Source organism: Sciurus carolinensis, chromosome 2 (assembly GCF_902686445.1).
Source record: "Sciurus carolinensis chromosome 2, mSciCar1.2, whole genome shotgun sequence".
NCBI classification, from domain to species: domain Eukaryota; kingdom Metazoa; phylum Chordata; class Mammalia; order Rodentia; family Sciuridae; genus Sciurus; species Sciurus carolinensis.
The window spans coordinates 12,194,706-12,255,653 of NC_062214.1; the positions used below are offsets into that span (position 1 = coordinate 12,194,706).

Here is a 60,948-nt window from a genome sequence, read left to right on the forward strand (position 1 = left end):
GGGCTACTGTCCAAGAGCCCCGGATGCTGAGGTTCCTGCCACGTGAAGACAGTCCCACACGGCAGATGATCGTCCTGCATCCCTCATGTTCCTAAAGGTCCTTCTGGATATTCTTGCTCGCACAAGCTCTGTGGAGCCAGCCTCCAGCCAAATCCATCAGAACACAAAGTATCTGTTGCTCCTCTGAATGTCAGGGAGTACATTTTGCTCCGGTACCCACCCACATCTGTTCTGTCCTTTCCTGAATGTCTTATACAGGCTTCTGATTATATTGCTTCTTTTAAATCCAGATTTATTCGCCAATCATCGGAGCACACATCTCCGGGGTCCTTATGCCTTAAACTGCAGCTGTTCACAGGCACATGTCTATGATACATTAAGTTGTTATAATCCCATCGTTCTTTTATTTTTATTATAAGCAATAGTCTGCAAGTTAGTTTCCTTTGATTCCTCCTCCACAGGAAAACCAGGACAATAATCTGATTTCTTTTTCAGTTTTGTCTAGGCAGGTCACGTTATTTAGATGCTTCATCTCAGGAGCGCAAGGACTTTTCATACAATATTGTCATAAAGGCAGAGGTTGGGAGGGTTGAGAACCAGGATCCTAGGACTATACCGTCAGGGGTTCACCCTCCTCCAAAACGCAGCTCGACTCTCTTTGGGGGAACAAAGCCTTCCCCCTTTGGATACAGTCAGGAGGACCTGCCCATCAAGGAGGCTGGTCCCTGGCCTGGCCAATCTGTGCTCTTTCCTGGAGGCTTCATCCTAGGTGGGGTGACCGGGACATCAGGACCGTTGCAACTGCTTTACTCGGCAGCCCCCTGTTTACGGAGAGCTCTAACCCCACACGAAGGCAAACAAGCCACCCGCAGAAAGCCAGCAAAAGATAACCCAAGTCCTACAGGAATGTCTACCAAAAACACCAATAAGATCGCCCCTGAAGACCAAGCCAACGCAAAGCTCATCTGGGGATGCCGATTCCACGTGCTCCCGGGCGACTGTCTCCTCAGCTGATCGGCACTGGGGTCCCCGATCCCTTTTCTTAACCAGCCCTCGACCTTAGTCCTGATCGTGCCAGACCTGCAGAGTCCTCTTTCAGCAAGAATGTGCTGAGTCAGTTTGGAAAGGATCCCACCCGCCCTGACATCTGGCCACCTGGCTGTCCCTGCAGGAGTCCTGTTTAATGGGTCTAGCCCGAGTCCTTCCACCCTTGCCATCCCCTTAGTAAATCTCTACCACAACCTCCTGCAACCTGCTCCTTGGCTGTGAGTCTCTACTTATTCTTGCTACATTTGGAGTCGAGCCTGATCTCTCTCCCCTATTGTCATATTAGTCTTGATGCTTGCTATGGCTTAGATGTGGCTTAGCCCTCCAAGGTTCATGTCCCAGAAGTGCAGCGCCCAGTGTGGCTACATCAAGAGGTGGTGCCCTCTTTAAGAGATGGGGCCTAAGGAGGTTGTTACTGACTCCTCTCCACTCTCTGGGTCCCTGCCTCACTATGCAATCTCTCGCTCTCATGCATGCTCCCTCTAAGATGCCATCAGTCATGAAGTGACACAGTCAAGGGGACCCTCACCAGAGACAGCACCAAGCTATTTGGGTTTTCAGTTTCCAAAACTGTGAACTAAATAAACCTCTTTTCTTTATAAGGGATCTAGTCTTGGGTATCTGGTTATAGTAACGGAAAGCAGACTGATTAACACCTATTGCAGTAATCCTGAATAAAATCTTCCTTACCATTTTAGAAAGTACCAGAATGACTTTTCTTTAATGCATTTCACACAAGTAACATCTCCTGGGCTCCTAATATACGGCAGACCCTGTGCTGTGCAGTAGGGATTAAATGCCTACCAATTCAGGGACAATCCCTGTCCCCATGGGGTGTGTGTACAGTCAGATGGGGACAGGACAGACGGTGGGCATGTTAGCTACAGCAGGCAGGTCTCACAACAGCAGGGGTATATTTATGGAAGGAGGTGTCTAAATCAAATTTCTGTAAAACAAACCACATTCAAAGGTCTGTATTCTTGTAAAAATGATAAATATTTATGTAACGTAAGCAACAAGCCCTTAATTTGTCTTGTCTCTTAAGTTCTGGACTCATTGTCTAGAGCTATGCAGGAGTGCAGAGACCGGGTTCAGCCAAGGCTGTTTTCATTCGCATTTTAAATACTCCAGAGACAGGAGCTCGATCAGCAGGAGAGACTATTTTCTCACACAATCCTTGGTCTACGGAAGCATCACCTTCCTGCACTCCTCTGGTTCATTCCTGGGCCCCATCAAGGCTGATGGAGCATCCCCAGAGGGTAGAGGTGACCTGTGGATAGGGGGACTTCGTTCCCTAGGTCAATTTCACGGGAAATTCCCCTAGCTTGTCCCCTCCCAGGTATGAGTCCCTCTGCTGAGTCACCTTGGACGAGAGCCACACTGTCCATGGCCCCTCAGCTCCAAGCACATTCCACATGCTGTTTTGCCTAATCTTTACTGATCCCCCTCCCCACGGTGGGACAAATTCTGTTACTGTCACCATGTCACAGATAATGAAAACAGGGCTCGGCAAGGTTACCCAAGGTCTCACAGCTAGAAAAGTGGGGAACTGAGACTCCATTTCCACCCGTCCAACTCCAGAGTCCACGTTCTTAACCGTGCTGTCAATGTCTCCCTGAAGAACAACGAGGCGAGCCCACAGGCTCACCACTCGCGGCTTCAGGGTTCGCGGGCAGGCGGATCACCACGGGAAGCATTCCTCCGCCGCAGATCCCTCCTCCCCGGGCCCCAGCCCACCGCCTGGTGAAGCTGCCCGACACTGACTGGCCTTTCTTCCATCCCAGGCCCTTGTTCTCGCCCGCCCGGCTGTCTCTGGACACAGGGCCCTCCGGCTGCCTTAGGTTGTGCCCACGCAGAACCACATCCAGCCCCTGGGGCTCCTGCCCCTCGCGGTGTGACCCGGCCTCTGCTCCTCAGTCCAGGGCTCTTGTCCTCAAGGTCGCCCCCGTAGCAGGAGACGCCGGCACAGCTAGCGTCGCACATCCCAGCTGGGTCTGCATTGCCAGGACACTTGGTGACCTCCCTCTCCACCGTAATCACTGCCTGACATTCCACGCGGGTCCGCACCACGCCTGTCGGTCGCCCTCCTGTATTTGTAAGGTGGTTCTGCAGACCTCAGCTCTCCCAGACGTGGATCTGGCTACAACATCTGGCCCCGAGTAATCCTCCTTGCCCCAACCCCTAAAATCACGGATCCCCCATTGTCTCTGCCGAGGGGCAGCGTCTCCTCCTGGTGAGTCAGACCGGACCCCTGGGTCAGGCCCTCCGAGGCAGGAGTCAGGTGGGGCGTAGGCAAGGGAAGGCGGACTTGTTGGCTGTGGAATTTTAAAAAAAAAAAAAAGTGTTCGGATCTCCCCACAGGCTTTCCCCACATTTTTGGACCAAGATCCACAGTAAGAGGCGTGGTTTTCATCAGAACGCGATCCAAGCACACGTGTGCGCCGAGGTCTGCACTAACCCACAGGAGCGGGGCGAGGGCTCAGGAATGTCACAGATTAACAACAGATGTGAGAGACGAAGGAAGGACACTCGTTGAATCTCTGTTTTTTAAAAACAACTGGGGAAAAGGTTTATGAGAAAAGGGGAAAAATTTGAATACTGAATATTTGAATATTCAAGGAATTATTGCTGATTATTTTTAGGCAAGATTCTAGCCTCCTGTCTGCGAGTAAAATGAAGCCCTTCTCTTTTAGAGAAATGTGCTAAGGTTTAGGATCGGCCTCAAAATAATCCAGAAGAAAAGAAACTGGTGTTAGGGTGATAATGGACCAAATGGACCGTGAACCTTGAAGCCGGGCAGCTCGAGAACAGACGGTCCCTCACACTCTCCTCTCTGCGCTGTGTTCGAGAACATGCATAATATAGAGTCAACTAATGGACTGAGCCAAATACTACTGGACAAAACCATAAGCGAAGGAAGTTCCAAACAGAGCGTGTGTTTGATAAAGATGGCGGGAGTGTCTCGGATCGGAGGCTCTGAAGACAGCTGCCCGGGGTTTGGACCCATCTTTGTTACTTACCAACTGCATGACTGTGGGCAACCTACTGTCCTCTCTGCTCCTGTTTCCTCCTCTGGGGGACAACAGAAGCTCCCCTGCTGGAATGGCTGGAGGCAACGTGCGGAGCCCTCAGGAGGTTCCCCACGTCCATTGCTGACCCCTGTTTGAACAAAGGACAGTTTGTGCACCAGCAGCATCAGAACAGAACAGAAGAGACTCAGGGAGGTCCATCTGCCCTCGGCAGTGAGTCTTCACAGGCAGGACGTGGACGTCAAGTTTAGAGCGCGAGGCTCTGGCCTGACTTGGATACGGTCTGAGACCCAGCAATCTGTCACCAAAAAAATTTCTTTTACTCATAAGTTTGGTTTCTGTTAGTTTCCATACCAAGTTAGCTTGCAGTTCCCATAGCACCGAGAGCCTCAGACCGCCAGCCTCCCGCCTGCTTGGAGTGGAGATGGAGTGAAGTCGCAGCTGCTAGGGACGTTCCAGGAAAGGAAACTCCATGCTTTGACTCATTGGGCCTCATTTCTTCTCTCTTTCTCCTGGCTGGCTTGGGGGCAAGATGTCTGGGGCTGGACTGGAGAAGCCACCTTGGCCAGGTACTGCCCCTGGACTAGAAGCCCACGTGACAGAGGAACAGGGTCCCTGAGAGTTTTATGGGGCAGCACCCTCATGCCAGCCTTGGACTGTCACCCCAGACCACCATGAGAGGAGAGAAAGTATAGGTCTGCTTAAGGGCCTGGGATCTGTAGCACTGTTCCAGCCAGAACCTGTACCGGGTGATCCTGCTTGATACGTTAAGTTGCAACTTATGTCTCATCAATCATAAGAGATGTCACTCAGAGAAGGGACCACAGATGGGAACAGGGAACATTCTGCATCTGAAGACCCAGAGTGTCGTTCTTTTCTTTCCAGGATGCAGAGCTAAGAGGAGCAATGGCGTTGTTCTGTCTTGTCCTGCCTGGGGAGTTCATTCCTTCCGTCCTTCCTTTTCTATCTTTTTTGGAAACCCCATGGTCTTGGGTGAAGCAAAAGCACCCTTCCACCCTTGGAATGGAATAACAAGACACAGGGCCAATCCTGGATCATGGGGAGGGGTCTTCTCTCAGGAGAGCTCCCACAGCAGCGGGGAGGCAAAGTGGAGGAGGATGCCTGCCGGGGTGGGGCTTTTCCGAAAAGCCTCCTAGTGCACCAACATCTGGGCACTCATGACACATGACCTAGAGGGAGTAGACCCGCCATTGACAAAGGAAGTGCCTTCGCACACCTCAGCACGCCCTGAGTAGCTATGAGAACTGTCAATCATTAGAATTCCAGTATTTTGGATTTCCTTTGGCCTACTTCCTAATCCCCTTGCTTTGCAGGTCTCCAGAATTTCATTCACTCCTTGAACAAATACTTTCTGAGCACATACTGTGTGTCAGGCATTGTACCAGGCTGGAGGCACAGGGGTGAACAGGACAAATAGCTCAGTTTATTCCAGAAACTTCCATTACCCATCCAGCTCGTCAAGCGCTGGGCCAGGCACCAGAGCCGTAACCAGGAAGAAAATAAAGGTGACAGCTGCTGTCTTGGGGTTGGCATTCTAGTCCCAGTCAGCGGGGGGCCAATAAATTCCTTCATGTCTTGTTAATGAGTTATTGCTAAGTGACAAGCAAGCTGTCACCAGCTCCAGAGACGACTGGAGGGAGAAGGATGAGTTCCCAGTCTAGAGTAGAGCAGTCGGGGGAGTGGATAGTTGTGTCACTCACAACTCCAGTCCCTGCAGAAGGAAGGGAACTGAGAAGATTGCGTGTTTGGCAACCACTGACCCCCAGCTCCACACACGTGGGTGGTCCAGCTGTAGGGCCCTCCTTCTGCAGCCGGAAGTGGCAGGTTCTGGAGCTCACAGGCAAGACAGGGCCAGCAGAGGCAGAGGCTTCCAGTCCCCAGGGGAGGCTGTCTGCAGAGGAGAGCCCTGAGCAACCGAAAGAAACGAGGAGAGAACACCCAGCCTCGATGCTCTGCCGTGCACGTGCCTGAGAACTAGTCCGAGGTTTCAGTCCTGCAGATTTTTTGAGGAAACGCACACACTACACACATGCAGCACTTCTGGAATGTGGATGGAGGTGACCCAGGTACCTGTGGAATCTGCACAGATACTGTGGATACTGTGGATACTGTGACCACCTGTCCAGAATTTAAGGCTTCAACTTCAGTGGCCCTTGACTTTTCAGGAGCCCTCTGTTTCCGAGTCAACCTGGGGAACATCCATCAGGAAAGTTTGTCCCACCCCATTCCACGGACTCATTGTCCTTAATGGTTGGTCAAGAGCACAAAGGTGAAGCTGTTGAATCCAAGTGGGCTGGAGAAGGGACTTGCCGTGACTCCCAGGAAGTCTCTTGCTTGCTCTTCTGAGAAAGCTCCTAAAGGTGACCTGATGTATCCCACCAGACAGGAGTGACCTCCAACACCCAGGACGAATGCCGGTCTGGAGAAGAAGATCACACAGAAGAGCAGGGCAGAGGTGGACCTGACCCTTGAAGACTCAGGATTGCCCGATCCCCTCTAGACTGACAGGAGCCGATGTATTTTAAGTGTTGAAGCCAATCGTGCATGAATTTGCTATCTGTACCGACCAGCATCCCGAGACAGTCTCTTTGCACAGTGCTTAGCAGAACTGTGAGCTTGTTTTTGTTTTCTCCCACACTTTTCAACAAGCACAAAGTTCAAATCATGCTGGGGAAGTACCAAATACCTCACCATCACCGAAAGGGCCGCAGAAGGGAGAATACCCCCCCACCCCAGGGGAAGGTGATGGGTTCCCGGGCGGTGTTTTGAACACTAAAATATTCCCCAAAGTGACTCAATGAAGAGTCAAAAGTGCTTTCAAAGATGCAAAGGTGAGGTACTTCTTTTCTCCAGCTGTGGGGGATTCTGTCACCTGTGGCCTCTTCACAGAGTCACTCAGAATGATCCTTCAGCTGGCACCTGGCACCATTCCGGTGGCCTAACTATGCAAGATAAATGCCTGGGAAGTAATAGTGACTTTTTTGTTTGGTGCCCTTGTGTGATGATGTGGACAAGCTGAGCCCAAGACACGGGACAGACAGCCTCCCCCCGCCCCGGGCTTCAGGAAGCTTCTCCAAATCAACCCTCCAGAACCACGGACATGAACATCGTCCTCGATAGTTTCAGATCTGGAGCCCAGACTCAGAGAGTTCCTCGTTGCCCTTGGAGTTATTTTAAAGTCTAACATTCAAGCCATCTCCCTGTTTTCAATTGAACATTTCCACTGAATGTAATCCATATGAATGGATTTTTTTTAAGAGAAAATGTGCCTGTGGTGTGAAGGCTGGTCTGCTGGATCCCCCGCCCCCGCCGCCCAGCATGCAGCTCCCGCGCCCACATGCATGGGCAGGACTGTTCCATATAAATGCAAAGCGCTCCGGATTATCCACACCGCGCTTGAGTAGCGACAGCAGCTTGCAAGTGGGAAGGACTTGGCGCAGAGTCCCCGTCGCAAATCCGCTGCCACACCAGCACGCTCCGGCACAGGGCTGTGAAATCCGCCTTCACTCGCTAATTTCACACTCCAGGGCAGAGCGGGAACCGCTCCACGCACGTAATTCTCATTTTAATAACAGTTTCCTTAACCTTCACACACCCTCTGACAGCGTTTTCTTTTTTTCCACCATCATTTAAAAAATTAAAACACTCAATTCCTTTAAGGCGAAGCCTTAATATTTTCTTTACTATCTTGACTTTGCAGATAGTGGAGCTTTTTTTAATTATTATCATTTATTATTATTATTATTATTATTATTTATTATCATTTTTGGTCTCGTGATCATTTGTGAAGTCTTCTCTGGCCAGATTGCATTTGTTAAAACCAAAATCCTTCATTGATTCCACTTTCCCTCGGTGTAGCCATCTCAATAACGCAGGTCCCTTGGTTGCTTCCCAGAGGAGCCCGGCTGAAACAGGTTGGTCATCCCTCTGCAGATGGCAAGATGAGTTTCCTTCTTTAAGTTTCTGCAGACCTGAGACATATGCTCCTCTTCCGGAACATGCTGCAGGACCCAGTGGGTGGGGCTGATTTAGGACAGAGGAAAAGTCCACTAACCTCTGGAATTGACAAGCTGACTGGCATCACCCCAAAGAGAATTTTTAAGTATCCTGGTGGCTGCAGGGATAAAACCTAAAAGGGTTTGCGCTGGGATCATTCCTCTTGTCAGCTAACTCACATCAGTGACTCAGGTCGTCTATTCAGATGATGCGAAATCATGAATATCTGATTCAGTTGCTTTAGAAAAAAAAATAAATCCATGGGTTCATTTGTGATATAAATTGGCTTGCTAGGTTTTTTTTTTTTTTTTTTTTTTTTTTAAGTAGGCTGTGATTCTCATCTCATACTTTAAAGGATCGCCTTGACTTAGCAATCAGGAAATCAGAGACATTAGCTCAGATTTCAATTCCCAGGAAAACAGCGATCCTGTCTTTCTTTAAAATGTTGGTGTTTTGTTCTTTGCAGACTTTCTCATGTTGGTTTTGATGTTTAAATGATTGCATTAAAACAATATTTGTCTGGATGCTGAGAGTATTGGCAACCCCCACCCCAAAAAAATCTTCGCACCTCACTGGACCCCCTCAGCCCCAGCTGGGAGCACCTGGCGTCCAAGCGGGTGGCAAGCTTCAGCATCCTGCCTGAGGACGCGGGCATCAGCGGTCTCCACCCTGCCCTCATCAGAGAGGGTGCATCGGGAGGGTCTGAGGCTGGCCCAGGCCCCCGCGCTCTCATGACGTCAGAACTGTGGCAGAGGAACGCTGTCAATCATGGGCGCCTGCTGCCTTCCTGTCCCGCCTCTCCCCCTCTCTATCGGGTCTGTTCTGCACCTTCAGAATCAGCCCACCTTACAGCAGCTGCCGGGCTCTTGTGGAGAAACCTCCAGGAGCCCAGCGTCATCCTGGGGTGCCAGCTAAGGTCCCCATGGGGCCATGGGCAAGGGGACAATGACTGGAATATCTACTTGGCCCTACCCCCATTTTTCCCTACGGGTGTTTGGGTCTGGTTGTTATAGCAGCGAAATATCCTTTCAGCCACCCAGCCACTCTTCCCGTCTTCCCCACCAGCTGCGGGGGCCACATGGACGTGGCACCTGGCGGTCCCACACTTGCCTTGGTGGCCGTGCATGTAGTGCCTTACCTGAGGCTCATCAGAGTCTCAGCGCGATGTCTTCAGACCTCTCCTGCTCCGTCCTGCTCTCCCTGGGAGGCTGTCAAGGGACAGCTTCTGTTACCGAGCCACCCTGGCTCCGAGACATAGTGCAGATAAAGCTGCTTAGTGCTCCCGCGTAGCTGCGTGCTGAGTGAGTGGGCTCCCGGGAGACTCCCACCGCTCCCTGGCCCCTGGCCCTCTTGTCCAGCTGGCCCCTTGCCAGCCTGTCCTGGTAAAAGCCCACGGGAGTCCAAGAGGGCTCACCCGCAGCTCTCCTGCAGGCAGGTCAGTGCACACAAGGGAGGCAACCCGAACAAAAAGGATCAATTAGTATGCAAATGGCATGCAGATGGGGCCAGCTGGAATATTAGTCACCTACTGCTGCAAACTCAGTGGCTTCAAAAACACAAACGTGTCATCTGGAGGCTGCGGGGCTGCGCCCCTCCGGAAGCTGAGGGCGCTCTGTCCCCTGGCCTTTCCTGAGCTCCTGTCCCTTCCTCCACCGTCCAGCCAGCAGCGGCACCACGCCACCCTCCACTTCGATGTCACATTGCCTCTGACACGGGTCCTCCTGCCTGCTCCGGGCAAGGCCCTCGTGGTCCTCGGGCCCACCAGGGTGTCCAGGATCACCTCCCCCTCTCGGGTCCCTCACCCAGTCACTTCTGCACAGACTAGGTAACAGAATCACAGATCTGGGGCATGAGATGCGGACGTCTTGAAGGGCCATTATCAATCTACCCGACGTGGTAAGGGTGGTAAAAAGGTTTGGAAGTTTGGAAACGCTCACCTAAACTGCAAAACCTAAGCTATGCGTCTTGGTGTTGCCTGGGCCCCACCTGCCAGCCGGGGACAACTGACTGCCTGGCACATCCCCTCTGGCCAGGTGACCTCACCAGCACCCCTCCCATCCCATGCCGTTTCCTGCTCACAGGTAGACAGGGTGGGCACACACGTGCGTGCTCACGCACACACGCACACTGAGGCCTGCTTTCCTTACACAACAGCCTCTTTGGGCAGAAAGCCTTTCGGAGACAAGAACAGAAACCCAACTGGAAGAGAAATAAGCAGAAGAGACACTACGGGACCCAGACGGAGATCAGGAGCCTGGAAGAGCGGCATTAAGAGAGGCGGTTTAGCCCCCAGGAACACTTGGCAACAGCTGGAGACATGCTCGTTGTGTCGGGTGACTGGACTGCGACGTGCTATCAGTATTTAGTTGAATACCTAATGGTGCTCAGAACAGCCCCCACCACAAAGAATGACCCAGTCAAACTGGTAACAGTCCCAAGATCAGACAGCCTGAGCTAAGAGTCCTGGTTTCAGGCATGGCTGAATCCAGCAGCTCAACTCCTATCTACAAGGCCCGGTTTCTCTCCATTGCTCGGCTCCATTTTCCTCTGCACTGACTCACCCACAGGCAGAAACTCTGCTCTGTGCCTGGCTCATTTCCCAGCAGAAACAAGTCCATTGAAAAGAGAGGTGTTCTTTCCAGTAAATCAATCCAGTCTGGACACTGAGTCTCGTTTGCTGTCCAGGAAACACCCTGACCCAGGAGGCAGAGGCAGGTGGGGAGAGAACAGTGACCGAGCTCTGAGGCCAGTTCGAGGACTAGAAGCCAACCGCGTCCTCTCCCCGCGTGGATCAAAGAAGGCGAGGACCATTTGCCTAAAATTGAACTGGGGCGGTGTGACCAGCAAAGGAGGACGGGCGGGTGGACATAAGCAATGGCCACCCCTCGTGCTCATGAGGCTGAGGCAGGGAAGCACCGGCCTGCGGAGGGAGAAAGAATGAGCCCCGAGATAAGGAAGGAACACAGGAGAGTGTGTCGCGCCTGCCAGGAGGAAGGTACCATGAAGGACTTACAGGATCTTCCTTCTCTCTTCCCTTTTTTTATTAGGTTGGGGAAAGAATTATAAATACGTCCAACATAAAAGCACCTTCCACCTTTCAGTGACTACAAATGAACATGAGCTCCCCAAAGTGTCTCTGCAGAGCACAGGCCCTTATGCAAACCAAAGGGAATGCAGGAATTCCCACCCAAATGCCAGAGGTATTAAGCACATACCTCCCTGGGTCCGTTTCCATAGAGCGCTCATGATTTATTTACCTGTGTTTGAAGATTAAGATTTCCATATGGCGCCTGAATTCCTTAACCAAGAGGAGGAATGTGCTCTGGCAGTAACCGTGCCCCGCGGCCGTGATCCCAAGGTCTGAGGCTCTCTCTTCATCTGACGCAGGGCAGGTCTGGGTGGTTTCACCAAGTCTTCCCTCTCCCGATAATCAGAGCTGGTCACAGCCAGCAGAGCTGGTGGAGATGCCCCAGAAGGTCGGAACAGCGGCCCAGCTGGAGAGCTGGGCAGGCTCACCTGTCTCCTGAGCCCGGGGCTGGACTCAGGGAGACAGTGACAACGCCCTTCCCTTCTCTTTCTGTCCCCCTTGACAGTTTGCAGAGTGTCCCCTGACCCCGTCCCGCACCACACGCCCTGCCCCCTGCACGCCTGGCCCCACCTCTGGTCCCTCAGATCTCTGGGCCTGTGCTTTGCTGTTCCCTCCATGCAGCACACTGTTCCCTCAGATCCCTCATGCCAGAGGGCCAGACGGGCTGCAGGACCCAGCAGGCTGAGGGCCGAGGCGGGCGGGTGACCTGCAAGGAGACTCCAGACCCGGGGACACTTGCCTGCGTCCTGGAGGGGGCGGGTCCTGGGAGGGGCTGGGCTTCCGCAGAGGCAGCAGCAGGTGGGACCTGGGCACAGGCCACCTCCCCGCCAATGGCGGCAGTAAGACCCAGGAAAAGCCCCACCACCCAAAGCGAGGTCCCTGGAGTGGCCGCCGGGCTCACTTCGCCCACGTGGGGTGGACCTGGCACAGGCCGTCTGGGTTCCATCTCAGCCCTGTTGCTGACCAGTGGACTTCGCTCGCCTCTCTGTGCCTGTCCCCTTGTGGTAATGGCAGAACCACACAGAGGACCAAAGGAATGACCTCGCACAGAGCCCCGGTGCCTGGACACTGCCCACTTCAGCCGCCGGACGCCGGTCCAGCAGGCGTCCTGGGAGGCCAGGCTGGGCTTTCAGCCCAACCGCCATCACACTGGACCTCTGCCACACGTTGGTGACAAACTGCTCCTCTTCAGAACGAGCCGGGAAAAGACTGCTCAGACTTGCAAACATCCTGAGCTGTCCTGACAGCAAACCGTGTTCCAGAAAAATCCGGCTCCCTCTCCCGGCTGCGGCAGGGCGGCGAACGCCAGGCTGTCTCACTGCGAACCTCAGAGCTGAGTGTCCCGGAGGAGGGGGCAGACGCTGCCTAACAGGGGATGAGGGGCAGTGGATCCAGGCGGAACCAGAAGGACCTCGGGATCATTGTGGACGATAGTCAGGCTCCACGGCCAGTCAGCAGGGTTCCAATCCCAGCCCCACCACACACCGACTCTGTGACCTCCACAAGATTCAGAGGCTAAGCCTCGGCCTCCCATCCGTGGAACGGGATGACCGTCATGGGGTGTTTGTAAGGAACCACTGTCCCACGCCCGCCCACCCACACGTTCACAGAAGGCAGCGTCACACGAATGTCACTGGTTCCTGTTATCATCGTTGTCCAGCACGAGGACGTGAAATCCTGGATGCTGGCCGGGTTTGCAAACAGGACCTCGGAGGTGGAGGAGGGAGCCCCACCCACAGGAATCAGAAGGTCACAGGACGGAGAGAAGCCACGGGCCCCGGCAGCCCCGGCTAGCCCGCAGCTTGGAGGGCGGCCAGTTGCTGGGCTCTGAGGCGCCTCTAGAACTCCCCACCCGTAGGCGGTCGGCCCTCAGGTGAGCTCAGGAGCCTCACTCGGCAGGGAAGGGAGGCCGTGGACTTGCAGAGTGGACCCCAGTCTGCGGAGCTCTCTGCATGAAGTGACTGGGGCCTTCACAGCTGCACCGACCCCGCGCTCTGCTTTGACCAGCCTGCCCCTCGGGACGCGGGGCTGCCCGCCAGGTCCTTGCCGTCTCACCTTCGTCTCCTGCGTCTCCTGCGCTCTGGTCTTGGGGGCTTCCTCGTTCCAGGCGCCTCACGCCAGGTCCTCTGCAGGATCTGTCCCCAGCAAGGACCCGCTCGTCAGCAGCACCTTCGGCACATTCCTGAAGCCCAGCCAGCCAGAAGCCGAGGGGCCATCGGGCGAGATGTCCAGGTCCCTCTGCAAAGCTTGCGATGACAACAGGACAGGAGCAAGTGACACTCCGTCATGTTACTGGAGCTGTGTCTGCAAGCTGTACACGTGGCGAGGAAATTAATGACAGCGAGAGACATCTCCAAGAAAGTCACTGCCCTGCCCCCACCTGGCCGAGCGCCTCTGCCCCAGCCGCCCGCCAGGGCCCCCGGGCGCCAGGGCCCCCAGCCTGTCATTCCCGCACGCCAGCCCAGCCCCTCCCGGCTCCCAGGAGCTGGTTTCCAGCCCCATCTCCCCGGATGTGGCCCCTGAAGAGAGCGGAACTTGTGAGTGGGACCTGCTGAGGCTGCTTCCTGCAGAAGGAAGGGGGACACAGGCGGGGTCTGCGGGGACCTGCGGGTCTCAAGTGGGACTTCCCTGTGAGCAGCCAGGGGTTCCCACAGACACAGGGAGGCTGTGGGCCCAGGCGGGGCCCCTGCAGTGGCAGCAGAGCTGAGCGGGGCTGTGGGGCGTGGGCGGCCCAGGCCGAAGCCACATGCACGGGGTCCGAGGCCACCTGGGCTCAGGAGAGTCATCGGGCCTCCGGGGGAGACCCGAGCCCGGGAACACAGGGGAGGGTGGAAGCCGCCGCCCGCAGCCCCTCTCCCTGTGCCAGGACCGGGCAGTGCCTGGGGCAGGACGGGCAGGCTGCAGGTGTCCCAGTCGAGGGCAGGCCTGGGCGTCACTGCAGAGGACACTGCCAACCAGGAGGAGGGGACAGGCCCGGGGCGGGGCCTGGGGAGGGCAGGAAGGCGGCAGGGAGAGGTGTCCCCGGGCGCTGGGAGCGTCTGTCTTGGCAGAGACTCAGGGCAGAGCCAGGGACAGAGACGGCCCGGTCCTCCCAGGGGCTGGGGACGGAAGCGAGGCGCCACGGAGGCCTGAGGTCTCTGCGGCCTCGCCCAGGAGTCCCCGTCAGCAGCTCAGGGCTCCCGCCCTCCCTCCCCTGTCTGGATCCCTGCAGGGAGCGCTGGCCTCTCCCGCCCTGCTCTCCGCCTCTGAGGGACAAGAACAGGGCTCCTCCCCTGACACCCTGCGTCCTGTCCCACACACCCCGGGGTCACAGAGGCCAGAGGTGTGGCCTGCGGCCCGTCCTGATGTCCCAGGAGATGGGGCCCCGTCGTGCCTGAGGCCCGGGGTCCCGTGGTGACACCAGAGGATGCTGGCAGGGAGGCTGCCCTGCAATGACCTCCTTCAGTAAGGCCGGGAGAAGCCGCAGCCCAGATGAGCAGGCGGCCCCGGGTCACAGCCCCCACCAGGCACAAGCAGCGGCCCTCCCTCCCCAGCAGGCGCCTCAAACCCAGCAGGTCAGGGACCTGCAGCGTCGGCGATGGCGGCCTCGGGAAGTTTGCTCACAGACGCGCTGTGTCCTGCAGCAGTGCCCAGCCCTGGCTGCGGGGCCGGCCCTCTGGAGCCTGTTCCCAGGCAGGGAGCCGGGGGCGTGGGGACCCCTCCTCGTCCTCTGCGGCCCTCGGGGTCTGCACGGGCTGCGGAGACTGCGGGCCAATTTCACGGATGTTGGTGGCCGCAGGAGGCCATAGCTCAGCACGGCCCCTCCTGGTTCAGGGACAGGGGCCGGTCATTCTCCCTCCATGCTCACAAAAGAGGACTGTGCTGGTCCCCAGGGAGCATCAGATGCCAGAGTCTGGCACCTGTCCCCTGCCATTCTCTGCAAGTGACCCTTTAAGGAGAGGCAGCCACGGTGAGGCAGAGGGCACTGTGGGCCTCCAGTCCAGCCTGCCTGCCCACTGTGGGGCAGAGGACAGTGTCCTCAAACTGCCACTGTCCTTCCCAGAGGCAGGGGCTGCCTTGCCTGGGGTTGGGGGGGATGTGGGCCCCCGAGTGCAGAGGCAGAGGACATGCACAGGACGTCCCCTGACCAGGAAAGCTGGTGGCCCTGTGGAGACACAGGCCATCCCTGCCTGACCCCTGGCAGCCAGGACAACCCAGGAAAGTGGGCCTCAGGGTCCACTCTGGGCTGCTTGGGTCAGGGCTGTGTCGCAGCCCACCCTCCTGTACTCGCCTGGGCCACCAGGCGGAGGGACCCTGGCTCCTCCCCTGAACTCTGCAGCCAGCGGCCTGAGCCCCAGGGGTCACTTCATGTCTGCTCCGCGAGGCGGGTCTCAGTCCCCGAGGGAAACGTCCTCGGCTCCTCCCTCCGTCTCCCCCATCCCCACTGCCCACACCGCAGGTCGCTCAGGACACTCCAGAGTGGAAGACGGTCTCTCCAGGCACAGAGGCCGCTGCCAAAGGCCTCGCTTGTCCCTGGTTCTGGAAGCTGCGAATCCAGTGTCCACAGGAGAACGCGGGGCCCCACCTGAGCAGCGACGCCTGGCCTCTGGAGGCTGGCCTCGCGCTCTCAAGCAGCGAGGTCACAGCCAAGTCCCCACGTCCTGGAGACTTGTTCACAGTCCCCATTCCGCATTCCGTGGTCACCCACATGTGTCCAAGGACTGTCCCAGGCTCCTGTGCTGGTGGTCCCTATGCCACCTGCCAGCTGTGTGACCCCAGGCAAACCCCTTTCTCCACCTGGGCCCATTTCCTCTGCTACAAATGGAGACAGGAAACCCGCCCCCCAGGTGGGCCTGGAGGAGGGAGGGCCTGCCCATCCCTGGGAAGCTCTGGGGGCTGCTTCCTCTCTCTCTGTCACCTGCCAGGCCCCGGGGGCGTGGGGCTGCGTCCCTACTATGGACAGAGGAGCCACATTTGCCCACTGTCTTCAGCCTTTCTCAGCCCCACCCTCCCCCATGCTGCCCACTGAGCTCCACAACCAGGGGTGAGGCCTGGCTCCCTGCCACCTAGGCCTGGGTTCCCAGGATCCTGGTCCCCTGTCTCTGGAGACCCCAGGCTGGACATGCTCGGGTCCCCTCAAACCTCTCCTGTCTGGACTTCCTCCCACCCCCGACGGCAGGGCTGGGTGGGCCTTGCGTGGTGAGTGAGTTCTCTCTCCTTCCATCCGCACGGCACCTCGGGGACGCTTCAGAAGTTACCGTGCACGCCGTGTCCAGGACTCTGCAACCTGCAGTGTGAGCCGCGACCGTGGGGGTCCCCACTCCTTCCACCCAGCCTTGTCCCAGCGGCTCCAAACTCGCCCCGTGCACTCGCGGAAGCAGCAGAGGCCATCGGGAGCCTCGCTGGACACAACGGCAGGATTGTCCACCTCGAGCAGCTGACTAGTGCACGTGGACTAGTGCTAGAGGTGGCGTCAGGGGAGACTTTTAACCTGACACACAGGTGTCGGGCTGTTGCCATGGAGAGCGAGTGAGCAGCCACCAGGGTCACCCCAGCACTCGAAGCTCCTCTGACAGGCAGGTCCCTCGGGGCTCTGGGAGGAGGCACAGGCATGGCTGGCATCTTAATGACGCCTGACTCGCCCGCCTGTGTGGGGAGAGTGAGGGAGGGCACGCCTGGGTGTGTGTGTGGGTGTGTGTGTGAGAGCATGCTTGTGTGTGTATGTGTGAGTGTGCCTGGGTGTGCCTGGGTGTGAGTGAGTGTGTGTGAGTGTGCCTGGGTATGCCTGGGTGTGAGGCTGAGTGTGTGTGAGCATACGTGTGAGTGTGACTGTGTGCATATGTGTGAGAGTGTGTGAGTGTGCCTGTGTGTGTAAGTGTGCCTGTGTGTGACCATGCATGTGTGTGTGACTGTGTGTGAGTGTGACTGTGTGTGAGTGTTTGTGAGAGTGTGTGTGTGAGCGTGCATGTGTGTGCACATGTGAGTGCCTGTATGTGAGAGTGTGCCTGTGTGTGTGACTGTGCCTGTGTGTGCATGTGTGTGAGTGTGCCTGTGTGTGTGTCTGTGTGTGCATGTGAGTGCCTGTGTGTGTGACCATGCATGTGTGTGTGAGTGTGACTGTGTGTGAATGTGCATGTGTGTGAGTGTGTGTGAGAGTGTATGTGTGTGTGTGTGCCCGTGTGTGCATGTGTGTGAGAGTGTGTGTGTGCCCATGTGTGTGTGTGTGCCCATGTGTGCATGTGTGTGAGAGTGTGTGTGTGCCTGTGTGTTCATGTGTGTGAGAGAGAGTGTGTGTGTGTGCCCATGTGTGCATGTGTGTGAGAGTGTGTGTGCCCGTGTGTGTATGTGTGTGAGAGTATGTGCGTGCCCGTGTGTGCATGTGTGTGAGAGTGTGTGCGTGCCCATGTGTGCCCATGTGTGTGAGAGTGTGTGTGTGTGTGCCCGTGTGTGTATGTGTGTGAGAGTGTGTGCGTGCCCGTGTGTGCCCATGTGTGTGTGTGCCCGTGTGTGCATGTGTGTGAGAGTGTGAGTGTGCCTGTGTGTGCATGTGTGTGAGAGTGTGTGAGTGTGCCTGTGTGCACACCCTGCTCTGACCGCCCACGCTGCAGACCCGTCCGCCTACAGGAGTTGGACCTTCAGCACCCAGGCCTGGGCCGCTTCCCGGGTGAGCCAGGGCACCTCAGCCGTGCTGGGCCCGACCCTGTGCACTGGGCTCACACCAGGACCACCGCAGGGACAGAGGCGGGGCTCCTGCCCTCGGGAGGGGACGTCGAGTGGGGCATGCAGAAGGGACACAGAGGACCCCAACTCCACAAAGGTGACTTCTGATGGGGACGCCCGATAGAGACCTGGGATGGAGAGGGAGTGACCACTAGGGGCCAGAGCAGGAGAGCCAAAGCGGAAACGGAGCAGCCAGGGACTTCCCGGGGACCTGTGAGGGTGACGCTCGCTGGAAGGCCACCTGCCTGCCACTCCCACTCTTGTCTTTTCCCTCCTCCAGGCTGGGCGCTCTCCTCCCCCAACCAGCAGAGCCACACTGAGCCTGGTGACCCACTTCGAGGGACACTCCGGCCGTCAGAGATGTCTCCAAACATTTTAACGCAGCCCAGGGTTAGAAAGCTGTTTCCCACTGTGGCCAGCACGTGTGCATGCCCATCCACGTGCATGTGCACACATACACAGATGCACACACACACCCTTCCATGTGCACACACACTCACACATACATGCACACATAAACCCATCCACATGCACATGCACACACATCCACGTGCGCACACACCCATCCACATGCACACACACAGATGAACACATACACACACACGCACACATCTCTTCATACAGGAGTGGAACCGTCTCCCCAAACAGCGCCCACCCTGGTCAAGTGGGACGCTCTGCTCTGTCCTGGGTCTATTCTGGTCCCTGGCAGATTGCAAGCGCCGGCTCAGCCCTCCAAGTCCATTTCAGGACCACAAAGGCACCCGGCTGCCATTCCATCCTCTCTGCGCTAAGATGCACCCTGTGGTGTCAGGGACAAGCGCCCCAGCTGCCCCTTACCCTGCAGCAAGGAGCCGCTCTTCCGGCAGGTGGCAGGAGGAGGGCCTGTGCCCGAGAGAGCCTCGGCTCCTGAGAGCCAGTTTGCTGACAGTAGCCAGTGCTGCCCGGAGCACAGAGCAGATGCAGGACCCTGGCCTGAGGTCACAGTCCGAGGCCTCCTGAGCCCTCCAGGGTCAGACTCCCAGGGACAGCTGTGGGAGGCAGGGCCCAGTGGGCAGAACAAACTGGACGGGTGCAGCCACCCTTCCCAAGGACCTCTGACCCTTCCTCCCTCTGGACCAAGGTCTCAGGAGCTCACAGCCAGTCCCTGGCCCAGAGAATCAGCAGAATCCCCCTGTGGACCCTGTGGACCCCTGTGGACCCTGTGGACCCCTGTGAGAGCGAACCTCACCTCCTGGTTGTCACTTCACGTTACCCAGCCAGGACGCTCCATCTGTCCCCGCACTTTAGGCTCCTGTGGTTTAGCTAATGGTACTGGTACTGCTGTCACAGTAGTGACGGCACCTACATCCCTGTGGCACCTGCTACGTGCCTGCGCTGGGGCTGAGCGCTCCATTTGGTCCTGATCAGTCTGTGGTCTCAACTCCACAGACAACAGCTATGTGACCCCAGGTAAGAGACCTAACCTCTCTGTGCCTCCGTTTTCTCAGCTATTAATGAGGATAATACAGTTCCTGCCCCCCAGGAATCAGAGATTTGTAAAAGAGCCTGGCGTAGCAGGCAGTCAACAGAGGTGGCTGAAATCAGTCCCACTTCACAGACAAGGACACTGAGGCTCAGAATCCCTAGCCTGGTAGAAAGTGGAACTCACAGGGTGAGAAATATTAAGTAAGATGGTCCATTTTCAGAACACAGAATTCAGCCTTAAATGAAAAATTACTTGGGTTATAGGAAAAGCAGCTGGCCAGGAAAGCAGAATGGAAAGTTAAAAGTGGTTAACACCAGAATGTGACCAATTCACAGCCCCTGGACAAACAGGAGGCGAGGCGGAAGGGCAGAGAGCAACAGAGATAAACTGTCAGATGCTCTCAACACCAGAAGGCCCTCCCCAGGGGAGCACACGGGGAGGCGGGCCCACCAGGTACATTTCTTATATAACCCAGAAGGAGTCAGTCAACCCTGGGCACCGGGTACCCACTCGGGCACTCGTGAGGAGCTTAGGACGGACCTTGTGCACTAGGCAGTAAGTACTGATCCTAACTGCCCTGGGTGAACCTGCTCCCCGGACACCTGATCTTGCAAGACCATCAGTGGAAAGCCTGGCTTTTGCCGTGTCTTGTCCACTCCTCGGGTTGGACAGGGGAGCGTCTTTCTCATGATACCCAGGTCTGTCTGTGGCCGAGCTCTCTGGCTGCCCTCTCTAGAGACAGAGCAGAGGGCCCGTCCCACAGAGGGAGCTGAGCACAGAGCACTCCCATCGCCTGCCCAGAGCCCCGGCTCCCGTAGGACCATCAGCTCCCAGGAGCCAGATTCCAGGGGGACGCACACGGTCTCTGCATGTGGGGACTCCCTGGGAATGCATCCCTCTCCCAGGCCATTGCTGCGCAGGGACGACGCTCCTGCTGTTGGGAGCGCCTGCCCTCCCTCCTCCTGCATGACGTCCCCTCCTCTCGCTCATCTCTTGGCAGACCATGCCCTGCTCGCCTGTCATTTCCCCGCTGCCATGGTGACAATCTTCCCAGCTGCACTTGTGGTTTCTGATAGGCACGTTCGCAGCCCAATTTCACCTGACTTCACTCACAGGGCGGATTTCCTCTCCGGTCTCACGGTGGGGTCTGGGTGGAGCCGGATGACCCGGACTGTGTTGTCACATCAGGCAGGCAGGCGAGGGGCCCTGCCACCCAAGCCCAGCGTCCTTGGCCCCAGGACTCCACACGGGGACAGATGCTGGGGAGCCAGACCACCCCTGTGCTCACTGTAGAGCCTGAAACCCCCGGAATCGGGCCCAGCGCAGCTAGATGTTCTGCTTCTCCAAGAAACTGAAAAATCACAGTCAGAATTAGCATATAAATACGGGCAACTAATTCCAATTAAATTATCTTAGAAGTCTGCAGGTGGAGCTCGGTCCCAGACCTTCTTCCAGCTCCTTCCTTCCAATCCCTCCGGCCTCAGCAGGATCACTGCCCTCGGTGAGCAGCGCCCACCCGAGTCACAGTGACAGGCACACTTCGTAAGCCCAGGACACTGACCACCGCCCACCCGCGTCTCATTCACTCGCAGTTCCTGTCGCCACCGTGCCATGGCCTCCGTGAGCACCCAGCTCCTCCAGTGCGGGTTGTCTGCCCCGCAACCTGCTGAGTCCCAGACACAGCCCGTGGCACAGAGCAGACCATCAAACAGTGTTTCTAGAAGCTTCACTCCAGACAACGGAGCCAACCAGGACCTGTTCATGGTCTCTGCCCCCCACAATGTGCCATGCTCGGAGATGGGGGCCCTGGGCTCCCTACCTGCCCCCATCCTGGCCTCAGCACTGGAACCCATGAGGTGGAATTGTCACCATCACCGCCTCAGACAACTCCCGGGACAGGAGCCCCGCGTGTGTGTGCAGCCGGCCACCCCACGATCGTCCCGCTGGGGATTCCAGTCTCACCCAGAATTCAAAGTTTCACAGAAACAAAGAAGAATTTAGTGCCAGATTGTTTAAGCTTGGCTTTAGTAGGACCGTAGTAGTAGCTGTGATCTGAAATGAATGGCGTGTTTGTTTTATGCCACCCCAAAGGTCTTGCGAATGATTGTCTTAAATCTGAGACGGCCCAGGTCTGGCTGCGGGGTGAGAGAGCCTGGCCTTCCTCGAGGGCCAGAGCCTGTCCAGTGTGCATGAGCATCAGGCCGACCCGTGCAGAGAGCGTGTAAATGACCCGATTTTTTTGAGCATTTTGGGCTTCCAAATATCCTCATTGGATTAAAAAGAGATGGCGATTTTGGAAGTCCCCCGTGCGAGGGCTTAGAGACCACTGAGACTATTTCTTGCCCACTGAGATGAGAGGCCAGTGGAAGGCAGCAGTCCCCTCTCGGAAGGCTACTCCAGCATCCACGTGACCTCGTGGCAGGTAGAGGGACTGGGAAAGGGAGGCACGCCTGACCAGCAGGACCTGTCTCCAGGGCCACATTTTGTGGAAGAAGGTGTCACCTGAAAGGAACCTCACGTTTCTCCTGGCTCCAGTCAGTGTGAACGTGAGCACAGAGCGTTCCTTGTTTCCCATAGTGCTTTTCTAATAAGAGCTACACATGCTTATGCCCAAAGCTTTCAGAAATAGGTGGAAAATTAAGACAAACTTTTAAATCACTGCTAATTCCAATGCCCAGAGCTGAGCGGCATCAGTGTTCCATGTGAGGTGCTCCTGGCTTTGCCTCTGTGCACAGACACATCTTAGAGACCTGTGGACACACGCACACACATCCACACGTTCTCGGCTTTACGAAAATGGAGTCATGTTTTGTGTCCACTAAACAATATTTTACATCCACGTTGACGTGTCAATCACTCTAGACCATGTCCAGCACTGACTTCGGTGGATATCCCATAACGTATTGAACGGATTTCTTGGATTTCGTCACCTTAAGCTTTCTTATGTCATCTCTGAGGGACAATGACCGTGAAGCAGAAGCTTATCTCTCACAGAAACTAAGACCAGAGGCTGTCCCCCTAGTGAGTGCAAGGGACCCTGGCCTCCTTTCTGCAGACCGTCTGCCGCCCTTCCATCCAGATGGCAGGTAGAACTCCAACCACCGCCCGGAAGCAGGTGCGGGGCAAATGAGGAAGGAGACAAAGTCACAAGGAAGCCATGAGAGAGGGGATTTCCAAAAGTACCACCCACACTTCCATTCCCTCCTGGGGCAGAACTGGGTCACAGGAGGCTAAGAGAGGCCCCGCTGCCCGGCTGCTGGGGCCAGGCAGGGGACCACCAGCGGGCACTCAGACTCGCTGCATCATTGCTCCTCCAAAAACCCATCGTCACCTTTACCTAGTTTTCTACTTCCCTGGGCTAGATTTCTATAAAGGGAATTTGCCACCAAAAGTTATGCCTGTTTATTTGACGGTGACTAAAAATGGCCAAATTGCCTTCCGGAAAAGCAAAACACTAATGAATTCGCTCAAAGGGTGGAGTTTTATTTAATGAGAGCTTCCCCATCCCCACCTCCGTGTCCCATGAATCCCTGTCGGGTTCACCGCGGCCATGACTCATTGGGGGAAAGGGGTCAGGGGAGACGGGGTTGGGAGGTGGGCAGGGGCCAGCACATCAGCCTGTAGCACCATGAAGGAAGAACAGACGTCTTGGGACTTGGAGGACCGTACCTGCTCCCGGGTAAGAGAGTCCTCAGGCGCCTGCCCCCTCTGCTGGGATGGCAGAACTGGACCCACGTCACAGTCGCAGTACGTGTCTCCTCAGGGTCCTCCAAGGTGATTTAGATCTTCCTTTCATTTTATTAATGGGGACACTGAGGCCCAGAGAGGACGTGACTGGCCCCTGTCCTCAGGACGAGACAGTTGCTGTGACTCTTGTCCTAGGCCAGCGTGGCCCGGATCTGATTCCGCAGCTGCGGAGCATCCGAACGCGCCCCTTGGCTCACCTAGTCACGCTGCCTTCTTGTAAAGCCAGGTGTTCGGACGAACCTGGGGATACTGGGGCAGGGACACGTCCTTCCCAACCAGCCGGAGAGCTCTGGCCAGGTGTGAGGAGAGGGGCAACCAGGGTGGGCGCCACGGGCGCTTACCCCACAGCACTGCCCTCCTTACCTTCCCCTTGTGCTGACCGGAAATGAGCGTAAGCACTTGCTGAGTTAGCCAGCGTCTCTCCACAAGACCCGAATCCCCTGAGGGACCGTCCGCCTGGCCACAGCCGAGTCCCCAGCCCTGGAACTGGACCTGGACCTGCTGAGCAGAGGCGTGGGCTGGGGATCCCGTAGCTGCCCACCCACCAGCCTCAGCCGAGCCCAACTGCCTCCTGCTCGCCAAGCCCGCCCTCCTCTGGGCAGCAGGGAGGGGACATTTCCAGCCTCTTCACAGGGAACGTGGGCCACACAGCCGGGTCCTGGCCAAGCGAGAGCACAGGCTGTGAGTCACTCGGGGGCCGTAGGACCCTCGGCAGGAGCCTCGCCTCATCCCCAACACAGCGGCCCTGGACCAGGGGTGGAGGTGACCTCACAGCCTGGAGGATCCTGAATCCCTGGGCTGCGCAGAGGAGACCCCGCCCGGAGCCGCCCACCCAGGAAGACCCACAGGAGGGAGCCCCGCGTGTGTCCACTGAACTTCGGGGCCACGGCTGCTGCTCTTCCTGTCGGCGACGTCACTGTGCTGCCCGGCCAGGCCGTAGGGTCCACCTGTCCACACAGAGCCCACTGGGCAGAGCACAAAGCAGGGCCAGTTCCCTGGTCCCTCCCCTGTCCTGAGCGGCTGTGTACGGCACACGCAGCTCCCGGGCCTCGGCCAGCTTCCCAGGCCCCGAGGCCACCCTGGGCTCTGGTGGGCAGGCCAGGAGCTGGAAGGGGCCTGGCACTCTGACCCACGTCGTCAGAAGGAGCGTCTGTGCCCAGCGGGCTCCTCTCCCTCCACAGTGGCCACTGGCCTTTAGGGAGATGCGTTGTGAGCCACTTGCTGAATCTCCTCTCATGCCCAGGGGGAGTGAGGCTCAGAAACCGGTCAGAGTCTGGGCCGAGCCCAGGGGGCCAAGCCTGTCATCCCAACAGCTCGGGAGGCTGAGGCAGGAGGATCTCGAGTTCAAAGCCAGCCTCAGCAACAGTGAAGCGCTAAGTTCAGTGAGACCCTGTCTCCAAATAAAATACAAAAGAGGGCTGGGAATGTGGCTCAGAGTTCGAGTGCCCCTGAGTTCAGCCCGTGGTGTGTCCCACCCCTCAAAAAAGAAATAGGCCAGAGTCAGGAGGGGAAGAAAGTGAGAAACGCCACAGAGACTGGGCAGAGCAGGTCCCCGGGCCACCACACAGGTGCCAGGCGTGGCTGTCTCAATAGCCACACCAGGAGCTCAGCCCTCAGCCATGGGCCTCTGGGGTGACCAAGGGCACATCTTACTAAAGCAATGAGTCTGCCTGAGTCGCTGTGGCAGAAATGGATCAACGCTATCCTGTGGCTCCTCTGGTTAAACCATCCGCCACTCCCACCAACTCGGAGCGGAGACCCAGTCCTCCCTGCACCCTCCACCCCTGCCAGCTGAGTCTCCCTGGCCCCGCCCCGGCTTTCTCCTGTCTGACCAGAGAAACTTTCACCAGGTCCATCCTGGTGTGTTAGAACTTGTCACCAGAATGAATATCCAGAATTTACAGATCCTCTGGTAGGGTTTGGATAAGTGTCCCCTAATGGCCCAGGTGCTAAAGGCATGGTCACCAGCCTGTGACACTCTTGTGCAGTGGTGCAACCTAGTGGAAAAAAGTTAGGTCACTGGGGGTATGTCCATGGTGGGTATCAGGAGCCCAGCCTCTTCCTTTCTGTTTTTGCTTTCTGCCCATCATGAGGTGAGGAGTTTCCACCAACACCTGCTCCCACCATAATGTGCTGCTCACCACAGGCCCAAAAACAATGGAGCCAACTGACCATGGACTGAAACCTCTGAAATCATGAGCCCAAATAAACCTTTGCTCCTTATAAGTTGTTTACCTCAGGTGTTTTGTCACAGTAACAGAAAGTTAACATCCTGAAAAAGAGAAAAAAAAAAAAACACAAAAATTTAAACAATCCAATAGAAACTGGGCAAAAGACATAAACAACCTCTTCACAGAAGAGAAAATATGAACAAATGGCCAAAAATGACCTGAGGAGATTCTTAGCCTCACGCAATGAGATGTCATGTAATACCCACAGATAGGCAAAAGTCTCGCAACCCAGCAAATTCAAGGGGTGAGGAGGTTAGAACTCTTGCTAGCTGCTGGAGAAAAATGGTCAGCCATTCCCAGGAAAACATAGTTCTCAGGCAGTGTCCATACCCCCTGGTCCAGCAACCCCCTCCTCAGTATGGGATCAAGGACAGGTTTCCATCAGTGAATCTTGAAAAGACCAGCATCTTTTTAACTAAAATATAATAGATCCAGGTCCACTCCTATTACCTAGCTAAGAACATGCTGGGGCATGCTGATGAAGGAAGGGTCATGGGTTAAGATGCAAATGACATTTCTTACCTGGGGTGAAATTAAAAAAAAAAAAAAAAAAAAAAAAAGCTATTGAGAAGGAAAAGCATAGGGATTAAAAAGATGAGCCAGAAAGCCATTTCCTTCGGAGGTGGGCCTGAGCCGGGGGTCAGGAAGAGCCCCAGGGAGCATCAGAAGTTCTATTTTGTCCAGATTCAATTCCTTAAGCCAGGTGGAGGTCCTGTGTGCCCGTCACATCCAGAGTCTTTATACACTACGCATATGGCAAGGTCCCTTTTCCTATTCTGTATGTAGTGAGATGATTATTGATAAGGTACATTAGAGAGCAAGGACGCCCGGGAACCTCAGGAAGGCCGGTGGTGCTCTTCCTGCTCGGGGAAACAGTCGCCACTGTGCAAGTGGAGTCTTGCCTAGCTGGGACTCTGCAGGTCCTTCTGCATGCACGGTACGTCTAGGCTGCTGGAGGGTCTCAGTCACCGAGGCTCCCCAGAAACCCCCTGGGAAACCATCTGCATGCAGACCACGCAAGCAAAACGTTCGGTTCCTCTCCTCCTTCCGGAGCAGCCCTAGATGGATCCCTGCCCTCCACGTCTTCTCCGGAGCTTCCTAAAGCTTTTACTCGGACCAATTTTTTCATTTTAATTTTGGTTCACAGAGGTAGTCATGTATACAGTTTTACCTGCGAGTCATGACGATCGTGGTAACTCCTACTAGTATTGTTGTTGCCATCATTACTGAGTTGTTTGAAGCTATCCAATGACCAGGGATATCATTCAGTGACCGAATTCAAATTATTTAAGAGAAGAAGGACTGTACGGGCCACAGGAACCGTGAGGCTCACAGGTCCGTCTTGCTTGGAGTACAGCCAGCTCTGGGGCCAGTCCTGTGACTCCCTTCCTCTCCTCCTCACTTGGCCTTCCTCTGTGTTGGCTGTGTTCTCAAGAAGGCTCGTCACATGACCTGGGAAAGAGCTTCAGCAGGCCCAACTCACAACCTCCCCTCTCAGTGGCTGGAGCAGGAAGGCACCCCCGCCCCTTTTCCCCAGAGCCAAGTCATCTCTCCCACTGACCTGGAGTCATGTGCCAGTTGTGGACCAACCCCAGTGGCCAGGGTAACACAGGGCCACTTGGTCCTAACATGGAGGCCTAGGGGTTCCCAGGACATGCTCTCAGGGGACATAGATGGGAAGAAATGACAGGTGATTCCTACACGGGGAATAACAAAAGGCAAATACTAACTGTCTTTGACTTTCAGAAACCAAATGGTCGATAATTCAAGCCCATGAGTGGTGGCCAACCTTGATGTGTCGACATGGCTAAGCCACGGTGTGCAGATATCCTACTTAAAGAAAAGGGGGCAGCCTGGCGTAATGGCTCACCCCTACAATCCCAGCAACCGGGAGGCTGAAGCAGGAGGATGGCAAGTTCAAGGCCGGTCTGCCAACTTAGCAAGACCCTCTCTCAAAATTTAAAAGGGGCCAAGAATGTGGTTCAGAGGGAGAGGACCCCAGGGCTCAATTTCCATGTTGAAAATAATAACAATAATAATTTTTAAAGAAAAGGAGGAAGTAAAATACTGTGTCCCCGGATGCCTCTTTTCTGTTCCCCAAAACCCAGCCACGTCAAGGGGGAACTGTTGTCCTCCAGGTACATGTTACCTCGAAGGACAAGGCTCTCTTGTGCACACTGGGGACTGAAGCAAGCTGGTGTCATCTGTGGAACACCAGCTTCCTGCATCTCTGCCAAGACAGCTGTCCTTGGGATGCTGGTCCCGCAAGCTGGCTGAGCAAGCTCACGCGGCTGGGGTCACGGCTCCTGCAGCCGAACAGAGACCCTCCCTCTGGGGCAACTGGGCAGACCGAGGGCCCTGTGGGAAGGGCGCATGTCATCCACCCAGCCGGCCACCACTGGGCAGAGCACCGCGCGGCTCGGGGGCTGCTTGGCGAAGCTCCCCAAAGGATGGGGTGCCCTCTGTTCGGGCTGCCTGAGGCTGCACCCCGAGCATCCAGGACCCAGGGACTGTCCCTCAGCTCCAGAGAAGGAGTGCGTTTTGGACTCTGGCACCAGGTCAGCTCTGTCCACACTGAACCCTGAGCACAGTTCCTCTGGAAGTGCACAGCTGGGACGACCCTGTCCCCAAGTGACCTCCCGAGAAGGTGCCACCAAGGCAAGCTGGTCCCAGCCACAAATTCTCTGCCAACTAAAAGAACAACAACCCTTGTCAAATTGGATTAGCAAAACCAAACAAAATTTCCATACATACAACTCAGGGCCTGCGAGGACATAGGTGTAAACATACCCGGGCTCTGGAAGCAAAGCCATGGACTCTTTATCAAGAGTCTGAAAGGATCCTGCTCCCTGACCCCATTGTTCTGGCTGTTGGAATTCATACTAAGAAAACAATAGTTCTGCACAGATATTATATGTACAGATACTCACCATACAGATACTCACCATATAGATTATAATGTATACATGTTTGGCCTTATTCATAACAGCAAAAATTAGAAACCCTAACGAATGTTCAAAAATAAAGGAACGAATAAAGAGATCATGAATTAGTCAAACAAAAGAATCTCGAAGGGCTATTTTAAAACTATAATTGTGAAACCACAGAGAAAATAGTCATGATGTAATGCAAACTGAAAATTAAAAAACAAGATGTAAAACTGCATATCATGACCCCATTACACAAGCACACATGTGTGCACGTGCACATACACACACACACACACACACACACACACACCTACACCCCTATAAGCAAAGCAAATAATGTGAGAAGAAATACAAAAATACCAATAGCAGGTATCACCCATGGGTGGTAGAACTGTGCCTGGGATTAATTTTACTCTATGTTTCTCGGTATACTTTTTCCAATTTGCTAAAAAATTACAGGTTTTTTATAATCATAAGTAGAATTATTTGAAAGATCACAGTGGTTAAATATGTAATAACCAGGTAAACGTTCAATGCTCAGGTAGTGCTCTGAATGATAGAGGACCTTCCCTAAAATAAGCAGGTATTTTTACTCTGTGATATTTTTAATTGCAATGAAACTTCTGACCCCACAGCAGATAATTCAGGGGGAAACACCGAGGGCATCCTCAGCAAGCCTTCTCACGAAATGCAACTGGCAAAAACTAGAGGAAGTGTATGAACGTTTCATCTTCAAATTGATGTATCTTCCACGTCTGCACAAAAACTGTTTCTGCTTTCCATCAACCTTGCAATTTACTATGTCCAAATGTGAGATAGAAATCCACTATTTGGAATGACCTTTAAAAACTTAGTAATGAGTTTTCTTTTTATATGATCTTATCGCACAGCTATAGAAACAGCCCCATTTCTCTCTGCACAAGCAAAAGACTTAGGAACAGCCAAACTATGAATTTCTTTTATTGAGATTCCTGGGAGACACACCATCCCCCCCTTCCCTCTGGCCTCTGGGTGTCTGCCTGACAGGCCTCTTGTCCAACCTCAGGCCCGACTCTGGCCTTCACTTGCTGGGCCTCTGCCTGGGAGCCTCCCCCAGGTCCCCCCTCCTCCTCACCCACTCAGAGTCCTTGCCCTGGTCTCCCGACTCCAGGAAGTTACCCACCCCCCAAGCGCTCAGAACTTCCCCAATGCCACGTTTCAGACAGGCTACGTATTCTATAGCAATCTGCACTTTTTCAACCACTGTCTGTCTGTCTGTCTTCCCCGAAGGATGCAAGCCCGTGAGAACAGGTGCAGAACTGCTGGGGTCCCTGCCGTTTTCCCAGCACGTCATTCATCCACATCTTTGCCTGGTTCGCTGATGCCCGACACTTGCCACGGTTGGTAGGATTGACTTTGCACTCCTGCACCGCTGGCCTGGCTGGACCCAGGCTGGGAAGGCCGGCTGGGCTCCAGTCGGAGGGCTGGGCTCCACTGCCTCTCGGCTTCCCAGGAGCTGCAGTGCCCTGGGGCACACTCACTGCGTGGGAAAAAGCAAGCGCCTTGGAGGAGTCTAACAGCGAGCTGGCCTGACGCCGAGACTCTGCTTGGTCGTGTCTGCCGAGGGCCCCTTGACTCAGGCCAGCCACGCGGCCGAGCGCGAGGCGGCAGGATGGAGAAGCGCATCCCACTGCGAGGCCAGCGGGTGTGGGTGTGTCACGCTCTCACAGGGAACAAAACGTGAGGCCGCCAATTCAACCACCCAGGTCCAGCCGTGCCAGCCCGATGGCCCTGTGCTGGAACGTCCCCGCTGTGGGTCGCTGGGCCCAGGGCTCCTTTGCAGCAGCGCCTGCAGCGTTAGGCCAGTGCTGCTCAGAGGAGCCTCAAGCTGCTTCACAGACAAACGCACAGCCCACAGCCCAGGTGGCCTGTGCCCGTGGACATGGCAGAGGCGGACAGAGCCGCAGGAGCCCAGGGTGCTCGTCCCCATCCTCAGGCCGCCCCCGCCCCTTGTTCTCTACACCACTTGGAACCTTCTAATCACAGTTTGCTTTTGTCTTTCCTGGAATGGAAGTTCATTGTGGGCAGGCACTGAGTTTTTCTGGTCACCGAAGCCCATTGGCAGGAACAGCTGCTGGCCTGGAGTGTGTCCTTTTCATGACTAAACGGAATCCCCGGCCAGAGAGCCATTTGCACGTCGGTCATCGATAGAATCAAAAAGTAGAAGACTGTTGGCCAGTGCCTCCCTGAAACCCACCCCACCCTCGGGCGGCCCGAGGCAGGGAGAAGGAGCAGGGCAGGTGAGGTCCGAGAAGCAGACGCGCCCGCTCCCCCTGAGGGACCCCGAGGCTTGAGTCGAGAGGAGGGATCAACTGGGAATCGATCCGGACCAGCCCGGGCCTCGGGACTCCTAAACAGGAATGGTTCCATCCATCATCCTGTCATGGGAAAGAGCAGGGACCAAAGTCCCAGGGAAACGTCCCCAGTCTTATCAAGACGTGGGGACCAGAGACCTAACTCCATGGTGGGACTAGGGGAGAAAGGTGAGGCTCTGTTCTCTGGGTCAGGTGAGCCTTAAAATTTAAGGGGCACCGACAGTATTCTCTAACCCGCATACATAACATGCGAAGGCGGGGTTTGTTTTACTTTTTCAAAAAGTAAAACAACAGGCAAAGCTGTCGCCATTTAACTGAAGACAGGTCCAGCCCGGCGCTTGCCCCTCTGGCCTGGACTGCCTCGCTGCACACCCACCAGCCTGCAGAAGCTGCTGGAAGGCAGCAGAGGACCAGGAAGCCATCTCCGGCTTGGATCGGGTTCAGACCCCATGAGCAGCCACAGGGGAGACCTGCTGCCCGCCAGGACACCTGCGGCCTTGACCTGAGGCTCCGCCCAGGAGGGCCCTCACTGACGCCGGCATTTGACAACCCACACGGTCTCAGTCACGGGAACCCAGACTCCGGGGACACAGTGGAGGAGCCTAGTACTGGAAAGGCAGCCCCTGTGGACGGGGTGGGGTGGTTCCCATTTTCGTCTTCATTCACCTCGCTGTGTAGAGTCACTGGAAAGAGCCCATTGTCTCTGTAATCAGAGGGTGACGGTCCCCAGATTCTGCTCGGAGGGGAAGGACAAGCTGCCTTCCTATGGCTGGGCTCCTCCTGGACTGGCCTCTATGAGGACTGGTGCTCAGGGGCCCTTCAGCTCCCCCAAGGGAAGAGGAGCCAGGTGGGGGCGTGTCTGGGGCAACAGCCCTTCCTCACTGCCCAGGGCTCTCCTGACACCCAAGGTCATTCCCACAAGAGGGGTCAGCCTCGAGGATCTGCTCACCACCCTGGACAGTCGGGCTGCCCAGCCCAGGTCTGGGTGCGAGACACCCAAGCCTCCAGGGGCGGCTCAGACACCCTCTCCAGCCATCTGTGCTCCCAGCACCAAGCGTGCCCAACCCCACTCTCGTCCCATTGCAGGGTTGACCAGTCCACTCAGCACGGACACTGGCCACAGCCTGGACACAGGGTTCCCAGGTCCCTGCTGGACCAGCAATAGAGCCTGTCACTTTTATTTCTCTGGGTGCCAGCACGGGGTATCCTTAGGGACAGAGGCAGCAGCCTGGCACCCACAGTGGGCACACAGATGACTCAGAACACGGAGCCCGACACCCTGACTTGCCTGAAGTCTGGTGCTTGCACAGTGGGGTCGTTCAGCCTGAGACAAACCAAAAGGTGCGTCGCCGGTGGGGGCGGGGAGGCTCAGGAGCAGGTGAGAGAGCCTGCAGGGTGAGCCTCAGGAGGCCTGACTCCGCCTCCAGAGGCCTGACTCCGCCTCCAGAGGCCTGACTCCGCCTCCAGAGACTTACGTCCTACCGTCAATCCAGAGGCGCTCTTCTGGGTATCCCCGGGTGGACACTCCATCCTGTGGAGCCGGGACCTGCCCACTAAGCAGGGCAGGTCTGCTCTGTCAACAGGCAGGAAGGGTGGGACGCAGCAGGGAATGGATCAGCAGAAGAGAAGGCCAGGTGCAGCCCAACTCCCCCTGTCCAGGGGAAGACTCCCGAGCGCGGAGGAATGGCCTGGTGACGCTCCAGCAGCTCGTGGGTGCCTTAGAAGGGCGTCCCTGGCACCTACTCCCCCCACCAAGCCAGCACTGGCTGCTCCAAGAAGCAAAGCCAAGGCTGAGCGGGGAAGGCCGAGCCTTTACTCGGCGCTCCTGGGCCTGTTGCATGTGGACACGTCCTTAAAAACAACACCCCTGCCTCTTTACGTGCCAGATTGCCGGAACGAACAGATGTTCCTTTGCTAAAAAGGGGAGGAAATATTCAGAACCACCTGTGCCGGTGAAGGCCTGCTGCTAAAATCAAACCCAGCCCCAGACTCATCACTGGAACCCACTGGCGGCTGCGTTTGGGGTGCTTTCTTGCTGGTGCCGGGGACCCCGAAGGGCGGACACGGGGGATCGGGTGTGGGGTTAATCCCGTCAGATCCAAGTCTTGGTCTTCGGTGCTTCTGAAGCTGCCACCTCAGGGAGGCCGTGGGACTGGTTGAAAGATGAGCAGGGCTGGGCACAGGGCCGGGAGTCGGGCCACCTCGACCCGATGATCCAAGTCCCCTACACGGTCCCTTGGGGCCAAGCACGGGACAGGGAGGAGGAAGCCTCTCCATTCCAGACCTCAGCTCAGGCCTCAAGGGGAAAAGGCCTGGGGAGGTGGGTGTTCTCCTGCTGGAAGATTCATGGGAGGACAGCCCCCTCCCCACACCAGGCCGAAGGGGTGCCTCGCTCCCCGGGGTCTCCGAGGCCGCAAAGGGGAAAAGTCAGTTCACAGCGAATGTGGGGCCTGTCATCCAAGGTCACGATTATCTGCCTCAGGGACAACTGCCTGCTGCAGAAAAGACAAATTCAATAGGGAAGAAATTTTAGCTCAAGATGAATTTTTATTAAAAATGTTACTTCAGTTGCCTTGATGGATCTGATACCTTGTCAAGTGCCTTTTGAAGCAGGTTTGGTTCTTTATGGCTCTTCTTCAGCTGAGGAGGTTGAGAAATGATCTTCACCAGACCCTCCAGGGGTGTGAGGGGTTCATCAACCACCTCTGGTTTTCAAAGCTGGTACCCCCACACTGCTGTTAGCCTGGGCCCCCACTATTGGTGAGTGCAAAGAAAACCCTCACGTTCCCTTTCTGTGGAATTCCAAATTTCTAAATGAATTAAATGCTGTGTCTCAAACAAAAAAAGAAAGAAAGAAAAAAGAAAAACAAACCTAGGAAATTTTAGGAAGAAATAATCTCAAAAAATGTGTATTTTGTGGCCTGATCTGTGATACTAGGCTGAGCAGGTGACCTCGGCACCAAGGACTCTGGGCAAGGTTGAGTCAGAGGGCCAGAGGGTCAGCATCAGGACCAGGACAGGGCCTCGATCCTGTTGGAGGAGATGAGGTGACATCTCGCGGACCTCCCTGGACCCTGCCCTGGGTGCTCAGTCACTCACTCTCTCCTCACACCTCCCAAGCAGAGAAGCACCATTTCTGTGGGTGAAATCCAATTCATTGATTGCACTTGTAAGCAATATTCCCTCTCTACCTAGAAAATTGACGACGGTCAAATATTACTTCTGGTAACTCTGGAGGCATCGTTAAGCCCTGCTTCAGAGGAGAAAGACCAGAGGGAGCGGAGAGCTTGCTCCAGGTCCTGGGGTTCCCGAGAAGGGCAAGACCCGTGGCACTTCAGGTGGCGGAGGAGGAAGCGGAGGAAGCCCTTCCTTTCTGCTCATGGCCGTATGGACCTATCTGCAGCGTCCTGTAGTCCAGACAGCACTAGGTGGATGCACGAAGGTCATCAGGTCCCCAGGGAGGACAGGTCGGCTGGGGTCAAGCACCTGCAAAGGCAGGACTGAGGTCGCATGGTGGCCAAGGACACACAGGAGCCAGGATTCCCGAAAAGAGAGTCCCGTGGGCCCCCTGAGGCCTGGCACAGGTCACCTTGGGATCCCAGGAGGCCGTCTGCCTCTGGGCACTGGGTTCTGACTGATGGTTGAGTGAGCCCCGTCAGCACCTTCCCCAAGAAACTTCTGCAGGTCAGGCAACAGCAGGACTCAGGTTCTTCCATCCGGTTCCATGAGCTGGTACCTTCCAGCCTCACCTCAGATCCGTTCAGTCAGTCCTCAAAAATAACCCTGTAATGAACTCAGCGCAGTGGTGCATGGCACAGGCCTGCAATCCCAGGGGCTCGGGAGGCTGAGGCAGGAGGATCGCCAGCTCGAAGCCAGCCTCAGCAACGTAGCAAGGCCCTGAGCAACTTAGCGAGACTCTGTCTCTAAACAAAAATGTCGAAAGGATTGGGGATGTGGCTCAGTGGTTACACCACGGCTTCAATCCCCGGTAAATTTTAAAAAATAACACTCCCTGCTCAACTCAGCTCCGGCTCCCTGACCCCCGAGGGGATCCCAGAGCCCATTTGTTGGTTTATAGTGATTTGAAATGTTCCTCAATTAAAACCAAAATGGACGAGGTGCTCTTTACTGAAACAAAAAGAATTACAATGGCACGTTCTGCTACCCTGATGAGGGAAGGGCCAATTCAGGCCGCAACACAGGCGACCCTGGAAACAGTGCACCAAGCGAAGGAAGCCAGCACAGGCCACGTGGCACAGGATTCCATTTACGTGAAGTGTCCAAAGCAGCCAGCTCCCCAGAGCCAAGAAGGCCGTGGTTACCTGTGGGGGCAGCTGGGAAGCGACTGGCCGGGGCATGGGGCCTCTTTTTGGTGCCACGGATATTCTGGATTTGGTGGTGGCGACTGCACAGCCTTGTGAGTGTTAAAAACCACTGAGCTGCACCCTTTCAAATGGTGAATGCTATGGTCTGTGACTATCTCAATAAATTCAAATGAAAGAAAATAATAGAGTCCTGACTGAAAAGGAGACCAAGAAAATACAGAAATGGGGTCTGCTCTGGGAAAGCCGGGGCTGCTCTGCTCTATTTTATTTTATTTATTTTGTTGCTTTTTTTTCCCTGCAGTGCTGGGGAGTGGAACCAGGGCCTCAGGTGTGCAGGGCCAGCCTCCTGGGCTGACCACACCGGGCCCCGTGTGCCCTCTCTCTGGATGAAGATGGGGCCTGATCTCCGGAGCCCCCAGAGCTCCCTCACGGCTGCGGGATTCCCTGGGGCCGGGAGGGAGACTCCTTCCCTCCTGAGGCCTCTCTGCTCCCCAGGGCTAGCCTGGAAAGCGGCCTGTGAAAACCCTTGCCCCAGACCCCCGCGAGGTAAGATGGACGGTGTCTGCTGAGCGCCATGAATCAGGCTCCTCGCAGAGGGAAGCGGACTCTTCGGTAAGAACCAGGGGTTGTCTTTCTCCCCAGCACTTCCCAGAAGAGCTTCTTATTAAAAGTTCTGTGTCCACCCCCTGACTCGGGCTGGTGGACTCTCCCTGTCCAGGGAGCGAGGGGCGAGCACGGTTGACCCTCAGGGCTCTCGTGGCCAGCCTGAGACACGCACGCCATCCTGACATCCTGTCGGGTTACAGCCTCCGCACTCACAGGAGTGGCCTCCGGCAGCCAAGGGTGACCCGAACTCCTGTCCACAGCGGATTGGGTGAGGACAGAGCACTGACCTGCTCAGGGCCAGTCAGAGTCAGGTCACTGACATGTGTTTGGAGACCATGCAGCCGCCATTTTTCAGCCATGTCCTCAGTCAGGAAGAAAGAAGGACGGAATGAAGCAAATGGCCAGAGGGGACATGAGGCTCCGAGGATAGGGGACAAAACAGAGGCCTGGTGTCCTGAAGGTTTCCCAGGTGTGGGTCTCCTGAGCCTGGGTGTCCCCTCCCGCTTCCTGGCTCCTTCAGACAGCCTGAGGGGGTTTGCTCTGCACCACCTACAGTTACCCTCCGAGTGACCAAAGGTCACCTCACCAAGACCCTGTCTTCTCCCCCTGAGGGAGAGCTTCCAAGGAGGCGTCCTAGGAAGAGCTGGCCCTGCAGGCGTGTCCAGCAACGTCCTCACCTGGGCAAGCAGGCAGGCCACGTGCCATCGAGGTACTTGACCTCCAGCAGCAGAGACCCGCCTGGAAGTTCAGGGGCCTGCCTTCTGCTTTCCTGGCAGGTGGTGTCCCCGGAATCACTCCAGCGACTCCCAAAGGAAGTCAGCTACTTCAGGGAGGAGAAGTGGATCATGGCAACCAGAAATGATCGCTGTCCCTGTGCCCCTTGGGAGGGGACCAAGCTAAGCCCTGAATGCCCAACTCAGCTTCCCTCTAGAGTCAGCAGGGGACGCGGATGGGTCTTTGTATGACAAAGACAGGTCCATGCATCTCTCAGGACTCTCAGTTCCAGTTGAAACGCCCCAATGCGGCACTTGGGGGATCCTTTATTTTTATGCTGGGTATTTGTGTCTTTTATAATAAAAATTATTTTTCATTTAGAAAACTTTAATCTACAGTTTGGAGTGTCTAAGTGGAAGGTATGGCCGAGGGCCACACAGTGCCTCCCGGCCTACCTCCTGCACGCTTGGTCTCCTGTGCGGATTCAGCCCTAGGCTCCGTGTTGGGGGGCTGCCAGAACAGCGGGTCCCATGGAAACAGTCACTTCACCACAGCGTGTCCCTGAAGCCACTTGTAAATGAGGACAGATCAGGGCAGACCGCGCTGCGTGTGCCGTGTGGATGCAGCCAGCACAGGCACACGCAGCCTCCACCGGCGTCGCGCTACTTGTCAGGTCCCTGTTTTTGCACAGGGGCCTCTTGCTGTGCACGCACCGTGCTGAGTGCAACCTTCTCGGGGTCTCGCACTTCACTCCCTGGTGTGCAGCAGCCGCGAGGAGTCAGGGGCACCGTGCCCCTGGGTGGACAGGAGGGGCGCCAGGCCTGCACTGCCAGCCCTTGCTGTCACCTCCCGCAGGCCTCAGGGAAACTCCCTGGTCTGGGAAAGGCAGACCCTGAGGGGCCTGGGACCGTCGAGCCCAGCAAGCTCATCCCCACTCCACGGAGAACCTGGCTCAAGACGGCCTGGCCTCAGGTTCTCCAGCCATGGCCTCCGCCCCGCCTGTCAGAGCTGACATCAACAGTCGGCCTGGTGCCCTGACTAGAAGGATGAGGCAAGACGGGTGGTGGCACAGTCATCCCAGCGGCTCGGGAGGCTGAGGCAGGAGGCTCTCCAGTCCAAAGCCAGCCTCAGCGACTCAGAGAGGCTCTAAGCCACTCAGCGAGACCCTGTCTCTAATAAAACACAAAAAGGGCTGGGGATGCGGCTCAATGGTTAGGCACTCCGGGTTCAATCCCTGGGCGAGGAGCCCAGGCCTGGAGAGGAGGCGGCCAGGGCCACTCTCGGGCAGAGCAGGAGCCGTGGCTGAGCCCTTCCTGAGGTACAGGGCCTGCCAACCCAGGCTGTCCCAGTGACCTTGGTGTGCCCGGCAGGGCAGACGGTCCTGCGCTTCACAACGCTCGGCGAGACTGGCCGCAGGGCCCGCGCTCGTTTCCTGGACTGAGAAAGAAAAGCACAGACACTTAAATGGCGATTCACAGGGCAGCGCGGGGCCGGCTTCCCAGCACTGCGGAGGGCACCAGGCGAGGCCGCCTGCGGCACCCGGGAGCTGGCTCCTTGAAGAGCGAACGCTGGACAGGGAGGACAGGAGACAGGAGGAGTGACAGCAAGAGGCCTCCCGCCACCCTCACCTGCAGTCCCGGCCACCGTCCCCCACAGCCTGAGAGCAACGGCCCACGCCACCGGGCGATGGCCAGGCCTCCGTGAGGCAGCGGCCAGCTGTTCGTGGCTCCACCCCGGGGCACAGCTCCCCTGAAGCAGGAGCCTCCCCTCGGCCTCAGGCCCTGCTTCAGGACACCTGGACTGCGACAGTCTCATCTGGGATCCTGGGAAAGACGTGAGTCAGACAGCGGTCACGCTTGCCAGGAGAAGAGAGCGGCAGGGCGTGCCCCAGAGGGGGAGGGCTTCGGCCTCCTTCCCGCTGCACCTTCAGGGACGAGATGACGCTGGGGATGCAGGGGACCCAGGAGCCCCGGGCTCCATGTGGCCTCCCTGGGAGGTTCATTCTAAAGACCTCGGGCGGAATGTGCTGGTGAGGTTTGGTGTTGAGGAGCAGGAAGGTGGGGGGTCTGCAGGGTCACACAGTTGTGGGACTTCTGTTGGCCCTGTCAGTTAACATGTGAGCCAAGGAAGGGGAGGCCTTATCTGGAGGCCAAGGACACCTGGGTACCTCTTGGTACCTGCAGACAGAGGTGGGGAGCACAGGAGGTATGTCCTTCTCACAGTGAAAACACAGCAGTAAGGAAAGGGCCGTCACCATGAGTGTCCAGCCCACTGCTGGGCCCCTCAGCACGGGCTCCCGATGGCACTGAGCTTCTGTTCGCCTGCCCTCACTGCACAGGCTTCGCCCTCTGTCTTGTGTCCTCATGGGAACAACATGGCTGCCACATCACCTGACATCACATCCTCTCAGAACCATGAAGATGATCAGAAAATATGAAATGGAGAACTGCTTCTCACGTGTCTCTTTAAATAAAGACCCCAGAAGCCACCTGTCCAAAGACTCCCCGGGCTGGGGGGACAGCTTAGAGGCAGAGCCCTTGCTCTGGGTTCAATCCCTAGCATTGCAAAGATAAAATAAAGCTTCCCAAATCATTGGCTGGACCTGACCACATGCCACACACCAGCCCCTGAGAAGGTGAGGACGCCACAGGCGGCTTAGACCCACCCAGTCCTCCCCGAGCGCTCCTTCCCACCCAGTCCCGGTGAACTCGGGGCTCGGCCCGGGGCGGGGGGTAGGGAGGAGCCTGACTCTCGGGGTCCAGTCCAGCACACCAGCACAACCAACCCGCGGAGAAGGACGGCAGGCCTGTGTCCCCGAGCGAGAGGGCCGGCCACCTGCAGAGGTCGGAGCCACTGAGAGGCGTGTCAGGACCTCCCACTGGAGGCCGCGCCTCTTCCCTGCTCCTCCCTCTGGCTGAGGCTGGTTCCCCTGGGACTCGCTCAGACGCCCTGGGCTCGAGACCCACCGCGGGAAGCCAGTCGCAGCAGCGTCCCTCCCGGGTCCTTTACCTTGCACTCAGTCACACCAAGAGGGTCACAGGGACCGTGTGGTTTATCCACGAGGAAACTGAAGCCCTGGGTCCACCCGTCTCCCGGAACAGGTGGCAGGGCTGGGACGTGAACAGGGCACCTCGCGCCAGGACTTTGAGTGACAGGTGACCCACTGTTCCCACTATGCCTGAACCTAGGAGCCCCTCGCGGGAGCCATAGGGGGACCCGTGGGCTATGGCAGCGCCCGCAGGCTGGGCCATGGTTGAGGCCGGGGGGTCGGGGGACGGGGTCTGTATAGCCCGGATTTCCAGAGCGCTGGCCAGCCTCCTCTCGGTCTCCACGGGTCCTCAGGATACGAGGACAGGTGCCCACACTGGCATCTGGGTCTTGTTTGTCCCTCCTGCTGCTGGAGGAGGGACACCTGGGGCCTCAGTCACCTAGCTCTGCTCCTGGTTCTGTGACACTAATTTGAGGACACAGGACCTTTGACGCTTCACCGTCACAAAGACTCCAGCTCCTTTGGATGGGCAGTGGCGGGTGGCGGGAGGAGCAGGGGCAGCGTGACCTCCTGGCCCCGCTCCCGTGACTCCGTGGTTCACCTCGGTGCGGAGCAGCCGTGGCCGCCGCCAAGCCCGAGTCCGGCTGGTTCTCCCGACGGTCGCTGAGCCGAGCAGAGCAGGTCTGAGTCTGGACCTGCTGTTCACCACCAGCAACTTGACCTGGAGCCTCCCTCGCCACGTGGTGTGCGGGTGGGTTTGTCACCGAGCGTCCATCAGGGCGACGGCTAGGGGGGAGACGGAGGGGACGAGGCGTCGTCACTGCAGCATCGTCACAGGCTTCCGGGAGACTGGAAAGGGCACATGTCACAGCAAGACCCAAGAGTGACGGACAGGAGTGGCCACATGGAGGCCGTCCCAGGGTGCGGGCAGGCGCCACCCTGCAGAGAGGGACTCAGGCCCCAGGACTCCCGCAGTGGGTCCAGGCCTGGGTCATTCCTCGGGGGCCGTGACTTTCAGAGACGCCATCAGGACCCTCGGAGGAGGACAACTGACCACTGACAGAGACGGTGGCCTGTCCTCAGGGCAGGGAGGGAAGAGGCCAGCAGCCAGCTCTTCCCAGAAAGAGGTTTTTTTTCCCAGGGAAAACCGCAGCCGGGAGGACAGAACCTGAGGACACAGGCACATCTGGGTCCCCGACAAGGAAGACGTGACTGAGGGTCTCGGTGCCCAGAAGCCACGTCCTGCCTGCTGGGCAGGGAGCGGCGCCAGGCGGCAGGGCGGCCCTGGAACCATGGCCGCGCCTCGGCCCGGGCTCATCCACAGCTGTCCCCGTGTCACTGACTCCGCCCTGGCTCACCTTAGGTGGCTGGGGCTTCTTTACTCCAAGTGCCACTCGGACTACTTAGGAAATCGCCCTCCGTCCCACACCAGCAGCTGGGACGGGAAAGTTCCTCGTTCCCCACGAGGAATTTCTGTCATTTCCCCACGCTGCAGGGACATCGGCTGGCCACAAAGTCACCTGCAGGGAGGAACAGGAGTGTCCCCGGGTCCCCAGGGACCCCGTGGAATCTGAGCTTCCTGTGCAGCCAAGGCTCTGAGCCCAGCAGGTGCCTCAGGCTGGGTCTGCAGACCAGCGGCTGCTCCAGCCCTGCCTCAGGTCCCGCCCCACACAGGACCCTCCTCCACAGGGTCACCGTGGTCTCTGCTCACCTTGGCCACGCTGGCCTCCCCGCTGGCTTGGACTGACCAGGCCCCCTGCCACCTGGGGACCCTGGCAGGAACTGCCCCACCTGGTCCTCCACCCATGACCTCAGTCACCCAGTCCCCTGTCAGGTCTGGGGAGCAGCACCTCCCTGGGGTTCTTCTGCATCTCTCATCACTCCCACTCCCTGGCCCCAGGCTGCGTCGGGTCCCCAGAGCCCCTCCCACGTCGCCATGGTGCCCTCCCAGCAAGGACCACCACAGGTACACACACCTGGCACATCGTGTGCAGACACGTCCTCGTCACCCAAGGACGACTCGTACAGAGGAAAAGGCCTTTGAGCCACACAGGGTGGCACACATCTCTAATCCCAGCCACTCAGGAGGCTGAGGCAGGAGGATCACAAGTTCAAGGCCAGCCTCAACAACTTAGTGAGACCCTGTCTCAAAATTCAAAATAAAAACTAAAAAGTGCTAGTTCCATGGTAGAGCACCTGGGTTCAATCCCAAGTACTGCCGAGAGAGGGGCGGGGGGAGAAAAGCCCCCAGAGGAAAGTCCAATAGTGCTGGGAACTGAAGTTTCAAACTTGCTTTGTGATTCACTCAGCAAACATTTCCAGGAGGCTCACGAAGCCTGGGCCCTGCGCTCAGGGCCTCCCTGTATTATCACTTCCTCCTCCAAAGAGGCTACCACCGTCCCATCACTGCAGACGAGGACGCCGAGCACGGAGAGGTCGCACACGCGGCCACAGGCACCGTCAGCACTGGGTGGTGGGCGTCTGCTCAGGTCCCTGCCGTCACCCTCCGCTCTTGCCACCTCCCTGGGAGAGGGCTGGACAAGGACTCCAGGTAGAAGAGTAAAACAGAACGTGACGAAATCACTCTGGTGGCCCGTCCAGCGGCCCTAAGTTCCCCGTGGTCACTGTGCCTCTGTTCTTAGGTGACTAAAGGTGCATCACATGCTGACCTTTCCCAAGATTCTTCTGATAACGTCAGGACCACAGTCACCCTCCCTCCCTCCAGGTCTGGGTTTCGCAGCCTGATCAAGAGCAGTTTTCCAAAGGCCCCAGGCCTCAGCCTCCTGGGCCGCCTGCGGCTGAGCCTCAGGTCTCCGGGTTGCTTCCTCTCGTTCCTGCTGGTTCTCTCCTTCCCCTCTTCTTCTGGGTTAATGGTCCCAGTCTGCCAGGTCCAGGGCCCTCCGCCCACATCTGCTGTGAATCCGCCTGTGGAGTGCGGGGGGCCGGCTCTGAAGGCCAGTGGAGAGCGGCTCAGGCGCCCTGCCAGCTGGGGCTAAGCCCTCAGCCTGGAATCAGCCACACTGGTGCTGTTCACACCAAGACATCGAAGGCTACTGCAGATCGAGCCTGGGTTTGTGTGTTTGTTTCCTAAAGACCTGATTTGCCACCACACCTCTGCAGCCACCCCCCACCATGCTTAGCCCTCTCTTTGGGCAAAAGACAGCTGACTCCTTCCCTCCTGCGGGCACCTGAGTCTCAGGAGGTGACAGATCCCACAGAGTATGACGGGGATCACACCTGTCCCAGGTCTCTGTGACCAGCGCCTCTTTGACCGATTCCCACCACTTCATGATCAGACTCAGAGACGGGCCTGGCACCTTGTGGGCCCTGGACAAATATCTCCTGCGTCCATGACAGACGTTTAGACCGGGTCGGGGCCGCCAACGTCCCAGCCTTGGAGTGAAAACCATTTCCCAAGCTTCAGACAATCAAGAGAGTTTGCATTTTAATTGGTTCATCAAGGCGTTTTTCCGTCTGAGATGTTGATTTGGTTCCTATTTTAGTCTCTGTCCACGTGGGAAGCCGATCCCAAGGTGCCCGGGTGGGACAGCAGCTGGTGGCATGGCCTTCACGGCCAGGTGCCTCTGTCTCTATTGCAGCCCAAGCAGAAAGGGTCCTGGCCGCCCTTCAGGTGGCAGGAGGGTCCTTTCCTCCCACGGTGGCAGGGGTCCTGGGGGTGTGCTCCCCCCACCCTCCCGCAGGGAAATACAGCATCCGTCTTCACACGCCGCCAGGGCCCGTGCCCTCCAGACGCAGCGGAAGGACAGAGACCTTCTGGAGAGCCTCTCACTTGAGGAAGCAGCCCCTGGGCGTATGGAGCTCTGGGCCCCCAGGGGTCAGGGCTGCACCCAGACCAACCGCACTGACCACCCGCGGCTCACCAGCACGGCCTGGCCTGGGGCCTCCATGCTCACTGTGAGGCAAGGGGGGGGGCTCCCTGGTGGAGACGGGACAGCCAGGTGGTGTCCTAGGAAAGGGCCATCGCTGTTTCCAAGACCACGCTCTGCACCCACACCAGCCCAGGTGAGGGCCCAGGGCACCCCTCCCGACGTGTCAGCCCCCAGGTCGTGACCCTTCCGGCTGCAAAGCTTCCTTCCTAACGCAGGTGGACCCCAGGTTCAGAGCTCCCCTGGTCGGGCAGCCCTGGTCGCTCTCTCTATGTGGCTCACTGGGTTGGTCCTTGGCATCGATACCTGAGATGAGCCGTGTTTATTTGTGGCCAACGAATGGGTGTGTGACTCCCCTAAGCCTCGGTTTTCTTGTCTTTTAAAGGTTATTATTGGAAATGGGTGAAAAACATAGACGAAAGTTCCTGCCCACTGGGACAGGCCAGAGGGTGGGACGGGCCAGAGGATGGGAGGGGCCAGAGGGTGGGACGGGCCAGAGGATGGGAGGGGCCAGAGGGTGGGACGGGCCAGAGGATGGGAGGGGCCAGATGCTGGGAGGGGCCAGAGGATGGGAGGGGCCAGAGGATGGGCGGGGCCAGAGGATGGGACTGGCCAGAGGCTGGGACGGGCCAGAGGCTGCCCCTGCTCCCAGGCTCCCTCCCTCCCTCCTCCCTCCACGCTGCCCTTCTCCTGCAGGGCAGAGAGGAAAGTGCTCTTCAAATCTGTCATTAGCCGGGAAAAACATTGATTCCGTGTGGCACCCAGGCAGCAGCGGCAGCAGAACTGTCACAGGACAGTCCCGGGCGCGTCCCGGGCCTCACTACCTGTTTCCTGTCTGGCTTGTTTTATTTTATTTTCCCCAGCTTATCATTGTGGAAAATGTCAAAGCTACAGGGAGATTTGGAGAGCAGCACAGTGAGCCCCACAGCACACGTTCCCTTTACCTCTGCCTCCGCGCAGACGCCGCCGCGCTTGCTCGGGTCTCTCTGTGTTATTTATAAGGCGTGTGTGTGCTGGTCCCTTTTTTGGCGAAACCATTTGAGAATATGGCACAAACAACCTGATAGAGTCGTGTGTCACCGAGTGACAGAAATACATCCTGGGGAACATCGTGAGCGGATTTCACGGTGCCCGCGTCCTCTAAGGTGTCCTGGGTGGTAGGGCCTACCGCTCCTCGGTGAGAACCTGCCCGGCGCGTTCTGGGCCACAAGACCCCACGCGACTGTCACGCAGTGGTATTCATACATCTAAACATATAAAAAGTGAAGTAAAAATACCAAGCAACGGGAATCCTCCGGCTGCATTATGGTCTCCCGGGACCACCACCACGCATGTGGCTCTTCATATTCACCCGAACGTCATTATGCAGCGCATGACTGCATCTCACACCGGAGTATGTCCGTGTGCTCGTCCTCACAGAACAATTTGCTACTCAGTCTCCAAACCATCTTAACCTCAAGATGCTTAACGTCCAGATTCAGAGTCTTTCCCTCAATCCTGGAATCCTGTGGTTGACTGGTCACGTGATGACTGGTCACGCCCTTCAGTGGTCACCATCAACTCCTGGAACTATGCCCCCTCCTCATTTGTCTTTCATGATATTGACGTGGTCCTCAGACTCCATCACGTGCCCGAAAGTTAGGAAGTGCTCCCGGGTGACGGGCACCAGTTAGGGAATATGCTGGAAGAAAGGGGCTCACACTGGCCAAATTTAGGATGTTTGAACCTGAAGAAATCATAGTAGCAGAGCAAAAGAGAACCCAGAGTCCATAACCATACTGAAGTATGACCGGGAGGGAGGCTGCGGGGCGGAGGCTGCCACCAAGCTCACGCAGCCTGACCGCGATGGAAAATCACACTTGCAGCCTTGAATGCAGTGCTTGGTGTGGACCATCAGAGGAAGCCAAAGGCCCTGGGGGAAGATTTGGGGAAATAGGGTAGCCACAGGGTCCCAAAGTGTCACCGCAGCCTACGCTACTTGGCAATTTCAAAAGGGAAAAGTGTCCTTAACTACAGAAGAACAGCACCCTACCAAGGGCCCCAACCTCACATCCCAGGGACGTGGTGACAGATGAGCCTCCCTCGGCTCTGAGCCAGCCTGAGCCTCCTGCTGACAGCGTTCGGCCTGAATCCAACCAGGGAAGCACTCAGACTCCTTGAGACTGTGCGACATCCTCTAGGCCAGTGGGCCTGGCTCCCGGTCACCCGACCTGAGAGGGGCACAGACACTGTTTGCATACCCTGTGATGGGTGCCAGGCCCCGTGCAGGTTCTGGAGATGCAGAGATGGAACCTTTGCCTTCAGGGTTGGAGATGGCCTCAGGAGTCCCTGTCGCTGGGGTCTCAGCACATGGACAATTTACAAAATGACAGCAACTTTTCTACTAACAAAGAAATAAAAATCCACGTATCCGATGTTTTCTTCTCCTGATCAAAGCAGGTAGGTCCGTTTCCAAAACAATCCTGTCCCCGGAGACTGCGCTCAGGAGCCATCCCTGGGCTCTTGATGGTCCACCGAGCTGGAAGTCCGCGGTGATTGGGACTATGACCGCCACAGCTGCCAACAGGGCTCATGGCTGCAGCCACTTCAAGGGTCTCCCCAGAAGCCTCAGGAAGCACTGGGTGAAACAGGAGCTTTTATCTGGGCCTGAGCATGTCCCCAGCACTGCTGCTGTTGCGAAGGCCAACCTGGCCTCAAAGGGGAGCCACGGGCTTCAGATCCTGCCTGGGAGCAGCAGAGGGCCAGGTCTGTCCCAGCCATCACACCACCTCCTCTAAGCGCGGGTCTTGACAGGCTCCCAGCCAGCTCAGCAGCCTGACCAGCAAGGACGAGGCTCCGTTCTTCACCCGCATGTTACAGGAGGGCCGGGGCGCAGGCACCATGCAGTCACTGGGCCTGCTGAAAAGAGCAAATGAAGCAGGTGAAGACCCCGGGGGGAGCTCCTGTCCACAGAGGGGCCAAGAAGCAAGTGACAGCCCAGGACAGCAAGGGCCACAGCCGCCATCGGGCTGCCTCCGTCCCCAGTCCTCATCAGCGTGCCCGCAGCGGCTCCTCACTGACCCTGCAGCCTCAGCCTGTGTGGCTGCAGTGACCTCCTGCAAGCAGCCCTGAGTGGCAGGCAAGAGCTGGCAGAGGCAGACCCCCACCCTCCTGCACGTCCCTGGGGACCTGTTCCGCCCACAGCGGTCCCCTGGGTCTTTTCCTTCCTGGCCCACTTCCCTGCTCTCCTGCCAGAGCCTCTCGCGGTTTATTAACTCAGATTGACTATCAACCACACCCAGGCTCAGGGCGGGCTTCTGGAAGAATCTAACCCAAGGCCACGTAAGAACATACAGTACACAGATGGCGGGAAGGCCTCTGGAGGGGACGGGGTGGGGGCTGGGCTGGGGGTGGGCGGCTGTGACTGTCAGGGACGGCCAGCACAGCCTCGCCCAGAGGCGGGCACTGGAGCGAGTGTCCAGGTGAGCAGCTGTGGCCGTGGATGCTGGGAAAGGACCAGCCAGGAGGCAGCGGAGAAGGTGTCGAGACCCGGAGATGGGGAGCAGCTGGCCTGCCCTGGGAAGAGCAGGAGACCAGAGGATCAGAGCCGAGGAGAGGAGCAGGAGAGAGTCGCGGGCAGGAGGAGCAAAGCCAGGCTGTGGCTTCTCACAGCTCCAGGTGGGAGACATCTGGGCTGGGGCTGGGGTAGCTGCTGGGGCCTCCTCTGGGAGAAGCTGCTGGGGTGTCATTTGACAGGTAGCTCTGGCCCCACAGAGGACAGGCTGCAGGGGAGGGCAGAGCGGGAGCCCCAAGGGCCTGGCAGCGGGTCACAGTGGAGGGCAGTAGAGGAGGTCGCTCCCCAGGCAGCTGGGCACAGACGGGAAACAGAGGAGGGGCTGGGGTCCCAGTGCCCAGTCGAAGGCACTTCCTCTCATGACCTCACTTCCTCCCCGTAGGCCCCACCTCCCAAAGGTTCCACTTCCTCCCGATAGCAGCAGAGACTGGGGACCAAGCCTTCAGGCCCTCAGGGGACATTCGGGATCCAGCAGTGTGTGTGTGTGCTGGGTTCTGTGGTGTCCTGGGAATGTAGGAATTTAAAGACAGAAAGATGCAGGCTAGCTTGTTTCTTAATACAGGCCATCCCTGCAGCTGGAGAAAGGGGGCAGATGTCAGGGGAGGAGCAGAGAAGAGCGTCCCTGATCACCTGTGTCCCACCTGACCCCATTCACACAAACGTACACAGGCGTCCCTGCCAAAAAATGCTGAAACCTGAGAAGCCACCTGGCCTCAGGGAGTGAGGATTCGTCACCGGCCCCAGACCGCGGGAGAGTCTTGACTGGGAAGGGAATCTGAGGGGTCTCAGAAGATAAATGAAATTTGACAAGCCAAGATGGCAGCGAGACAGAAAGATGGGGAGGATTCCGGGCAAAGGAAAGTGTGAACAGGTAAGGCAGGTGGGCGGGCAGGTGTTTTCCCACGCCACAGATGCATCGAGGGCCTGCGTGGGCACCACGTTCTCTATGCGGCCCGAAGAGTCCAGACTCGCCCTCCCCCGTGAGGGGTGGCACTCGTGAAAAGGACTGGATCTTACTCCTGTGAGCCGGTGGCAGAGGTACAGGGATTTCGCAGATGTGATTAAGGTCCCGGAACAGTTGTGATCAAAAGGGAGATGAACCCCGGAGGACCCGATCTGATCAGGCACGCCCTTTACCAGAGTCCAGGGTTTCCCTGAAGGGAGAGGGCTGCAGCCAGAGAGATGCTCACCCACGGCCCTTGAGGAATCACGCCACCACCAAAACCAGGGAAGAGAGACTACGGTTCAGACAGGAGGCCTCCCCCAAAGCTGTGTGCGAGACAATACAAGAAGCTTTGGATTGATCCACTGATGTGGATTAGCTGGGTGGTAACTGCAGGCAGGCAGGGTGTGGCCGCAGGAGGTGGGTGACGGGGTGTTGGTGCCTGTTGGTGCCTGTGGGGTTACGTTTGCCCTTGGTGAGCAGAGTGCCTCTCTGCTTCCTTCTGGCCCCATCCTGAGCTGCTTTCCACAGCCACACCCTCCGGCCATGACGTTAGGCCTAACCTTGGCCCAGAGTTACAGAGTTGGTGGTCTATGGACGGAGACCTCTGAAACCAAGAGTCAAATAAACTTTTCCAACCCTCATGGTTCTTGTCAGGTCTTTAGGTCACAGTGGCAAAAAAGCTGACTGCGAGAGACTTTGCCGCCTGTCACACACCACTAAAACTGGGGAGACAGGTTGGCAAGGAACATTGCAAGGAAATGCTTCTGTTAAAAAAAAAAAAAAGAAAAAAGCCTCCAGAATTGCTGTTACCTGAGGGTTCTGCAGCCACGAGGAAGGAGCCCTTCCAACAATCATGTGAGACCCTCGTCCAGGACCTCGCTAAGCAGGGCCCTGACTTCTGACCTCTAGAAACCAGGAGCACGTAAGAGCACGTGGCTTCAAGCTGCCACACTCAGGTGATTTACCACGTGGCAGTAGGAAACTAAAGCAGCCGACCATGTGGCAGGCCCCATCTGGGACTCTGGAGAAACCCCACGGGGCAGCCAGGCCTGCCCGAAGCTCCTGGGGCTCACCCCCGGCGGGGGAGACAGTGCACATTCAGTGAAATCAGGAACCAAGCCAGCTACGAAATGCTGTCGCCAGGATACACGGAGATTTGAAAGGTAACCAGGATGGGGCTGCGTTGGGAGGGGCAGCCGTCAGAGGAGGCTGAACTGAGGGGACAGCTTTTAAGCAGAGACCCCAAGGGTGATAAGGAACTGGCCCTGTGAAGACCTGAAGGAAGAACAAGCCCAACAGAGGGAACAGCACAGGCAAAGGCCTGCAGGCTCGAGGTCCTGGTCTCTGAGGGGGCCGGGAAGGGAGTCCCTCCTCACCCCCAAACCTCTGGGTGCCAGCTGGCACAGACTCGTGCTCCCAATTGACTCCTGCCCTTGTCCCACACTGACCTGGCTCTACAGCAGATGCAAATGCCACCCTCATGCCCAGGATTCTCTGTAGAGCCCTGGCCATCTGTGGGGCGAGTTGACCCACAGCCGGAACCAGGTGCCTAGAGAGCCAGAGTGTGGCCCCCAAGGGGCCCGCACAGCAGCAGGGATGTCTGTTTTCTTTTCAAACACTTTTTAAATATGTGGATTCCTTTTGACGGTTGTCTGCTATTTTGGCAAGGAACGCTGATTTTCCATTAGCATAATGACATAAGGTTACTTTTAAAAATAAGCTTTTGGGGGCGTAACTTGCACGCAACAAAAGTCGGCGATTCTAAGTTGACATTTTGATGAGTTTTGACACGCGTATGCAGTCGTGGAACCACCATGACCATGGCGAGCCAGAACAGTCCACCAGCCTCCTTCCGCTGGGCAGTCAGCCAGCCTCTACCCCGCCTACCCCCACCCCCGCCAGCAGCCGCCACGCCTTCACTGCGGTTTTGAGTTTTCTAGAACTGCGTGTGGATGGAGCCCCACCTGGGTCTGTCTTCCCCCGTCACATGGTGCTTCGCGGTCCCTCCCCGTGGCTTGGTCAGTAGAGCCTCACCTCTGTGTGTCCTTGAGCAGCGTGGGCTCCACTCTGTGTCCATACGCTTATTCGTTTACGCACCTGTCCACCCGTCCCTGCAATCTCGCGGCTTTTGAAGCCGAGGCTGGTGGGAATAACACCCTGAAGTGTGGATGTGCGTTTTTAATTTTCCAGACACATACTGACGACTGAGATCATGAGGTCAAACAGTGCGGTAGGTTCATCAGAAACAGCGAGGCGGCGAAAAGCGGCAGAAACACCTCCGGCAACGTAGGGATGTCCCCTGAGCTCCTGATCTCTGGGATCCCTGAGTTTGTCGGCCTTTCTTGATTCTCTGGGTCCCACAGGAGCCCCACAGCGCGGCTGACATCTGGAGTTCAGCCTGTGAGACTCTGAGGACAGCAACAGCCACTCCATGTCAGACTTCTGCCTTAGAAAACTGAGGTGGTAGATGGTCACTGTTTTAAGTTGTTACTTGCCTGGCAACTTGTTGCACAGCAACACAAACATAATACACTGTCTCTTTATTCAAAGGAAAAAAAAACCCACAAGAGTCCGATTAAGAGATCCCTAAGTTTCAAGAAAAATAAAAGTCTTCACTCCTTAGAGGAACTGGAGAATTAACCATCAATTTCTTTGCTAGCAAAATCCACCTCGGCTGGAAAATCCAGGCACCCTGCTTCCCTCACACACACGCCCACGGGCCTCTGCAGGCCTTTGAACTCACCACTCTGGTTTCCAGTTTCTGGAAACGTCTAAGTGCTCCTTGTCACAGCGCCCTGGGGTGGGACAAGGACTCCCAGGGCCCCGCATGCCTGGGGCAGGGTCCTGCTCACTTGGAGGTGATGTCATCCCTGCAAGAGCCAAGTCTCTATTTGGGGGTGTTTTCTTCCGCTCTTTGTGTCATTTCTTTGTTTTCCTTCTAAGCCCCAGGAACCAGTCCAGGCGAGGTTTGCCTCCACAGCGTGTTAACACCAACAGCCGCGCTGCTACCAGAGGCGCTGCTCCCTAATTGCACGGCTGCTATTGAAACACTCCAGCGCGAGACAAAACCCCTCATTTGGGAGGAAAATTAATTGTACACAAACAAGAACACATTTCATCCTGAATTAAATTCTTCAATGCTCCCTTGGCAGAGAAGTCTCTGGCTGTTTCTTTTCTGTTTGGGATCAAGTCTCTCTGCTTCCCTGGGAGACTTTTTGGCAAGTGGACCGAGCTTACGGGTCCCCCAGGGTTGTGCGGGTCACCTCCCTTCATTGCTCCTTCTCTTGCCCATCGAAGCTGCCATTGCTCCAGCCCACCTTGAGCCATGACCCTCCCAGCCCAGCCCGTCCTTCCCACGCAGCCCCCTCCCCTCGGCCTCTGCGGAGTGGAATGGTCCCCAGTCCACGACACGCTGCCCCTGCAGGACGCCCCAAGGTACAGGAAAGATTAACCATGATGAATCGCAGCCAGCGGAAGACGCGAGGCGGGGAGAGAGCTTGCGCCAGCCGCAACTCCGAGATTTATTGCTGAGCGCCACGGATAACGGGACCATCCATCTTCCCCGGACTGGAAAGGGCCCCACAGCGAGCTTGAAAAGCAGTGAGGAAAGGGCTGCCTCCCTGTTGGGAGCTGGCTGTGATCTCCTGCCCCGCGGCCAGTCCCAGCAGCCCGGGGATGGCACACAGCAGGCGCCCCTGGCCAGCCACCTGTGGGGACCAGGTTGTCTCTGACCCCAAACTCACTAACTCACCTATGGAAGCGGAGGAGGGTCTCGGGTGTGACCGCCAACACCAGTGACTGCATTGGGGTTCAGGCGGTTTGAGTCTCCAGCTTCCGGGAACAGATCTCCTGGTCTTGGCCGTCCCAGCTGCAGCACGCATGTCAGTCAGGGTCCCAACGAGAACCAGGCTACGACCCCCTGGATAAACTGAGGATTGTGTCATAAAGAAGCGGCTGGCCAAGCTGAGGGACAACCTCAGGGCAGTGTGGGATTCGGCGAGGATGTCGCTGGCCTGGCAGCCTGTGGTGGAAGGTGGCAAGGGTCCAGGGACAGACAAGGCCTCCCTCCGAGGTCCCCTGCTGGCTCTCCCGTGGACCAAGCATGACTAGAAACCAGAGGACCACAGGCCAGTGTCATCCCTTGGGCATGATGGACAAGACCTCACTGCAGGACGGTCACTGGCCACCAGACTGCTTTCCTGGCCTCCAAATGGACCAACTCCTTTCCTTCTGGGGTTTCCTTGAACGTCTCAGGGATCTCATCCCTGACCACTCTACATAATATAAATGCATCTCCTGTAGCTCTCACCTCCCCTCCGTCCATGAACAAATTCTTCATTTGACTCTTCTGTCTACCTGTCCCCCCTCAGCTCCATGAGGCCCTGCTCTGTCCTGTCCACTGCTGTATCCCAGCGTCCAGACAGGGTCTGACTGCCAACAGGACAGCACTCACCAAGTATGTGTTGAAGGCGTGAGTCAACCTTCAGATCCACTCGGCTGAAGGGGCCAAGACTGAATGCTGGAGACCAGGAGAGACCCCCAAATCCAGAAGAGCCATCGCGACCGCAGGCTGACGTGCCCACCCACCCCAGAAATGCCACGGGTGGTGGGGGGTGAACTGAGCGCCTTCCTGAGCAGCAGCGCTCCAGGGCCTGTGGAAACCCCTTCTCCTCCAGACCTCCTTCCTGATGGCCGGCCAGCAGCACGCACCCCAACAGCTGGACGGGGGTCCTTTCCAGGCATCTCACCGTCGTGCGCTGATTGCACCCCTCAGTGCAAGCCCTAACCCTCAGGATGCCGTCTCATTTCCAAATACCGTCTTGACAGAGGTGACCGAGTTATAATGAGGTCACTAGGGTGGACCCTCAGAGGACAGGACCAACATTCTTAGAGAGGCCAGGAGACGAGGGGAAGCTGGCCGCCACCCGCCAGGGCCAGAACCTGGGCTATCGCCTTCCTTCACAGCCCTCGGAGGGAACCAACCCTGCCAAGCCCTGATCTGGGACTTCTGGGCTTCAGGTCATAAGGTAATAAATTCCTGTGGGTTAAGCCACCTAGTCTGTGGTCCTTGGTTACCACAGTCCCAGCAAACGTGGAGTCACCAGCAGGCAGGTTCCATCTGGCCCACTGGCCACCTTGCGAGCGAGCCAACACTCAGAATTCAAAGGACTTCGCATAAAAATCTCTACTGAAATTGGGGCGCAGCGTTCTGCTCTGCGTTGCCACAGGTGCTCCCGCCCCCTCTCTCCCCCTGCAGGTCATTTCCACCTGGCAGCCACAGGACTCCTGTTAAAACCCTGGGGACCACATGGGGCCCGTCTCCACCCAAATTCCCCAGGGGTCCCCACACCCTGGAGTCAAGTCCAAACTCCTCACTGTGGTGTCAAGACCCTGCTCTTGGCCCAGAACATTCCTCTCTGAACTTATCCCCAGCTCACTTCTCACTGCCCGCTCTGTCCAGGCTCCTTTGGGACTCCCCTGCACCCACATTGGCACCTCCCCAGGGCCAGCCCTTTCCAGAACATTCGCCCCCTCCCCCACGTTCCCAAGGTCTGCTCAGACACGACCTCACAGAGCCACCTCTCCTGACTGTTACCCTCCTCATCCCAGAGACTCTCTTTTCTCCACCTGCTCTGTGCACGTCCAGGAGGCTGGCCTCTCAAGGCTGCCTCCCCCAGGGTCCCTTGGGTCAGCCATGGGAGCTCTGGCAGATGACAGAATCAGCCTCTCGGCGCCCCCGCTCCCCGTCGCCCCTCCAGCGCTCTGCAGCTGGGACTAGCCCCGGGGTGGAGACACCCTGTTAGTCCCACACCCAGCCCCCTCCTGGAGGTCATTAACAGTCCCTCATTCACTCTCTTCAATTCGTCCTCTTAATGAGACTCTCATACCCTGCCCTGAGAGCAGAGAATCTGAAACATCAAATAAACCACAACAGGGCCTCAACCCAGATGCATGGCACTTGCCGAGATATTCAGATTCAAAATACATCTTAGAATCGATGAGATCAAGGTGTTGCATGTTCATTTGTCCCCTCTGTGCCCGGCGCCCGGAGGAGCCCCTGAGGCAGGGACTTTGCCCACTTTGTTTCCTGTCGAATTCCCAGAGACAAGAGCGCGCTTGGCTCCTGGCGGGGCTCTCTAAATACTCTCTGAATCAAGGGGAGATGCCAGCCTGGGGTGACTGGCCGCTAGGGATTCCCCTGCCAGGACGCTGCTGTCCCCTCCCACATGACAGCAGATTCAGTGTGCATGGCCAAGAGCACACCCCAGGGACTGCTGTGCCACTTCCAATACAGATCACCAAGCCTGCGGCCTTTCCCCCAGCCTCTCGCTCAGAGGCCGCCTCACAGAGGGTATCTCTGCAGCCAGGATGTGGCGGGAGCCCGTGGCTAGGAACTGACGCCTCCGGCCAGCAGCCTCATGGGTGAAGCTGCAGCCCGACCTCAGCGTGCCTGCCACAGATCCTGAACCGGAAGCCCCTGGAGAAGCTGTCCCCAACGTTCTGACCCTGAGGAACCGGGAGGTGACAAATGTCAGCTGTCTTCAGCTGCTGTTCCGAGCGTGTGGAGGAGTGTGACTTGTCACACAGCAAGAGACACCAGCAGAGCCTAACTCAGTGAGCACCCTGTGTCTCAGAACACGGGCACGGCCGAGCCCCCACCGCCCTCCTGCAGGGACCCCTCGTGCCCACCTTCCGCCTCTCAGCCTCCCCGGAAGGCTCCATCCTCTCTCCCTGCCTGAACAGCGGCCTGGCGGGAAGGCGACTCTCCGAAGCTTGAACCCCAGGTCTCCCTGAGCTCTGCCTGGCCCCAGCCCGGGTATCCTTGCTGATGGACTTTCCGCAGACAGGATCTGCTGGAGCCAGACGCAGGAGGCAAAACAGTCGTTTACAGGAGAGTCCGGAGGGTGAGGGTGCAGTGAGGTCTGTCCCATGGGGTCTTCACAGAGTTTTTCGAATCATTCTTCAACATGAAGGGGCTTAAAACGCCTCTCGTGGTTTGAATGTTGTGGACTGCAGAGGGGACACGGGTCATCCTCATCTCCATCCCCTGCCATCAGAGCCCGTGCAAAGAGGTGAAAGGATCCGTCCCCGCACAGGCTGGGACGTCTCCACTCCCTGCAGCTGCCCCTCCCACCTCAACAGGTGCGGGCCATCGCGCTCAAGGGCTGGTGGCACACACTGATGACCAGCGAGCGACAGTTTGTTAAAAAATCCAAAAAGCATGGCTGGGTGCAGCAGGGCTTTCCTAGCAGAAAACACTGGAACGTCAGCAACCAAAGCTCACAGAGGACCAGGGGAGGCAGACAGGGTGGGGACAGAGGAGGCACGAGGTCCAGAGCCTGTGACAGCCAGCGGGAATCCTGAAGCCGCCCACGGCAGAAGGCTGGGGAGGCCTTCTTCCAGGAACGTCCGGAGCGAGAGGGCGTTCCACTAACTCACCAGGGCCTCCGGGAGACCGTGGGCTTGATTTAATGAGGGGCCCCAACGTTGCAAAAATCTAAATTGATTCTTCGCTCAGCAGTTCACAGGGGAGGATGAGAAAGTAGCAGCTTCCCGAAATCATAATGCATTTTCCTCATCGAGGCAAATTTCCCAGAGAGAAAGAGGAAGCAGTGGGAGAAAGAACTGGGGTGACGGAAACAAGCGGGCTCATCCTGCGTGGAAGCAAGACGTTCTCCGTCCGCACCCATAAACTGGTAAAGCGCCCACGCTTGGCCCGTCGCCCTCACCAGCCCCACTCCACAGCTTCTGTGCAGAGCTCTCTCCAGGAAGCCGCTCCCAAGCCACTGTCACCTTCCGGGGACGGTGAGCCCGCCATTCCCTGCTGCTGGCCGAGCCCCTCCTCTCAGGGCCCCCGGGGCCCTCTCCCTGGCTGGATTGTCCTCTGGTGGTTTAAAAAGTGTACCGATCATTTCCAGATTTCTGGCATCACACTCTGTGATTTGGAGCGTTTGTTGCCTGGTAGGATAAAATCAAGACGAAATTAAACCCTAAAAACCTAGGCAGGTCCCACCTCCAAGAAGTCTGGCTCCTAGAGATGTGCGGGGAGTACTCACGGGAAACAGCAGGGACAAGCCCAAGGCTCTGTGGGCTCCAGTCTCCGCTGTCCCAGAGATACTCAGATGGCCTCTGCACACAGGTGATGCCGTCTGTCCATGGAGGATCTGGGTCCATGTGTGCTCACCTGGTGACGATCCACAGGTGTGAGCCCTGAGGAACGGGCACTTTTATTATGTGTGTTGCACGCCCACATTTTCGACACCAGTGGAGTAGAAAAATCTCTCCCTTTAGAGGAGGAAGAGAAAGAGTGTCCCAAAAGGGGAGCCTCCAGACCCTGGGGGTGTTGGTGCACTCACCCCAAAACCAGTCCTTCTTGGCTCTTTCCCATGGAGATTTACCCTGGCCTCTACTGCTCCAAGTCCCCAATGGCAGTCGCCTCTTTCCTTCTTGTCAAGTCCCATCAAGGTCCCTCAAGGCCCCTGGCTGGGCTGGCCGTCCCCCTCCCAGAGTTATTCCCCACTCCCCCATGCGCTTGATCCCGGAAACCTTCCCTGCGGGCGGGCCTGTCCTGACCTCTCCGACCAGCAGCAATGCTCCCAGACCCCTGAGCCCAGATCTCTTCGGTTACCGTGGGACCTCACAGAGATGAATCCAATCTCTCCAGATTTCATTTCTGCTCTGTGTGACCCAAAGGCAGGGCAGAGCTACCTCCAGACGCCTGTCTCAGTTTAGAGAAGGAAAAGGAACACTTGGAGCCCAGAAGGAGCACAGGGGTGGGCCAGGCAGACCTGACTGTTCTGGAAGCTTCCAGGTTCTCCTGCCTCAGGCTGCTTCCCGGCTGCCAGAAGCCTCTCAGCCCTGCCCATTCCTGGCCTCACCCCCACATAAACCCTCCAACTCCTGAAATGGAAAGATCATTTCCAAAGAGGCGTCATGACATCAGCAGCCCCCGAGCGCACTCTCTAGATGCTGGCCATGTGCACGCCGGATCTGGGCTCTTTCCTTTACTAATCCCCTCTCCCCAGCTTATCTTGGCGTATTGTGCCCTCTGTGTTTCCATGTTTTAATCACCTTGACCATTGCTCTTTTGAATCTCTGGAGCAATTTAGGACTACGAATTTCCGTCTGAGCACCGCCTGGCTTTAGCCATGTCCCAGATTTTGGTGTGAACTGTTCTTCCTTCCTGGGTTGACCAGAAACCCTCATTTTAGTTTCAAATTCTGAGAGTGACAACCAGCCACATCCCCGAGTTCCACATCCTCGGATTCACGTGACCCCCAGATTGAAAACACATCTTAAAAAATATTATTTCTAGAGGCTGGGGATATAGCTCAGTTGGTAGAGTGTGTGTCTTGCATACACAAGGACCCGGGTTCAATCCCCAGTACCGCAAAAAAAACCAAAAATTATTTCTATACTGAACATGTACAGACTTTCTCCCAGTTGCTTTCCCTAAACAATATAGTATGACCTGTGTGACTGTGTTTGATGGTATTAGGTATTATTATTAATCCAGAGGTGATTTAAAGACCAAGGGAAGAGGTGGTGGGGTTAAATGTGAATATTAGGTCTTTTTACATAAGGGACTTGGGCATCCTCAGATTGTGGTATCCATGGGGGGTCCTAGAGCCCACGCCCCATAGATACCAAGGGACAGCGGCCTTTGGGGAACCTTCCAATAACGACCCATTAAGTGTCCGGTTCAGTGAGTTTTGACCAGTATGTCCGCCCAGGTAATCAGTTGCCCAGTTGAAACAGAACACGGATACACCCTGGTATCCTTTCCCTGGTGTCTATGCCCAGCTGGCTTTCTGCCCACTTCCTGGACTTCACCCCCAGGCCCCCCATGCTGTCCGTCCAACCTGCCAGCTCTGGTCAGGCTGGGCATGGTCAGGCCTTTCCGCGTGCTCCAACGCTCTCCTGCAGTCGGTGGCTTCCTGGGAGAGCAGGGTCAGCCTGGAATCCAGGGGGCACAATTGTCCAGCAGCGTCACTGACTGAACTGGGCTCGCCTGACCCCCCTGGGCCCTGGGAGCCCAGGCAGGTAGGCAAGCGGCCGGAAGGCCAGGCTCTGGCTGCACCTCGTCTCTGCCTTGGCTCAACTCCTGGCGAGAGGTTTCAGACTGTTCTTCAGAGAGCCCGGATAGTGGACCCTCCCCGCCGTGGCCCAGGGGCTTGAAGTGTGTAAGTCACTTACACCATCACCCCCTTTGTGTTTGGGGACTTGTGTCTATAGATGGGGAGCCAGCGGGTTCAGTCAGGGGAGGGGCAGGTGGAGAGAGATCTCTGACCAGGGCGTCGCTGCGGTCCTCGGGGCTGGCAAGGCCTCTGAAACCCAATCCAGGGAACTCCCAGGAGACAACAGCAGCTGCCACTGCCCATCACTGCAGCCTTGTCCCTGGGCTGGCCAGGCATCCCTGCCAAAGGAAGGACACATGCATCCAGCTAGCAGACTCAAAGGCTCCGCTTACTCCCCAAGCGCAGCTTCGAGGCGGGCACTGTGCACCTGCTGGAGAGAGGGGCAGATGCCGTGCTGGGTGGCACGTGGCCTGGCTGAATGTCTTCCTCCTCTTCCTTTTCCTGGGCTCCTGGATGCTAACCAGGACTCGTGCATGTGCCGGCTTTCCCGGCCAGAAGAACTCTGGAGAACTTGGGTCCTGCAGGGCTGCCCCTCACCCAGCCCTTAGCCGCCTCCGGCTCCCAGGACGCTGGCTTCTCTCCACCACTCATTAGCCCCGGGACTTCCTCGGGCCTCAGGCTTACGTGCTGCTCCCCGCCAGCTCCTCCTCCTGGCTCCAGGCTCCCGAAGGCAAACAGAGAGGCTTTGACAGGGCAAACGGCCTAGCACATAGGAGCCCTGGATCCCACAGAGTCTTCTCCAGTCCCTCCACTTACCTCGAATCAAACCTCTTGATTTGGTGCTAATGGGCCTTCAGCACCTGCCCAAGCCTAGTTTATCGTCCTTTTGACCAAAGAAAGAGGAGGCCCAGCTTGGAACAGAACGCAGCCCTCTTTGTGGGGGGATGGCTTTATTTCTGCAGTGGCCTTAGGGTCACCATTTACTCTAATGGTGCTGTTTTCCTTCCAAAACACCTGCCGACCACCTCCCTTCTCCTGACTGATCCTTGACCGTCCCATCCATAAAATAGGAAAACAGGCCTCCTCCGCAGGTCCCTGCACTGCGGCGCCATGCTGGGAAGCCCACCTTACAGCTGGACGAGAGCTGCCCGGGGAGAGGAGCCTGCACAGCTCAGGACTCCATCCTAAGAAGCCACCCGGGCTTGGAGAGTGTGGGCCCCAAACTGAAAGACCAGGAGGCAACAGCTGCTCAGGACAGCGGGGGCGGAGCTGAGGTCGGAGGGAGCAGGGGAAGGGGATGGGTTGCTAAGCAACGGTGCTGATGCAGCGTTGGCAGAGATGGGCAAGGCACCAGGGCATCGGTGACATCACCCCGTGCTGCTCCAAAGTCACCTGTAAGCACTGTCCTTCACAGCTGCCCCTGGACACGGAATCAGGGAAGGTAAAATCAAGGAACCCACGCCACACTTGGAGGGATGGACGTCCACAGAAGCAGCGACTAGGGCACAGGGGGACCCAGGCTGGACAGGAGAGTGAGGAGCAGGAAGGACACGGCTCCATGAGCAGCAAAGTCCCCAGAAGACGACTCTGGGTGGCCAGGGTCCCTGCACCAGGAGACAGGCGGGGCACTGAGGGCCCAGCAGGCCCTGCGGCAGCTCCAGACACCATCCACCCAGCAGGGCAGCCGTGAGCGGGGCAGATGACCTGCAGCCCACACCAGCATGGCCAGCACGTCATGGGGCCCAGGTCGACCCCCAGGACAGCACTGGCTCCGGGCAGGATCCGGCCAGAGGGAAGGCAGAGGACCAAGACGGGGCGTCCACACAGCCTCTGCCCTTCCTGGGCTCCAGGGCCCCTGCATGCACCAGGCACCGAAGGGACACTGAAGGAGGAGACCTGTGGCGGTCACTGTGCCCGTGACGGGAAACGCCGCCTCTGAGGGGTGCTGATGGCGGGGCCTGAGAGCAGCTGCCGCCTGCAGAGAATACACCGTGCCCTCCTGTCCTGAGGTGCCGCGTGTTGGGGGACCAGGCCGCGCCCAGCACTGGCCCAAGCGGCCCTGCCTGGCTGCAAGGGACCTCGCTCCTGGAGGGCCAGTGGTGGAACGGCCTGGCTTGGCGAGCAGGACCCCAGGAGCACAGCTGGTGCAGGGAGGCCTCACCCTGGATGCGGGCCCAGCTGCCCAGAGCTGGAGGCCTCAGCTGAGGGGAGGGACGCTCTTCAGCCCCGGGGGAGGCTGTGGAAGCAGAGCAGGGTCCTGGGGCCAGAGCCACCCGAGAAGGCCAGAGAACAGGGATGCTGGAGGCGGGGCCTTAGACAGGGGAGGAGCAGGCGTGGCCGGGCTGGGGTCCTTCCGTCCTTCACCCCAGGGATGGCCAGGCCCCGCGCTGCGCTGGAGGGAGGGACAGATAGGACGGCCGTCCGCACCCACTCGTCACGTTAGCGAGTCGACAAGCTCACGCCGAGCCAGGAGCTGCCTGGGCACAGGCCTGGGCACACAGGAACCCCGCCCTCCCGAGCTGCATTCCCGCGGGGGTCTGACTCCCGAGCAGAGGACACAGTGACAGGATTGGGCCCAGGACCTCGGGTCCCTGCATCTCCAGACCCCCGTTCCCGGGCCCAGGAGGCATCGATGCCCCACCGGGCAGCGTCTTCTGCCCAGCCCACCGCTGTGTCCCCTCCAGGGCTCCACCGACACCTCAGCCTGACGAGCCCCCCTCCGGGCACAGAGCAGGGTCCGAGCCAGCGGGAGGCCTCCCCTCACTTCACCCCCAGACCCAGGCCAGAGGGCGGATCAGCAGAACCGGGTTCGCACCCGGAGCCCGGCTGCTGGGGACTCTGGGACGTGCCATCTCTCATGTCCAGGCTCCCTCGGGCGGGCGCAGGGAAGAGAGCAGGGCCAGGCGGCGTCCCCGGGGCCTCTGGGCTGCCACCACCCAGGCCTGCCCTTCCCCACTCTGACCTCTACAGCAAGGTCCCTCCCACCTCTCCCTGCCACACACCCTGGGGCCTGTGCGAGGCCAGCACACCCGCCTCCTGGGACCCCAGAGCCCACTGTCCCTAAGCCACGGGGGCAGTTGAAGGACAGGCGAGGGCCCACAAGGACACTACTCCCTTCCCCAGAGAAGCCCCTGTTGAGGGCAGCCTGAGAGGACCAGGGCTCAGGGACCCCCATGTCCCCTGTCCCTCCAACACCCAGGGTGATGCCTCAGACCAAGGGCACAACCACTGGGCCCTGCCCC

At 57.3% G+C, this 60,948-nt stretch overlaps 1 long non-coding RNA gene across 1 annotated transcript; it reads right to left on the reverse strand.

Moving 5' to 3' along the window:
- Positions 1-33,195: 33,195 nt before the first annotated feature.
- LOC124971967 (uncharacterized) lies at positions 33,196-50,061 on the reverse strand. Its single transcript, XR_007106408.1, has 3 exons — positions 49,662-50,061; positions 44,073-46,023; positions 33,196-37,689 (listed from the first exon to the last, which is right to left on the reverse strand). It is a non-coding gene; the product is annotated as an uncharacterized LOC124971967 (long non-coding RNA).
- Positions 50,062-60,948: the final 10,887 nt, after the last annotated feature.